Source organism: Ranitomeya imitator, chromosome 1 (assembly GCF_032444005.1).
Source record: "Ranitomeya imitator isolate aRanImi1 chromosome 1, aRanImi1.pri, whole genome shotgun sequence".
Taxonomy (NCBI): domain Eukaryota; kingdom Metazoa; phylum Chordata; class Amphibia; order Anura; family Dendrobatidae; genus Ranitomeya; species Ranitomeya imitator.
This window is the reverse complement of record NC_091282.1, coordinates 558678559-558750647: the sequence shown is the minus strand read 5'-3', so window position 1 is coordinate 558750647 and position 72089 is coordinate 558678559. Positions and strand designations below refer to the sequence as shown.

The following is a 72089-nucleotide window of genomic DNA, read 5'->3' as shown; positions in this document are numbered from 1 at the left end:
CCCTGCTACTCTGTAGTGGGCGGTGACAAGTGTAACATGGGGTAACGATGACGGAGAAATGCACAGGATAATAGTGAGCGCGACAGAGGGCAGTGTATGGTATGGAGCAGTCAGGGGGTGGGCTGCAGGATCCCCCCATACTGTACATGACTGCTCGGGACAGGGAGGCGTTTAATGAGCTTCTAATGACAGGGCACTAATTGGGTCATTAGGGTTTGTGGAAAGGATTCAGCATCAGGTCCCTCATTAATGCCCGAGCTGCCTGTTACTTTGTAGCACAGATCTGTTGGGGCCGCAAAACCAAACAACGTTGTTTATGTAGAAAAGTCTTTGTTTCATAGAAAAACTCAAAACAGAAAAGCACCTCTCCTGTATATATACACTGCACAGCACCTTTCCTCCTGTATATATACACTGCACAGCACCTTTCCTCCTGTATATATACACTGCAGAATTTACAATAGCTGTCACTCATGTAAGAAGTGAAATCTGGCATTGTACTATACATTTCTCTGCCGTATCTGTGCATCATAAATCGGGGTATGTGTTAAAGGGGGGGGGGCCCACTGAGACTCTTTCGCCCGGGGCCCATCGAAAACCTGGAGCCGGCCCTGCTCCTGTACACTGTATTGCCAGAGATTGCTGTGGCTAAATAGAGGACTACACCATTTCTAGATTCTTCTGTGGAAACTACTTTCCATCCTGAGCCCCAGCAACAGCTAGGGGGCACCTCACTGGTGAAGACTGTCTCACAAATTTGAACAAAAAAAATCAGACAATCACTTTAAAGAAGCATTGCTGTAATATTTTTAGTATTTACTCATTTTGGGGACAATTTTTATGCTTGGTGCCACTTTAATACTTGATGCCAAACTATGATAGGCAAGACAAGTGTAAGAACTCAAACCCAGTGATTACTATGCACCAGCTCTTCTATTTGAGCTATTCATCTCCTTACTCTTTCAGCTACCAGTACCAGTTGTTCCTGATTGGTTTCACCCTGTATTTTCCTGATTGAACACCCTATTTAAAGGGACTTTGCTAGCACAGAATGACTGTTCAAACCAACATTTAATATTTCAGTCACAACCTTGAGGTGGAGATATGGTGAGTAGACATCCCGCCCATCTCTTACCTATTCACCTACAAACCTGTCACAGTAAACAGAATTATATCGTTCACCGATCGTTCCTGCCTGGTGCCCTCTGTGCATTGCATCAAGTGACCTGCATTACAGACCAGTCCATGACCGAACCCATCAGGGAAAATATACTTTTAGGGGCTATGCTCAGCAATCTTTCCAAATTCATGGAGAGCAGCATGTCACTGTGGGAGTATGTAGAGAGACTGAAGAGCATGATCTGCATGTAGCCCCTCACTCCCTATGTTCAGGTCAAGTTAGCCCACCTGACCCTTGATGCGGAGACCCGACAAACAGCTATATACCGCCCACCTAAGGACCGTGACACCGTGGATAAAGTGATAAAAATCCTGAAGGACATGCATGGTGACACTACTAAAAATGACTAAATATGTTCGAAAAACATTTGCCAAACATAAATTTGGCATGAATAAGGCATATTTGGAAACGTGAGCAAATTTTCATAAGTTCGTGAAAAATCGGTAACATTTGGTAAAAAGTGCTGGAAAATATTTGCTTTGCCACTAAAGTATTTTGAGCACTTTGGCATGGATAGTGGTGGTGTATGATGGACGTGGGGCACATGTTTGATGAGGGTAGAGGGTGGGGAGAGCTCAGAGGAGCAGCATGCTTCTAAAAAATTTTTTTCAAATTTTATGTGTGCACATTGCAGCTAGCCAATCAGGGTGCAGGAAACATCCACAATGTCCTGACGCAACAGCTTGTGTCATTGGCTGCTGAAATAACATGTCCCTCTCTACATAAAGAGCAGACATCTTTTTTAGTGCCATGTTGTCACTATAACAATGCAGAGAGGCTACTCTTTAAGCTGGGCCTAGGTGCTGATAGATTTTAGATAGTTAGCAAGGCAGTTGTTTCTAAGGCTAGTTTCACATTTGCGGTTAAGTCCGCAGCGTATCGTCCGCAACCGCAAACGCATGCACGAACGCATGCAAATGTCTGGTAACGCAGCATTTATCTGCATCAGCTTACACATGATGGTAAAAAAAACGCAGCATTTGCATGCGTTTTACATGTGTTTGTGCTTTTTATGTGCATGCGTTTGGTATTTCCAGGAGGGTGTGTCTTTAATGGGCATGTCTTAATCAGTTCCTGGACATGCGCAGTCCGAAGTACGCAAGCGCATCAAACGCATGCGTACGCAAAGACACGTGTACGCATGCGTTCCCATAGACAGTTAGGCCGGTTTCACATTTGCAGTTGTGTCCGCAGCGTTTCTTCCGCAATTACTGTGACTGTAAAATATCTTTGTACACATGTAGGCAGGGCCGGTTTTAGGCAAAGTGGGGCCCTAAATGCTAATATATTGCACATAACACAAAAGCATTTCGGTTGTATTTACATGCACTGATCTCAGGCCGCTAAATGAGTTTGTTCAACAATACTGAAGTTGCTCAACGCTTGTTTCCCGGCCTCGTTATACCAGCTGAGGAATAATGATGGGACAGAACGATCACTAATAGATCACTAACAGATCACCATACAATATCATGTTATCAGCAGCACATCTACAGTTTACACCGGCGATGTGCTGTTGAGAACAATGATTTTTGTTCCAGCAAAAACAATCTGAATATGCAGCACTTTACTTGTTTAGTAAAATACACCCCATAGTCCTCCACATATTATAATGTGCACCACAGTCCTCCATGTAGTATAATACACTCCCTATAGTCCTCCATATATTAAAATACACTGCTCAGTCCTCCATATAGCATAATACATTCCTCATAGTGCTCCTTATAGTATAATGCACCGCCATAGTCATCCAAGTAGTACAATTCACTTCCCACAATATAATGCACCCCATAGTTCTTCATATAGTATAACGTATTCCCTATAGTCCTCAATACAGTATAATGCAGCCCACATATAGTATAATGCAGCCACCCCAGAGTATAATGCAGCCACCCCAGAGTATAATGCAGCCACCCCATAGAATAAAATGCAGCCCCCTCATAGAGTATGATGCAATCACCCCTCAAAGAATATAGATATAATACAGCCCCTCATAGAATATAATGTACCCCCCGAATAGAATATAATACAGTCCACCTCCCAACAGAATATAATGCAGCCCCATCAAAGAGTATGATGCAATCATCCCTTATAAAATCTAATCCAGCCCCCATAGAATATAATGCCCCCATAGTATATAACACAGCCTCCCCCATAGAATATAATATCCCCCCACAATAGTATATAACAGAGCCACATAGTATATAACACGGCCTCCCCTATAGAATATAATATACCCCCATAGTATATAGCAAAGCCCGCATAGTATATAGCAAAGCCTGCATAGTATATAGCACAACCCGCATAGTATATAGCACAAACGGCATAGCATATAGCAGATAACACAGCTCACGTAGTAGTATACAGCACAGCCCACACAGTAGTATACAGCACAGCCCACGTAGTAGTATACAGCACAGCCCACGTAGCAGTATACAGCACAGCCCACGTAGCAGTATACAGCACAGCCCACATAGCAGTATACACCACAGCCCACGTAGTAGTATACAGCACAGCACACATAGTAATATACAGCACAGCTCACATAGTAGTATATAGCACAGCCCACATAGTAGTATATAGCACTGCCCACACAGTAGTATATAGCACAGCCCACATAGTAGTATACAGCACAGCCCACACAGTAGTATACAGCACAGCCCACACAGTAGTATACAGCACAGCCCACACAGTAGTATATAGCACAGCCCACATAGTAGTATAAAGCACAGCCCACACAGTAGTATATAGCACATCTCACATAGTAGTATACAGCACAGCCCACACAGTAGTATATAGCACAGCCCACACAGTAGTATATAGCACAGCCCACATAGTAGTATGTAGCACAGTCTACATAGTAGTATATAGCACAGCCCACATAGTAGTTTACAGCACAGCCCACACAGTAGTATATAGCACAGCCCACATAGTAGTATACAGAATAACCCACACAGCAGTATATAGCACAGCCCACATAGTAGTATACAGCACAGCCCGCATCTCTACTCCCCCCGAGAATGGCCCCACAGTCCAGTAAAATAAAAAAGACACACTGCTCACCCCTCCTCGTGCCCGCATTGCTCCCTGCTTTTGTCTCGGCGGCTGCCGCTGCACTGCCTGGGACACCCGCAGTGTCAGAGGCAGAGCGGGGAATGATGGGAGAGGGAACGACAATGGACGCTCTCTCTTCCATCATTGCATTCAACTGTACCGGCGACATAGACGGCGACGCTGGAGGGTGCGGGGGGCAGAGTCAGCGCGCAGCGGCCCACTAATGGCACCGGCCCTTCTGGCATTTGCCAGAACAGCCCAGTGGCCAGTCCGGCCCTGGTAGTACTTTAGTTAGCCAACTTTACATATTTAGTAGTTAATTTCCCCAAGTCCTGTTGTCTAGTAGTTTAGTTCTCCTTCTTATGGTTTGTAATGGTTTAGCTCTCCATCCCCAAGCGCCCTGCAAGCCTTGGGGATTCCAAGACTTGTGGAGCAGCCCTTTCCCCGACTGCCCCCTCAGACACCAGAGTCACCCAGTGTCCAGTAAGTGAGATGTAATGGCCCTGTCCATGCTTGCTCATCCAGGTGTCAGTGTTGAAATGCGCCCTGGCAGACATAGAATTTTTCATGGAACGGGTGATGTTGTCTGTTACATGCTGGTGTAGCACAGGCACATCTTTCTTAGAGAAGTAATTGTGATGCCCCAGGGTCCTGGTCATCACAGTGGCAATGCTTTCCTCAAGGGGAAAGTGATGTCACGCTTGGAAGCGATGAAGGATATCTTTCACCAGGTCATCACATACGCACAACACATTCATATTCCAGGCCAGAAGGGGGAGCTCTAAACCCATATTAAGGGGAACTTCCCTAATTTATTCTGGCTGGAGGGGAAGTGAGTGGGCAGTCTGTCAAAGGATAGAGGAGAGTGCAGTTGGACAGTGAGTGTCGGAAAGACTGAAGGGGTCGGAGTCGCTACAGCTCCTGGAGAAGGGAAACAGAGAAGGACAGCTTGTGGAAAGTGTGCAGGAGAGAGAAGGCACAGGAGAGTATCACCAGGGGAGCAGAGCAGTAATTTGACTACCTCCCTGGCTAGCGCAGATTCCGGTAGCCAGAAAACGAGGCATTGTCGGACTCTAAGAGACATAGCTGAAACCGGCAGGGCAGCTGAACTTTAAGTTACCTGTCCGCCTTTACACCCAGGAGGCACAGTGACATATAGGGCCCAGGTCGTGATAGAGATCCTATAAAAAGGCTCAAGTCTCCTGTCATACGGGTTTGTGTCCTAACCTATATGGGGGACAGAGAGGAACTGTGAGGACCTTATCAGAAGCCATAGGCAGTAAGGGACTACAACACCACCACCCTTTGAGGAAGGCTTTCATCTCCACCTGGTAAAGGGGACTCTGCATTCGCTTCCAAGCCAGCTGGACCCTGCCTGTACCTGTTATCTGGTGCCCTGGACTATGGTTGCCTGAAGCCTACAGTAATCCAGGTAAAGAGACTGCAAACCTGTGTCCTCCATTTCTTACCACACCATTCACCATCTTCATCTACACATTGGGAGCCCTGGGACCTACTTCACCTGTGGGAAGTTATACCATCCTAGCTGCCATAACATCACCCCAGAGGACCCTTTTAAGCAGCGCCGGTCACTACTGACCGAATACCACAGGTGGCGTCGCGAATACAAACTTTAATCAATATCCCTTTTACATGGGCGCAAAGGCCACAGAACGGGTCGCCGCTATGACACATCCCTTTAAGTACTGGATGCCGGTATCGAGTACCCAATGGCCCTGGTGGGCGACTCATAACTGGTAACTGGGCAACTGGTACTGAGGGACTGCGATGGCCATCAGATTTCGGATACTGTCTGTATCCACAAAGCAGAAACAACAGATTGGATTGGCCATCCAATAATCACAGAGATTACAGGCCGTGAGTCACACAGAAACACCCGCTGTCATCTTTGGAGCAAAGAGCTCTCAGCTGGCGTATATCATCCAGAAAATTACACGATTGGGCGATGATCATCCGAGGAGGCCTCAGGCTTTTCACAATAATTAGTTCTCAGAAAACTATTAGTGAGCATACAACATATCCACCTCCGGATTACAACGCATGGAATATGTGTATATACTGTCGTACGATCATTGCTAACTCTACGATATTCCCACACTCCTTACTGCGACCACCAATCCTGTTTTTTAAAAAAGAAGCAAATACAGGCCCATTGGATGCTATTCTTCTTTGGAGATTCACGCCACCAGGGTCTTCCATCCTCTCTCCCTCCGAGTAGTGGTCATATACCGTCCCCCAGGCTCACCCACCCACTTTCTTGACCAATTTTCTGCCTTGCTGCCACACTTTGTGTCCTCAGGATTGCCAACCCTTATACTGGGAGACTTCAACAGCCCCACCTCCCCAACTGCATCCCAGCTTCTATCTATAGTCACTTCTCGTGGCCTCTCACAATCTTCAACCTCTGAGACAAACGAAGATGGTAACACCCCTGATCTGGCATTGTCCGGCTCAGTTGAATCTCCTACCTAGATAACTCACCTTTTACCCTTTCTCGCCCATGAAAATAGGAGTATAACCACAATTTACACATTTTTAGGCATGCCCTAAAAATCCATTAGTTTAGGGCGGCCTATCACATTCCTTAATCAAAGTCTTTTCTATATATAGCCTATTCTCTACTTCTCTGAACATAATTCGCCATCAAACTTAACTGTACCTAAAAGCCTCATGCAGCCTTTATCTACCCCAATTTCCTCAAGATGGTTGGACCATCATAGTAAATAGGCACCTGTGCTTTGTGTCACCCCCACCTCATTGTAGATTGTAAGCTCTGAATAGCAGGGTCATCATTATTTTTGCTTTATTTGTTTGATTATCGCAAACTTTGTAACTTTTGATTGTATTAAATTATCTGGTGACTTGTAAAGCACTGTGGAATATGATTGTGCCATATAAATAAAGGTTATTATTATTAGTAGATTGAGGATGTGAAGTTCATGCTCTTAGCTTTGCCATGTGTAGGAGCAAGCAATCTTTTACGTGAGCACAACTGCAAAAATGAGGGCTGGCTGCTGAGGGTGGAGTAGGATGAATACGACAAGCTGCTGGACTGTGAAAGAGTCAAAAACACCAGGCATGTCCACTTCCCTATGAGCTGACAGGCTGTCACTCACCACGACTGGTAAACAAGCGAGTAAACAAGTGGAGGTTCTACTGCCAGAGACCTGTGTGACAACACTTGCCACGGTGAGGGAGGAGGAAGAATCAGAAGATGAAGTTGATGGTGTGTACGGTGGTTGGCAAGGCCTGCTAGTCTGCATTTTAGCACAGTGACATTCCCAGATTAATGCATGTTGATCATGCATTTGCCAGTTCATACATTTTATAGTCAAATTATTGCTTTTTTAACTCTACTCTGTTGTTTCTAACAAAGTTGGCAGATAACGTGATTTGTGTCATTTTTGGCAGTCTGAAAAAAAGACACAAGCTACGCAACTGCAGACCCGCGAATGCTGCTGGACATTGACAGAATTGGGGCTGAGGATGCATTGCCTGTCGTGATTGAATAATTCTGTGTCTGTGTGAAGCCGCAACGTAACCTCCTTGTGTTCCTCCTCCTTCTTTGCTGAGCTACTCAGCTGCATGCCTCAGGGTTTAGACAAAGTGGGATGTACTACCTCATCATCATCCTCTCTGTTCTCCCACTCCTTGCCCTAAGAGTAACCATCCTCCTCTTCCAGCCCTTACAGCACCCTACAGTCTTTGTGCACCTCAAGTATCTAAGTCTCATCAGGATCACCTCCACCACCCGGGGTTAACAGCTGTTGATGAGGGTTTGGATTATGCTCGGACCCTACTTTCTTCAACTCTGGATCAAACTGAAAAAAATTTTGGGTATCGGTGCAGATGTTTTCATCATCTTGACTTGGTGAATCTTTGGAGTACACTTCTGATGCCCATGACATAGAATGTGTGAAAAGATCTGCAGACTCAGCCATATGTGGTTCCCTACAGTCAGTATGGCAGTTGGACAGGGGGTCTGATGAAACCAAAGTAAAACTGTTTGGTAGAAACAAAACTCGTCGTGTTCGGAGGAGACAGAATGCTGAGTTGCATCCAAAGAACACCATACCTACTGGGAAGCATGGGTATGGCAACATCATGCTTTGGGGCTGTTTCTCTAAAAAGGGACCAGGATGACTGATTCATGTATATGAAAGAATTAATGGGGCTATGTATCATGAGATTTTGAGTGCAAACCTCCTTCCATCAGCAAGGGCATTGAAGATGAAATGTGGATGGGTCTTTCAGCATGATAATGATCCCAAGCACACCACCAGTGGCTTTGTAAGAAGCATATGAAGGTTCTGGAGTGGCCTAGCCCATAGAAAACCTTTGGAGGGAGTTGAAAGTCCGTGTTGCCCAGCGACATGCCCAAAACATCACTGCTCTAGAGGGGATCTGCATGGAGGAATTGGCCAACATACCACAAACAATGTGTGCCAACCTTGTGAAGACTTATAGAAAACGTTTGACCTCTGTCATTGCCAACAAAGGATATATAACAAAATATTGAGATGAACTTTTGTGAATGACCAAATACCGTATTTTCCGATGTATAAGATGACTGGGCAAATAAGCCGACCCCCAGCTTTTACCCTTTTAAAATATAGTTTGGGATATATTCGCCGTATAAGTCGGGGGTCATCTTATACGCCGTGTGTTGTCTTATACGGCGTTTGCGGAGCTTTGAGGTAGCCGCATATTGTGTAGGGAGCGTGACTGCGACATCATCTCAGGTCCTTCGTGCAATGCATCTCTGGGAACGGAAGCTGCTGCCTGCACCGCTGAGAGTCTGGAGAACTCCGGGGGTTGTCGGAAGGTAAGTATATCCCTAGTTTTTATTTTTATTCTTTTTTTACATGAATATGGATCCCAGGACCTGAAGGAGAGTCTCCTCACCTCCAGATCCTGGGAACCATCCGGGACCGCTCCCTACGCCATATGCGGTGACCTCAGAGGAATAATAAGTGGGATTTCTTGCCTTATAATTGGTTTGGGACCATTAGTTGTGTTGTGCAGAAGTCTGGTGGATACACAGCTGATAGTCCTACTGAATAGACTGTTAGAATTTGTATTATGGCAAGAAAAAAGCAGCTAAGTAAAGAAAAACAAGTGGCCAACATTACGTTAAGAAATGAAGGTCAGTCAGGCTGAAAAATTGGGAAAACTTTGAAAGTGTCCCCAAGTGCAGTGGCAAAAACCATCAAGCGCTACAAAGAAACTGGCTCACATGAGGACCACCCTAGGAAAGGAAGACCAAGAGTCACTTCTGCTTCTGAGGATAGGTTTATCCGAGTCACCAGCCTCAGAAATCGCAGGTTAACAGCAGCTCAGATTAGAGACCAGGTCAATGGCACACAGAGTTCTAGCAGCAGACACATCTCTACAACACCTGTTAAGAGAACCTAATTCTCATAGGGAAAAATGATGTACTAGTCCGTTTATAAAATATACAAAATCTTTATTAAAGACATTTAAAATACATGAAAAGACATAAACCAGGTGTATGTCAGTTTACAACCTGAAACAATATACCACCAAGGGCACCACCCCCACCAGTAAACCCACCATTTGTAAGAAACTCAGCTATTGCACACTCTAACAGAGAATCAATCTAAATAGTGGTGCATATGCACCCATTACCTGTCACATATGTGACCTGCTGCAATATATCCCACCATGAGACCCTGTACAGGAGCTAAATATATATCTCCTTGCGCTGGTACAGAACATACAATCACATTGGGGTATCGCAGGGAAATCCACCTTTTTCAATCTTGTCACATATGTGACTAATTATAATACTCTCCTTCTAATACACCCCAAATAATACCATATCTATCTATACCGGTACAGAGCATACAGTCACATTGGGATCCCAGGGGAATATCCCCCAATTTGGATCCTGTCACACATGTGACTAATCATAATATTCTCCTCCTAACAGGCCTCATATCTAGGAAAAGTAGCCTATATACTTACACAAGTGCAAAGTGCGCAGCAAGTGTGGGGAACCAGGGGGGGTGAGTGCCCACCCCAACGCACATTTCGGTCCGTCCTTCGTCAGGGTTCACTCACCTCCCCGGGTCCCGTGCTTTAAATACCCCAGTATATCCCACCGCTACCAATGCTGTGCTGCGATGTTCTCCCAGACGTGACGTCACTGCTGGAAGTGACGCATGTGTCTCCATAGTCACCACGACGCCACGGAGCATCGGCGTCACATAACACTGCGCATGCGCGGTACTGTGTATGGACACAGAGTGCCCCGGGGAGCCAACGGAGACCATGGGACCACGCGTCAGGCAGAGATGTATGACCAGACGCAAGCAGTTTTTATCTATATCATCCTGCACCATGATATGCGGCCACATATTCACTATTATTATCTATTATTCACCAAATATGGCACACATAGACCTCACTATAATACCGCATATCATATACTCATATACTATCAACCATAGCAGGTACAAAACGATAAAAGTCTGTTATCAGTGCTGCTTTTCTTGCCACTTGGGAGGCGCAGATATTTGGAAGGTGCAAATATTAGATGTCCATCCATCAATTAGATCTTAGCGGAACAGCGCATTATATTGCATCTGGGGAAACAGGCCTTCATGGTAAAAAAACTGCTAGGAAACCACTGCTAAGGACAGGCAACAAGCAGAAGAGACTTGTTTGGGCTAAAGAATGCAAGGAATGGACATTAGACCAGTGGAAATCTGTGCTTTGGTCTGATGAGTCCAAATTTGAGATCTTTGGTTCCAACCACCGTGTGTTAGGGTTGGCGGAATGCACCGAGTATATATATATATATGTATTATTAGGTGCGTTCGCAACCCGGGGTCCATCGTGCAGGAGAGGAACCTGCTGCTGGCAAATGGTGGTGCTATATGGTGGTATAAGCGAACTCTGTTAACTCCACAGAGTCAAGATGTACACAGCTACCAACCAGAGCAAACTGTGGCCATGCAATCAGACAAAACAGACAAACAACTCCTCACCGGAGGTGTCGGTATTCTAGCAGCTTATTTCAGCCAAGGCCCTGAATACACTCATACAAACTCCTCACCGGAGGTGCCGGTATTCTAGGGGCTTATTTCAGCCAAACCCTAATCGCATCCAGACATGACCACACTGGCGCTGAGCTCATAGACATTGGTTTGATACTAGCGCATGGCCGTGCGGCCATGTGAACCTTTTATAGCTGCAGCAACTTCAGGACCTTCCTAGAGGACCAATGGGAGCTGCTGCAGTATCTGAGCATGTGAACCCCGACCTCCAATGAGAGGTCTTACCCTGGGCATGCTCAGAAGGGGAAAAGCAGGACACTTAGTCCCAGAGACGTCTGCTCGCCGCTGACCAGTACTGGCTACAAAGGCAGAGCCTGGAAGAACAGTAGTAACCAGTCGCCCAGTATTAGCTCAAGCCAGAAGCTGGGACCGACGTCTCCGCTGAGCAGGCTCCACTGTGGCTGGAGACGATTGGGAGACCACAGCGGAGGTGGTTCAAGATTCCCCCTGTACAGAGTCGGGAACTCGACACCTAACATGGCCCCCCCTCCTTGGACCTCTCTACGCTCGAAGGCAGCAATTAGCTGCAGAGCTCGAATGTGCTCAGCAGGCTCCCAGGACCTGTCCTCTGGGCCATAACCCTTCCAGTCCACCAAATAAAAAATTTTGCCACGTACCACCTTGCACCTCAAAATATCGTTCACCTCGTAATCATCCGAAGACGAACCCGATGTCATGGCAGATGACTCGGAAAACTGGGACATGTACATGGGCATCAGGAGGGACACATGAAAGGTGTGGGTGATACCTAGGCGTGGAGGAAGGGCCAAATGGTAGACCACAGGGTTAACCTGTTCGAGAACCTTGAAGGGACCCAAGTAGCGAGGTGCAAACTTAGTGGACTCAACTCGCAGCCTGATGTTATGGGCGGAGAACCACACTAAGTCACCAGGAGCAAAGGTCGGAGCAAGGCACCGATGTGCATCAGCGGAGGACCTCATTCTCTCCTTGGAGGCCTGGATGGCATCCTGAGTGCGGTCCCAAATGTACCGTGCCTCCACAGCCCAGTCTGCCACCCTGGAGTCGGTGGAAGACATGGGCACAGGCACAGGGACCCGCGGATGCTGGCCGTCATTAAGGAGGAAAGGAGTCTGACCGGTGGAGTCGACTACAGCGTTGTTAAGCGCAAACTCCGCCCAAAGAAGCAAGAATGCCCAGTTATCCTGCCTGGCAGAAACAAAATGTTGCAGATATGTAACAAGGGTCTGATTGGCCCTCTCTACCAACCCATTCGTCTCGGGATGATATGATGAGGAGAGATTCAACTCAATGCTGAGTAGACGACAAAGCTCTCTCCAGAATCGAGATGCAAACTGGGGACCCCGGTCACTGACAATTTTGTCCGCAATACCGTGTAGGCGAAATATGTGTTTGATAAACAATGCTGCCAGAGCCCGTGCATAAGGTAGCCGTGGAAGGTGCACCATTTTGGAAAAATGGTCGGTGATCACCCAAATAATGGTGCAGCTATGAGACTTGGGTAAGCCAACCACAAAATCCATCCCGACCATCTCCCAGGGCCTGTCTGCCACCGGCAGGGGGTGAAGCAACCCTGCTGGCCGTTGACAAGGAGACTTGTTCTTGGCGCAGGAGACACATCCCCAAACATAGTCTGCAATGTCACGGGCCATATGCGACCACCAATATGCCCTCACCAGAAGCACAGATGTCCTTTTGGTCCCAAAATGTCCACCCACCCTATACGAGTGAGCCCAAGAGAGAAGTCTGGATGCAAACTGGATGGTACAAAAGTCTTTCCCGGAGGCACAGAATCTAGCGAAACCGGGGCCACAGTTCTCAGGCTCTCGGAAGGGACAATAAGCCAAGGCTCCTCTTCCTCCTCCTCAGATGATACAGAGGAGTAAGAGAGAGCGTCGGCACGAATGTTATTTCTCCCCGGAAAGAAAATGGAGGGTGAAATGGAACCGAGAGAAGAACAAGGACTATCTGGCCTGGTGAGAATTTAGCTGCTTGGCGATCTGTAAATAAGCCAAATTCTTGTGGTCTGTGAATACTTGGAAGGGAAAGCGAGCCCACTCCAAGAGATGTCTCCACTCTGAGAAGGCCAACTTCATTGCTAGCAACTCCCTGTCCTCGATGGAATAATTCCTCTCCGATGGTGTGAATGTTTTGGAAAAGAAGAAGCAAGGATGCTTCCGACCTTGAGCATCCTTTTGGAAGAGGACTGCTCCACCCCCAACGGATGAGGCATCCACCTCCATTATAAATGGCTTATCTACATCGGGGCAATGTAGGATGGGAGCGCTAGCAAAATGAGATTTAATAGAAGTGAAGGCCTTGGAGACCTCCTCAGACCACAATTTGGGATTTGCTCCCTTCTTGGTGAGGGCTACCAAGGGAGCTACCAAAGTTGAGAAATGAGGGATGAACTGGCGATAATAGTTAATGAACCCCATAAAGCGCTGCACTGCTTTAAGAGAATGGGGTTCTTGCCGGTCCATCGCAGCCTGTAGTTTGGCAGGATCCATAGCCAATCCCTGGGCGGAGATGATATAGCCCAGGAAAGCTAAGGATTCCTGCTCAAACATACATTTCTCCAACTTGGCGTAGAGGGAGTTAGTTCGCAAGAGGTCGAAGACTCTGCAAACATCTCTCCGGTGGGCATCAACACTAGAGAGTAAATGAGAATATTATCCAGATAGACTATGACCGAAGTGGATAGCATATCCCGGAAGATATCGTTTACAAAGTCTTGGAAAACGGCTGGGGCATTACAGAGCCCAAAGGGCATCACTAGATATTCATAGTGCCCATCCCTGGTGTTAAAAGCCGTCTTCCATTCATCCCCCTCACGGATGTGAATCAGGTTGTAAGCACCCCACAGATCTACTTTAGTAAACACCCTTGCTCCCCTAAGCCTATCAAATAGCTCAGATATCAGGGGCAGAGGATACTTATTCTTAAAGGTGATGGCGTTAAGACCCCTGTAATCTATGCATAGACGTAGTTCCCAGTTTTTCTTCTGCACGAAGAACCCAGCCCCTGCAGGTGACACTGACTTTCTAATGAATCCTCTTGCCAGATTTTCCTGGATGTACTGAGACATTGCCTCCGTCTCCGGGAGAGATAACGGATAGACTCGTCCCCGGGGAGGCTCAGTACCAGGCAACAGGTCAATAGGACAGTCATAGGGGCGGTGAGGCGGAACGGTCTCCGCAGCCCTTTTGGAAAACACGTCCGCATAGGGCCAATATTGCTTGGGCAGAGAGGATAGATATGCGGGTACCTCAGTTGAAGCAACCTGACCGCTCTCCCTCTGACATCTACCCCCACAAGATTCACCCCATCCCAAAATTCTGCCTGTGGACCACTCAATATGAGGAGAGTGATACTGTAGCCAAGGCATCCCTAACAGGACCTCATCAATTCCCTCAGGAATGACGAGCAGAGATATAATCTCCTGATGAGATGGTGACAAGGACAGAGTGAAAGGGATGGTCTGGTGTGTAATCTGTGAGGGCAGTGTTGACCCATTCACCACTCGTACAGTTACTGGTTGAGCTAGCATTACCAGGGGTATTGCGTGACGTTGGGTGAAGGCAGAAGACATAAAATTGCCTTCTACCCCAGAATCCACGCAGAGCTCTACCTAGTGAGTGAATGAGCCTATTGTAATTGTCCCCTTAAAGGACAATTTGGAGGCAAACATCGCCGTGTCTAGTGTACCTCCACCTACTACCACTAGACGCTGATGTTTCCTCGACCGCTGTGAACATCTGGTGGCAAGATGTCCTGACTGCTGGCAAACATGGCAGACCTTGAGTGCATGAGCCGTCCGGGACTTAGATTCCGCTCGTGACACTTCCATGGCCTCATGTGACTCAGGGACCAGGACCGGAGATTCCAAAAGTTTGGCGAAGGTGGGAGCCAGCCGAAACCTCTGCCTACACTAGGCTCACTCTAACCTCTGCTCGTGAAAATGGAGGTCAATACGGGTAGACACAGCTATTAACTCCTCCAGTGTGGTGGGAATCTCCCTTGTGGCCAGAGCGTCCTTCACGTGGTCAGCCAGCCCCCTCCAAAATATAGGGATAAGGGCTTTATCCGACCACTCCAGCTCAGATGCTAGGGTGCGGAAGTGGACGGTAAAATGGCTGACCAAGGACGAGCCCTGAGTCAATGCCAACAGTTGGAGCACCGTATCATGGGTGACTCGAGGCCCTAAAAAGACCTGTTTCAGAGTGCTCAGGAACAGCGCAGCACTCTGCACCACATGATCGCCACGCTCCCACAGCGGCGTAGCCCACTCCAATGTCCTGTCCAACAGGAGAGACACAATAAATCCCACCTTTGCCTGATCTGTGGGGAAACGTGCTGCCAGGAGCTCGAGATGTATAGAGCACTGGCTCACGAAACCCCTACAAGATTTACTATCACCAGAAAATTTTTCTGACAGTGGGAGGTGAGAAAGAGTTGGAACAGGTGTGGCTGTGGACAAGGTTGCTGCCGCCACGCTAGCAGCCTGAACAGCAACCGCAGTAACATCCACAGCTGAGGTTGTGCACTCGAGAGCCGCCAACCTACCCTCCAGCTGCTGGATGTACTGCAAGGATTGATGTTTATCCACCATTTACTAGCCAGACCCTGGTGCTAGTATTATGTTAGGGTTGCTGGAACGCACCGAGTATATATATATGTATTATTAGGTGCGTTCACAACCCGGGGTCGACCGCGCAGGAGAGGAACCTGCTGCTAGCAAATGGAGGCGTTATATGGCGGTATAAGTGAACTCTGTAAACTCCATAGAGTCGCTAGGAACAAGATGCTGTGCCCTGTTAACCTCACAGAGGTACACAGCTACCAACCAGAGCAAACTGTGGTCATGCAATCAGAGAAAACAGACAAACAACTCCTCACCGGAGGTGCCGGTATTCTAGCAGCTTATTTCAGCCAAGGCCCTGAATACACTCAAACTCCTCACCGGAGGTGCCGTTATTCTAGGGCCTTATTTCAGCCAAACCCTAACCGCATCCAGACATGACCACACTGGCGCTGAGCTCATAAACATTGGTTTGATAATAGCGCATGGCCTTGCAGCCATGCAAACCTTTTATAGCTGCAGCAACTTCAGGACCTTCCTAGAGGACCAATGGGAGCTGCTACAGTACCTGAGCAACTTCAGGACCTTCCTAGAGGACCATTGGGAGCTGCTGCAGTATCTGAGCATGTGACCCCCAATCTCCAATGAGAGGTCTTACCCTGGGCATGCTCAGAAGGGGAAAAGCAGCACTTAGTCCAAGAGACGTCTGCTCGCCGCTGACCAGTACTGGCTACAAAGGCAGAGCCTGGAAGAACAATAGTAACCAGTCGCCCAGTATCAGCCTGAGCCACACGCTGGGACTGACGTTTCCGCTGAGCAAACTTCACTGCGGCGGGAGAAGAATGTGAGACCTCAGCTGAAGTGGTTCGAGATTCCCCCTGTGCAGAGGCGGGAACTCGACATCTAACACCATGTCTTTGTGCGACGCAGAAAAGTTGAACGGATGGACTCTACATGCCTGGTTCCACCATGAAGCATGGAGGAGGAGGTGTGATGGCGTGGGGGGGATTTGCTGGTGACACTGTTGGGGATTTATTCAAATTTGAAGGCATGCGGAACCAGCATGTCTACCATAGCATCTTGCAGCGGCATGCTATTCCATCCGGTTTGCATTTAGTTGGACCATCATTTATTTTTCAACAGGACAATGACCCCAAACACACCTCCAGGCTGTGTAAGGGCTACTTGACCAAGAAGGAGAGTGATGGGGTGCTACGCCAGATGACCTGGCCTCCACAGTCACCAGACGTGAACCCAATCGAGATGGCTTGGGGTGAGCTGGACCGCAGAGTGAAGGCAAAAGGGCCAACAATTGCTAAGCATCTCTGGGAACTCCTTCAAGATTGTTGGAAGACAATTCCCGGTGACTACCTCTTGAAGCTCATCAAGAGAATGCCAAGAGTGTGCAAAGCAGTCATCAAAGCAAAAGATGGCTACTTTGAAGAACCTAGAATATAAGACATAATTTCAGTTGTTTCACACTTTTTTGTTAAGTATATAATTCCACATGTGTTAATTCATAGTTTTGATGCCATCATTGTGAATGTACAATTTTCATAGTCATGAAAATACAGAAAAATCTTGAAATGAGGTGTGTCCAAACTTTTGTTCTGTGCTGTATATCTCAATACACTGCTCAAAAAAATAAAGGGAACACTAAAATACCACATCCTAGATATCACTGAATGAAATATTTCAATTGCAAATCTTTATTCATTACATAGTGGAATGTGTTAAGAACAATAAAACATAAAAATGATCAAGGTAAATCAAAATGAATATCCCATGGAGGTCTGGATTTGCAATGATACTCAAAATCAAAATGAAAAATCAAATTACAGGCTGATCCAACTTCAGTGGAAATGCCTCAAGACAAGGAAATTATGTTCAGTTGTGTGTGTGTTGCCTTCATGTGCCTGTATGACCTCTCTACAATGCCTGGGCATGCTCCTGATTATGCTGCGGATGGTCTCCTGAGGGATCTCCTCCCAGACCTGGACTAAAGCATCCGCCAACTCCTGGACAGTCTGTGGTGCAATGTGACGTTGGTGGATGGCGTGAGACATGATGTCCCAGATGTGTTCAATCGGATTCAGGTCTGGGGAACGGGCAGGCCAGTCCATAGCTTCAATGCCTTCATCTTGCAGGAACTGCTGACACACTCCAGCCACATGAGGTCTGGCATTGCCCTGCATTAGGAGGAACCCAGGGCCAACCGCACCAGCATATGGTCCCACAAGGGGTCTGAGGATCTCATCTCGGTACCTAGTGGCAGTCAGGCTACCTCTGGTGAACACATGGAGGGCTGTGCGGCCCTCAAAAGAAATGCCACCCCACACCATTACTGACCCACAGCCAAACCGGTCATGCTGAAGAATGTTGCAGGCAGCAGATCTCTCTCCACGGCGTCTCCAGATTCTGTCACGTTTGTCACATGTGCTCAGTGTGAACCTGCTTTCATTTGTGAAGAGCATAGGGCGCCAGTGGCGAATTTGCCAATCCTGGTGTTCTGTGGCATATGCCAATCGTCCTGCATGGTGTTGGCCGGTGAGCACAACCCCCATCTTTGGACGTTGTGCACTCAAACCATCCTCATGGAATCGGTTTCTAACCGTTTGAGCAGACACATGCACATTTGTGGCCTGCTGGAGGTCATTTTGCAGGGCTCTGGCACTGCTTCTCCTGTTCCTCCTTGCACAAAAGCTAAGGTAGCGGCGCTGCTGCTGGGTTGTTGCCCTCCTATAGCCCCCTCCACGTCTCCTGATGTATTGGCCTGTCTTCTGGTAGCACCTCCAGCCTCTGGACACTACGCTGACAGACACAGCAAATCTTCTTGCCACAGCTCGCATTCATGTGCCATCCTGGATGAGCTGCACTACCTGAGCCACTTGTGTGGGTTGTAGAGTCCATCTCATGCTACCATGACTGTGAAAGCACAACCAACATTCAAAAGTGACCAAAACATCAGCCAGAAAGCATTGGTACTGAGATATGGTCTGTGGTCCCTACCTGCAGAACCACTCCTTTATTCAGTGTGTCTTTATAATTGCTAATAATTTCCATCTGTTGTCTATTCCATTTGCACAACAGCATGTGAAATTGATTGTCAAACAGTGTTGATTCCTAAGTGGACAGTTTGATTTCACAGATGTTTGATTTACTTGGAGCTATATTCTGTTGTTTAAGTGTTCCTTTATTTTTTTGAGCAGTATATATATATATATATATATATATATATATATATATATATATATATATATATATATATATATATATATATACACAGCTGTGGCAAAAATTATGAGACCACTGCACTGTTTTTTAAAAATCAGCTTCTCTACATGTCTGACAGCCATTCCATTCCAGTGTCAGTTAAATTCCAACCAGAGTACACTTCATTCTACTTAATGTGCTTCTGATTAGATGGTCAACTGAACCAAATCTTGTTTAATGAAGGAAAGTATAAAAACACTGCTGTGGTGTTCACAATCCTCTTGCAATAGGACAAGTTGGATGGCAAAACAAGTGCTAGTAATATCCCAAAAGTAATAGGAATGAAAACATAACTTTTAACCATGCCAAAGGAGTTGAAAAGAAAAGTCGTGAGAGAGGAAAAGAAGGGTTCAATTCTGGCTTTACTAGCAGGGGGACACAGTGAGCATCATGTTGCCTCCATCGTTAAAATTTCTAAGATGGCAGTCCATTACAACAAAGTCAAGCAACAGACTTTTGGGACAACAAAGCTGCAGACTGGCAGAGGGTGAAAACGACTCTCCACTGACCGGGATGACTGTCATCTTATTCGAATGTCACTCAGCAACCGCAGGATAACATATAGTGACCTATAAAAGAAATGGCAAATGGCAGTTGTGGTGAAGTACACGGCAAGAACAGTTCGTAACTGGTTCCTAGAGGCAGGACTCAAGTCATGTAAAGCTAGAAAAAATCCTTTCATCATTGAGAAGCACTCCTTTGAGCCAGGCTGAAGTTTGCCAAAGACAATAAGGATTGGATGATAGAGGACTGGAGTAAGGTTATCTTCTCTGATGAGTCTAACTTTCACCTTTACCCAACACCTGGTCATCTAATGGTTAGACGGAGACCTGGAGAGGTGTACAAGCCACAATGTCTTGCACCCACTGTGAAATTTGGTGGAGGATTGGTGATGATCTGGGGATGCTTCAGCAAGACTGTTATTGGGCAGGTTGTTCTTTACAAAGGACGAATGAATCAAGCCGCATACAAGGTTATCCTGGAAAAACAGTTGATTCCTTCTGCTCAGGCAATGTTCCCCAACTTTGAGGACTGTTTTTTTCCAGCAGGACAATGCGCCATGCCACACAGCTAGGTCAATCAAGGTGTGGATGAAGGACCACCACATCAAATCCCTGTCATGGCCAGCACAATCTCGAGACCTGAACCCCACTAAAAACCTCTGGAATATAATCAAGAGGAAGATGGATAGTTGCAAACCACCAAACAAAGAACTGCTTACATTTCTGTACCTGGAGTGGCATAAGGTCACACAAAAGCAGTGTGAAAGACTGGTGGAAAGCATGCCAAGCTGTGATTAGAAATCATGGTTATTCCACAAAATATTGATTTCTGAACTATTCCTGAGTAAAAAACATTAGTATTGTTGTTTTTAAATGATTATGTTTTGTTTTGTTTTGTTGTTTTGTTTTTTTTTTTGCATTATTTGAGGTCTGCAAGCAATGCATTTTTTTGTTATTTTGACCATTTCTCATTTTCTGAAAATAAATACAAAATTTATTGCTTGGAAATTCGGAGACATGTTGTCAGAAGTATATAGAAAAAAAGAGCAGTTTACATTTTACTCAAAAATATACCTATAAAGAGAAAAATCAGACAAACTGAAAATTTGGCAGTGGTCTCTTGATTTTTGCCAGAGCTGTATATATGTATTCTATGTGTATGTACCTATTCTATCTATTCTATTCTAATCTGTCAGTGTGATTTTACTGTACTCGGACATGATTTGTCGGCTTTTCAAAGGACACCGGTGCATAAAAATCGGACAGCACTCGCATGGTCCGAGTGCTGTGCAATTTTTTTTCTCGCACCCGTAGGCTTGCATTGGCGAGTTTCGGTGACAATCACAGCATGCTGTGATTTTACGCGCACGAAAAAAATATGGTGATGTGAGCTGCCCCAAAGATTAACACTGGTCCGAGTGCTATGCGATGTTTTCTCGCATAGCACTCGTCCGTATTCTATGATAGTGTGACCCTGGCCTTAGTGTTCAAACAGAAAGAGCTGTCAATTGCTGGAGCAGACACAGGCAGAAGAGGCCCCTGAACAAGAGCAGTATATGGATAATTTGCAGTCCAATAGCTCTTCATAAAGCAAAATTTCATCTGCTTTGGAGGTGGCAGTGGCCCCCTTGCCTCTAGGGCCCTTTGTGTGGCTGTACAGGTTGACAAATGGTATGTCTGCCCCTGGGCAGTTGTGTAGTCTGCAAATATCTCACTCAGCTTTCATGCTTTGCGCGATGAAGACAAATCTCAGGTTGAACAGTACAAGATTTCAGTTGTCAAATTATTTTAAGCAGTTTAACAACGGGACCGTCAAAGCATCAATGTAGACATTTATGGGGCATTAAAGTAATTATATGCAAATCATTAAGCAGATAAGAGAAGGTCATTTTGTTACAAGCAGATCATGCCAATTTTTTTGCATAATGCTATTTAACAGGCCTATTGATAAAAAATAATGGCATGTGTGCATCAAAATATAGATATTTATGTATACACATCATAAATTAGTAGTGACGTAATCACTTTCTGATTAGCACTAATACTTTTGAATGTCATTGTCATAGCTTAGGCCGGTTTCACACGTCAGTGGCTCCGGTACGTGAGGTGACAGTTTCCTCACGTACCGGAGCCACTGACACACATAGACACATAAAAATCAATGCATCTTTTCAGATGTCATTGATTTTTTGTGGACCGTGTCTCCGTGTGCCAAACACGGAGACATGTCAGTGTTCGTGGGAGCGCACATATTACACGGACCCATTAAAGTCAATGGGTCCGTGTAAAGCACGTACCGCACATGGACGTTGTCCGTGTGCAGTCCGTGTGCCGTGCAGGAGACAGCGCTACATTAAGCGCTGTCCCCCCCACTGGTGCTGAAGCCGCGATTCATATCTTCCCTGCTGCAGCGTTTGCTGTAGAGAAAATATGAATAAGTGTGTTTAAAATAAAGATCTATGTGCCCCCCGCCCTCCCACCCCCTGTGCGCCCCACCCCCCGCTGTTCTGAAAATACTCACCCGGCTCGCTCCCTCGCCGGCGCTGCTTCCTCTCCTGGCCGCATCTTCTCCTGTATGCGGTCACGTGGGGCCGCTCATTTACAGTAATGAATATGCGGCTCCACCTCCCATAAGGGTGGAGCCGCATATTCATGACTGTAATCGGCGGCCCCAAGTGACCGCATACAGGAGAAGATGCAGCCAGAAAAGGAAGAAGCGACAGCCAACGAGGGAGCCGGGTGAGTATTTCCAGAACAGTTTGCACAGGGGGTGGGAGAGCGGGGGGCACATAGATCTTTATTTTAAACACTATTATTCATATCTTCCCTGCAGCAAACTGCTGCTGCAGGGAAGATATGAATCGCGGCTTCAGCACCAGATGCTGGTACGTGTGGTACCCAGCACGGTGGGTGTGGTACCCAGTGGGCACACGAGCGGCACACGTGTGCCGCACGTGTGCCACACTGATGTGCCACAAAAACGTAGGGGCACACGGACACGGATAATTCCGGTACCGATTTTTTCCGATACTGGAATTATCTGGACGTGTGAGAGCCCTTAAAAGGGTTCTCTGGCTTAGAAAACACATCTTTATTTAGATTATTAGGTAATTCAGGATTAAAAGAGGGGGATTACTTGCAGTGTACAATTCTTTCTTGGTCAGAATGGAGAGTGGTTAGAAAAGGGGACCTGTCTTGTCCTGCACCACTAAGACAGCCTTGTGATTTGAGTAGACCTTTTTACTACCATATTTCTCCACAGATAAAAGTTAATTGCTTGAGGATCAAGCAGCTGACTATCAAGGGACCCTTCTAACAAATAAGTGGAGAATCCCTTTAAATATTTTATAAATTAAATGCATTACTCTGGTAATAAGTGTCTATTTATTCATTATGCAAATTGAAATCTGGTTTGGCTCTTATCCTAAGTCATTTGACAAGGCTCGCTAAAGGGTCGACATTGACTGTTAGGATTGCTACTTCCAATAGGTGGCACTAGAGTTCTAGTCCTCTTCGTCTCTGAAGAGACAATTTGCATATTTTCCAGAGGAGCATTGCGGCTTTAAGTCTCCTCATCTTGACATGCTTAACATGTCACTCTCCGCAAGGAGAAACGATATTTATTCATTGCGATGTTCAGAAGTACACAGATGCTTCATGTTGATCGTATGCTTGAATCTGTTTTTTGATGTGGGTCAATTTCCCCTTCAAATAGATGCAGCGTTCCCTTTTTTCCATAAATGCAGGGTCCTGAGGGAAACAAATAATGAGTACAATTTTCTTATGGTACACCATAAAGCTTTCTGACTTTTACATACATTCAGCCATTTTCTTCCCAGCCTATAAAAGGCTGGAGCTGCTTCTGGAGACAGATGACTACAAATTCCTAGGAATGTTTGACTGCACCAAGGTTCAAAGTTCAATTATCAGATCATTCAAGCTTCAATAATGAGACTGGAGCTGCCTGGAAATTATATCGCCAATTTTAGAATTTGTTCATTGTAAATTAAAGGCAACCTGACATGAAATTAATACTGCCCGAATCACCAGCAGCTTAAATCAGAAGTTGCTGCATTATTATTATTATTATTATTATTATTATTATTATTATTATTATTATTATTTATTTATATAGCACCATTGATTCCATGGTGCTGTACATGAGAAGGGGTTACATACAAGTTACAAATATCACATACAGTAAACAAACTAACAATGACGGACTGATACAGAGGGGCGAGGACCCTGCCCTTGCGGGCTTACATTCTACAGGATTGCAGCCTAGTATGTTTTATTCGGAAACGCTGCGGCATTTCAGGGAAAACATACTTTAAAATGGGGAAACTAAATATTTGATACACTGCCATTTTGGCAAGATTTACCACCTACAAAGAATGGAGAGGTCTGGTTTTTTTTTTAACATAAGTGCACTTCAACTGTGAGAGACAGAGGCTCTAGAATCCAGAAAATAACATTGTATGTTTTTTACATAATTAATTTGCATTTTATTACAAGAAATAAGTATTTGATTCAATAGAAAAACAGAACTTAATATTTGGTATAGAAACCTTTGCTTGCAATTACAGAGGTCAGAAGTTTCCTGTAGACCAGGCTGGAGCGAGCCACCCCACCCCCTTCCCCGGGCGGCATACATGAAAGCCAACATGACAGGGGATTTGGAGCAGGGATAAAGGGGGCATGGAGTCTCGCTCTTAGGGGAGGGTTAATGCTGGCCTGGAGAGGGTATGGGGTGAGTGGGGGGGAGGAGCCGGTCACTTCCCACTCTGAGGACCTGTGAGCAGTCCCACTCACCCGCCCTTTATGTTGTGTTTTCGATAATTTTAGTTGGCTTTTTGTTCTCGGGTCATAGTGGCTGTAGGCGGGGGTAGGGGTCCTTGGAGTTGGTGCTAAATTGGCCTGGGGGGTCCTTCGAGATACAGATTCTCCAGTTGGTATAAGTTTTGGTTGCGGGTCTGGTGATTTGGGGGAATCTTGCTAACGGTGGGCCAGATTCCTAAGTTGGAAGTGGACAAGGGTAACCCTTCGGGGTATTTTGGTGCTCTCGAGCCTGTGGGGTAACGGCTGAGCGTAATCTACGGTTGGTCTCTTGTCCACTTGTTTATACTATGGTTTACACCAGACTTTTAGCTTCAAGGACCCCTTCCCAGATCATGTTACGGTTAAATGTTTTGTTTGTTTATAATAAAGGCAGCTGTGGCCAATTATATCCAACTTGAGACTCATGTCATTATTCAGATGCTGGGAAGGAAAGGGGTCGGAGACCCTTGGGGCGACACTTATTCACGGTGGTCAACAATACCAATGTCAAGTTCTTGACCAAGTTTGCACACACTGCAGCAGGGATTTTAGCCAACACCTGCATACAGATCTCTAGATCTTTCAGGTTTTGGGGCTGTTGCTGGCCAACATTGAGTTTCAGCTCCCTACAAAGATTTTTCTATTGGGTTCAGGTCTGTAGATTGGCTAGGCCACTCCGGGACCTTAAAATGCTTCTTACGTAGCCATTCCTTAGTTGCCTTGGCTGTGCGTTTCAGACCATTGTCATGCTGGAAGACTCAGCCACGACCCATCTTCAATGCTCTTACTGAGGGAAAGAGTTTGTTTGCTCAAATCTCATGATATGTGACCCCATTCATCCTTCATTCAATACTTTGCAGTCGTCCTGTCCCCTTTGCTGAAAAGCACCCTAAAGTACGATGTTTCCCCCACCATGCCTCATGATTGATATGGTGTTCTTGGGGTTATACTCATCCTTCTAATCAGGGGTGTAACTACAACAGGTGCAGGGGTTGCAATCGCACCCGGGCCCTGGAGCCTAGGGGGCCCTAAAATTCCCTTTGGCCTATATAAAAAGACTATTGCTATTAAAGATTTAAAATATTTGGGGGCCCCATTGGAGCTTTCACATCGGGGCCCATGAGTTTCAAGTTACGCCACTGCTTCTAATTAATCCAAACATGGGGTGTGGAGTTGATGTCAAAAGTTCTATTTTGGTCTCATCTGACTACATGACCTTCTCCCATACCTCTGCATCATTCAGATGGTAATTGGTGAACTTCAAACAAGCCTGGATATGTGCTGGTGTGAGCAGGGGGTCCTTGCGTGCCCTGCAGGATTTTATTCCATGACGGCGTAGTGTGTTACTAATAGTAATGTTTAAGACTGTGATCCCAACTTTATTCAGGTCATTGACCAGGTCCTCCTGTGTAGTTCTGGCCAGATTTGTGACCTTTCTCAGAATCATCCTTACCCCACAAGGCAAGATCTTGCATAAAGATCAAGAAAGACTTGTGTTTCTTCCATTTTCTAATAATTATGCCAGCAGTTGCTTTCTCACCAAGCTGCTTCCCTATTGTCCTGTAGCCCATCCCAGCCATATGCAGGTGTACAATTTTGTCCCTGATGTCCTTAGACAGGTCTTTGGTCTTGGCCATGGTGTTGAGGTTGGAGTGTGATTGATTATATGGACAGGTGTCTTTTATAAATGTAATGAGATCAAACAGGTGCAATTAATGCAGATAAAGAGTGCGGAGTAGGAGTGCAGATTGGTGTGAGCCAGAGTTCTTGGTGATCAAATACTTATTTCATGCAATAAAATGCAATTTAATCTTTTAAAAATCATACAATGTGATTTTCAGTTTTTTATTTTTAGATTCTGCCTCTCACAGTTTAAGTCCACTGGTGATAAAATTTACAGACCTCTCCATTCTTTGTAGGTGGGAAAACCTGCTAAATCGTAAGTGTATCAAACACTTATTTCCCCCACTATATATATATATATAGATATATATATATATATATATATATATATATATATATATATATATATATATATCTATATATATATATATATATAGGAAAGCTTCTCTTATTCATTATAATGGTAATTATGGACAGCATACAAATTTCACACTGATGCTATCTGTGTTCTGTCCATGATTGTCAGTAATCTGTAAAAGCATATTTTGTATTGCCCCAAATGTAGCAAGTGAAACAGAATTAACCCATTATTTTTAGTGCACAGTGAGCTGCATCAAAAAATAATTATTTATAATTTGGGATGACCCACTAACAAGTCCAGAAACATATCTTTTATTATGGATTAAAATAGTGGGTTAACTCTATACATGAAACGTTTTGTCCCTATATTGCCTAAACGATTCTAGTATAGTATAGAGCCAATTGCCAAATATCTCTTAGTGACACCCCCGGGTGTCAACAATATAAGGCAGATAGGACATATATCTCTGTGGTTTGTCTTGAGAAAGAAGCAGGTGTACTTTGAAACGCGTTGAGTAAAAACAGCATTTGAATTTGTAAATTTTCATTTTGCACAAATGGCTGATCTGTGGGGGTGCCAGGTGCCAGACCTCCACTGATTTGATAATGATCACCTATACTATGAATATATACAGGTCCTTCTCAAAAAATTAGCATATAGTGTTAAATTTCATTATTTACCATAATGTAATGATTACAATTAAACTTTCATATATTATAGATTCATTATTCACCAACTGAAATTTGTCAGGTCTTTTATTGATTTAATACTGATGATTTTGGCATACAACTCCTGATAACCCAAAAAACCTGTCTCAATAAATTAGCATATCAAGAAAAGGTTCTCTAAACGACCTATTACCCTAATCTTCTGAATCAACTAATTAACTCTAAACACATGCAAAAGATACCTGAGGCTTTTATAAACTCCCTGCCTGGTTCATTACTCAAAACCCCCATCATGGGTAAGACTAGCGACCTGACAGATGTCAAGAAGGCCATCATTGACACCCTCAAGCAAGAGGGTAAGACCCAGAAAGAAATTTCTCAACAAATAGGCTGTTCCCAGAGTGCTGTATCAAGGCACCTCAATGGTAAGTCTGTTGGAAGGAAACAATGTGGCAGAAAACGCTGTACAACGAGAAGAGGAGACCGGACCCTGAGGAAGATTGTGGAGAAGGACCGATTCCAGACCTTGGGGAACCTGAGGAAGCAGTGGACTGAGTCTGGTGTGGAAACATCCAGAGCCACCGTGCACAGGCGTGTGCAGGAAATGGGCTACAGGTGCCGCATTCCCCAGGTAAAGCCACTTTTGAACCATAAACAGCGGCAGAGGCGCCTGACCTGGGCTACAGAGAAGCAGCACTGGACTGTTGCTAAGTGGTCCCAAGTACTTTTTTCTGATGAAAGCAAATTTTGCATGTCATTCGGAAATCAAGGTGCCAGAGTCTGGAGGAAGACTGGGGAGAAGGAAATGCCAAAATGCCTGAAGTCCAGTGTCAAGTACCCACAGTCAGTGATGGTGTGGGGTGCCATGTCAGCTGCTGGTGTTGGTCCACTGTGTTTCATCAAGGGCAGGGTCAATGCAGCTAGCTATCAGGAGATTTTGGAGCACTTCATGCTTCCATCGGCTGAAATGCTTTATGGAGATGAAGATTTCATTTTTCATCACGACCTGGCACCTGCTCACAGTGCCAAAACCACTGGTAAATGGTTTACTGACCATGGTATTACTGTGCTCAATTGGCCTGCCAACTCTCCTGACCTGAACCCCATAGAGAATCTGTGGGATATTGTGAAGAGAAAGTTGAGAGACGCAAGACCCAACACTCTGGATGAGCTTAAGGCCGCTATTGAAGCATCCTGGGCCTCCATAACATCTCAGCAGTGTCACAGGCTGATTGCCTCCATGCCACGCCGCATTGAAGCAGTCATTTCTGCCAAAGGATTCCCGACCAAGTATTGAGTGCATAACTGAACATTATTATTTGATGTTTTTTTTGTTTGTTATTAAAAAACACTTTTATTTGATTGGATGGGTGAAATATGCTAATTTATTGAGACAGGTTTTTTGGGTTATCAGGAGTTGTATGCCAAAATCATCAGTATTAAAACAATAAAAGACCTGACAAATTTCAGTTGGTGGATAATGAATCTATAATATATGAAAGTTTAATTGTAATCATTACATTATGGTAAATAATGAAATTTAACACTATATGCTAATTTTTTGAGAAGGACCTGTAAATCCTGGGTAGCCCATTTAAAACTATCACGTAATGTTTCCCGACATTTGTCAATTTACTTTACTTATGCCAGTGACTTATAAGAAAGTCTTGACTATGTTCTTCTACACATTGGGAATTGTATTGAAACAAGACCTTCAATTCCATGTTGAGTCAACAGTACCAGAACAGTATTACACTAAAATATCATTTAAAAGAATGCTTAGAGAACCACATATATTTTAAGATAACATTGATTATCCAGAGATCTAAATTTCAGTTTCATTACACCTGACCGTGACGTCATCGAAGGTCCTTCACTCACTACAGTCTCAGGAACGGAGGCGGACGCTTGCAGCGGTGACAGCCAGGGTCCTTTGGAGGTGTGAGTATAGCCTTATTTTTATTCTTTATTTTTTACATTAATATGGATCCCAGGGCCTGAAGGAGAGTTTCCTCTCCTTCAGATCCTTGGAACCATACACACCGCACACTCCGATACCGATTTCCGATATCACAAAAATATCGGAACTCGGTATCGGAATTCCGATACAGCAAGTATCGGCCGATACCCGATACTTGCAGTATCGGAATGCTCAACACTAATCACGAGACATCGGGTTCCTGGAGGAGGGGCCCACACCTCCTAAACTGCATGGGACCCTGGACACTGTAATGTATAATGATTAGATCTGTCTCTTTAAGAAAGAGAGGGTGGGAGTTGATGTTCAGTTTCAGTTTCAGTTCTAACCTGTGGAGAAAATGTTATGCTGTGTGCTGGAGGAAAAGAGGAGACAAATAAACCACAGTTAAAGCTTACTCTCTTAAATTCCTTGCACTGTGTGGACATTACAACTGGTGACGAGGATGGGATTCAATCACCTGCTGCTGTGAGTACTGACCCCTGCTTTAACGCTTCACACGCCAGCACCACTGAGAGACTCCATCATGGCTGAATACTTGCACACGTTCCCACAGTTTGATATGACTGATGTCACTAATCTCTCTCATAACTAGAGAAAATGGCTAAACCGGTTTGAGAACTTCCTGGAAGCAATGGACATAAAAGAGGAGAAAAGAAAGAGAGCTGTGTTCCTGCATTGCGCGGGCACAGGAGTCTATGACATATACAGCACATTACTGGCAGCAGAGACAGACACATACAGCAACTGTTCCAAAGCTCTCACTGACTACTTCAACCCTAAACAAAACATCAGATATGAAAGATACAAGTTCAGGATTGCTAAACAACTTCCAGAAGAATCCATAGACACCTATGTCACCCGGCTAAAAGAACTTGCACATGGGTGTGCATTTACTGACGTTGATGATGAAATCCTAACTCAAGTAATTGTCACCTGCTCGTCTAATAATATAAGGTGTAAAGCTCTGCAGCAGGATCTCTCTCTGCATGATTTACTCAAGATGGCCCGTGCTATAGAGATAGCAGATCATCAGGCAACTGCAATGGAGAATGGGGATAATTTACATGTGCATAATCTCAAACATAAAAGTGCACAGGGCAAGCAAGCCCCGAAACAGAAGAAATGCTATAGATGTGGACAAGATTTCCCTCACCACATGAATAAATGTCCAGCTATAGGACAAACTTGCAGTAAATGTGGAAAAGGGAACCATTTTGCAGTTGTCTGCAAATCAGCCCCCAACAAGTCTCCTCTGCCAATGACAATTATAACCCGCCCCTGGGTGAGAATAATCTAACCTCTTTTTCTCCTCTTTCAGGTTACATCAGGGGCTTATCTACAACATTACAGAATGCTGTAGATAAGCCCTTGATGATGGTGAGCTTACCTCACCATCGATTTTGGGGGTGACAGGTTCCCTTTAAGGATATCTCTGGAGGCAATTTTATAATTTTATTCAAATGCATGTACAACCCAAATTCCAAAATGTTGGGATGATGTGTAAAATTTAAAGAAAATAAAAATGCAATGATTTGTAAATCTCTTACAGCCAGGGGTGGATTAAGAGTATCTGTAATGTCCACACGGACAGAGAGTAAGCTTTAACTGTAGATTATTCCTCTCCTCTTTTCCTCCAGCACACAGCATAACATTTTCTCCTCAGTCTAGAACTTAAACTGAAACTGAACATCAACTCCCGCCCTCACTTTCTTAAAGAGACAGATCTTAACAAATGACTCTTCAGTGCGATCAACGGATTTCTTTAACAAGCAAGCCATGAAACATTATACAGACAGAAGGCGACGGGCACAGCCATGTGCCATCAAAAGAGGTGATATCGTTGTTGTGCATCAAAAATCAACCAAGAAAACCTCAGCTGTAGATAGTCCTGCAAAATATAATGTTACTGGGAGAAAAGGCAGTATGGTCACGGCTGAGTGAGACGGACACTCCATCACTCGAAATTCCTCACATTTTAAAATCATACCGCAGAACAATGGTAATGAACTCTCACCAGTGGAAGATTTGATATCCAACGTGGAGAGGGCCTACAGGAGGTGGCTGATCCGTCAGCAATGGACACCCCCAATGAACCCAGACATTACCCTACATGGGAAAGAAGGGCTCTATCGAGACTTATTGAAGAGATATAATTAAAAAAAAAAGGAATAAGACAATACAGACATATGGTTTCTCTTGGACATTTTTCTCTTGGACATTTTCAATATTTGTTTTAGGTTGTTAGCATATATATATATATATACCGTATATACTCGAGTATAAGCTGAGATTTTCAGCCCAAATTTTTGGGCTGAAAGTGCCCCTCTCAGCTTATACTCGAGTCACGGTAGCGGTGGGGTCGGCGGGTGAGGGGGAGAGGGAGCTGAGGCATACTTACCTAGTCCCGAAGATCCTGGCGCTCCCCCTGCCGTCCCACGGTCTTCGGGTGCTGCAGCTTCTTCCTCTATCAGCGGTCACGTGGGACCGATCATTAGAGAAATGAATATGGACTCCACTCCCATAGGGGTGGAACCGCATATTCATTTCTCTAATCAGCGGTAACGATGACCGCTGATAGAGGAAGAAGCTGCGGCACCCGAAGACCGTGGGACGGCAGGGGAAGCGGGATGCCGGGAGCAGGTAAGTATCGCATAGTCACCTGTCCCTGTTCCACACGCCGGGCGTCGCTCCATCTTCCCGGCGTCGCTCCAACTTCCCGGCGTCTCTCCGCTCTGACTGTGCAGGTCAGAGGGCGCGATGACGCATATAGTGTGCGCGCCGCCCTCTGCCTGATCAGTCAGTGCGGAGAGACGCCGGGACGAGACGCCGGGAGCTGCAAGCAAGTGAGGTGAGTATGGCTTTTTTTTTTTATTGCAGCATTATATATACCGGTAGCACAGCTTTATAAGGAGCATCTATGGGGCACAAATGAACGGTGCAGAGCACTATATGGCAGAGCTTTATAAGGAGCATCTATGGGGCAATAATGAACAATATGGAGCATCTATGGGGCAATAATGAACAATATGGAGCATTATACAGTTAGGTCCATATATATTTGGACAGAGACAACATTTTTCTAATTTTGGTTATAGACATTACCACAATAAATTTTAAACAAAACATTTCAGATGCAGTTGAAGTTCAGACTTTCAGCTTTTATTTGAGGGTATCCACATTAAAATTGGATGAAGGGTTTAGGAGCTTCAGCTCCTTAACATGTGCCACCCTGTTTTTAAAGGGACCAAAAGTAATTGGACAGATTCAATAATTTTAAATAAAATGTTCATTTCTAGTACTTGGTTAAAAACCCTTTGATGGCAATGACTGCCTGAAGTCTTGAACTCATGGACATCACCAGACGCTGTGTTTCCTCCTTTTTTGATGCTCTGCCAGGCCTTCACTGCTGGGGTTTTCAGTTGTTGTTTGTTTGTGGGCCTTTCTGTCTGAAGATTAGTCTTTAACAAGTGAAATGCATGCTCAATTGGGTTGAGATCAGGTGACTGACTTGGCCATTCAAGAATATTCCACTTCTTTGCTTTAATAAACTCCTGGGTTGCTTTGGCTTTATGTTTTGGGTCATTGTCCATCTGTAGTATGAAACGATGACCAATCAGTTTGGCTGCATTTGGCTGGATCTGAGCACAAAGTATGTCTCTGAATACCTTAGAATTCATTGGGCTGCTTCTGTCCTGTGTCACATCATCAATAAACACTAGTGACCCAGTGCCACTGGCAGCCATGCATGCCCAAGCCATTACACTGCCTCCACTGTGTTTTACAGATGATGTGGTATGCTTTCGATCATGAGCCGTACCACGCCTTCACCATACTTTTCTCTTTCCATCATTCTGGTAGAGGTTGATCTTGGTTACATCTGTCCAAAGAATGTTCTTCCAGAACTGTGCTGGTTTTTTTAGATTTTTTTTAGCAAAGTCCAGTCTAGCCTTTTTATTCTTGATGCTTATGAGTGGCTTGCACGTGCAGTGAACCCTCTGTATTTACTTTAATGCAGTCTTCTCTTTATGGTAGATTTGGATATTGATATGCCTACCTCCCGGAGAGTGTTGTTCACTTGGTTGGCTGTTGTGAAGGGGTTTCTCTTCACCATGGAGATTATTCTGCGATCATCCACCACTGTTGTCTTCCGTGGGTGCCTAGGTCTTTTTGCATTGATGAGTTCACCAGTGCTTTCTTTCCTTCTCAGGATGTACCAAACTGTAGATTTTGCCACTCCTAATATTGTAGCAATTTCTCGGATGGGTTTTTTCTGTTTTCGCAGCTTAAGGATGGCTTGTTTCACCTGGATGGAGAGCTCCTTTGACCGCATGTTTGCTTCACAGCAAAACCTTCAAAATGCAAGCACCACTCCTGAAATCAACTCCAGGCCTTTTATCTGCGTATTTGAGAATTACATAACGAAGGGATTGCACACACCTGTCCATAAAATAGCCTTGGAGTCAATTGTCCAATTACTTTTGGTCCTTTTAAAAACAGGGTGGCACATGTTAAGGAGCTGAAACTCCCAAAACCTTCATCCAGTTTTAATGTGGATACCCTCAAATGAAAGCTGAAAGTCTGAACTTCAACTGCATCTGAATTGTTTTGTTTAAAATTCATTGTGGTAATGTCTATAACCAAAATTAGAAAAATGTCGTCTATGTCCAAATATATATGGACCTAACTGTATATGGCACAGCTTTATATGGAGCATCTATGGGGCAATAATGAACAATATGGAGCATTATATATGGCACAGCTTTATACAGAGCATCTATGGGGCAATAATGAACGGTATGCAGCATTATATATGGAGCATCTTATGGGGCAATAATGAACGGTATGGAGCATCTATTTTTATTTTTGAAATTCACCGGTAGCTGCTGCATTTTCCACCCTAGGCTTATACTCGAGTCAATAAGTTTTCCCAGTTTTTTGTGGCAAAAGTAGGGGGGTCGGCTTATACTCGGGTCGGCTTATACTTGAGTATATACGGTGTATATATATATATATATATATATATAGGGATGATGTAATGTACAATGATTAGGTTTCTCTCTGGATGGAGTGACTAGGGTGTCAGTCAGTCTGCTGGATGTAGCAAACACAAGAATCTTTCTCTGAGAAAAGTCTGCACAGGCCCTGTGCAGAGAACTGCAAGTGTCAGTGGTTCCTATGGACAATTGCTGTTTTGTATGACAGAGCTGGGGCCAGCTCAGCCATATGTGAATAGCCAGGGTCTGTTTTTCTGTTCTGTTTAGTTAGCACCTGGACAAGGCTAGGGATTTATATTAATGATTTTGTTTTTGTGCTATGCAACCTGTGGAAAGCAATAAAAACTGCACGTGTTTGGACCAAAACTGCATTGCCTGTGTGAACACTACCTAAGGCCCAATGCCTTCCAGATAGAGAGAATCCCTACACCTCCTTATCAGCTTATATGGGCATTTAGGTCATAGGAAGCTGAATAAAATAATACTTTGATATCTATGATATGGTCTTATGTAGTGCAGCGGTAGCACTCTGTGCAGTGATGAGGCAATGACCCAGCAAAGTTCAAAGCAAAACATCTCTTTAATGTTCAATTCATATAAACACAGCAAACGATATCTTCTGGATCGCAGCCGGGTACATATCCTCTGGATTACAGTCACTAAACACGCCAGTCAACCTCTGACCTGTTACCGTGGGCGACTGCTCCGCCGTGTTAATGTCTCTTTACTCATAGCATTACACAGTACACGATATCCTCCGAATCACAGCCAGGAACCATATTCTCCAGTTTACAGTCACTAAACATGCCAGTTCACCTCCTGAGACCTGCTCCCATAGGCGACTGCACCAATGTGTACAGTGTGGGTGCCAGGCTTTTCAGCTGCCTTGGCCATTTGGCTCTGCTGGCCTGTGGTGCCTCACACAGGTGGAGCTCTGCATAGCCTCCCGCTCTGTACTCCTGCCAACACCAGACTGACACTGACTCTGAACCTGAAACACCCAAATCCTATACTGCAAGGTTTTAGCTAGCAACCTGTGGCCTTCAGCCACATGGAAAACCCGGACAGGAATGAAACGGACTGCAAAACTACCATCTTGCAGTCTGTTTCAAAACACAAAAGTCCAGCTTTTATGTTACAGGCATCCAGTGTGGGGAGAAGGCAGTACAGCATAGCTGACAGCCATGTGAGAGGACAATTGCAGCTGCTGCAGATGTGTTTGTAAGGAGACAGAATTCACTACTGTTGTCCTTTGTTAGCTCTGATCTCACTGAAGAGCAATGTGTGATTATGAGAGTAAAATGTCACTCACTACATGTCTCATACTGGTAACGCCCCCTTTAATTTCAAATAAGTTCTGCAGGCAGTTTCTCAGGGCTATTTGTGTTCGGCCTAAAGATCTTAAGAGCCCATTTGCATATAAGTAAAAAAAAATGTGGATTTCAATGGAACAAGACATCAGATTTCAGATATCAAGATATCATTTTATTCAACTTTCTACGACCTGGCCAAATTTGTGCTCCAAAAATCAAATAGTGCTCCTTCCTTTACAAGCTCTACCATGTGCTCAAACATTAGTTTTTGATCACATATTGAATATTACTATGTTTGGGAGTAGTTGTGTAGCCAATTGAGAGATCCATTTTCTTCTATTACTCCTTGTAAAAATTACAAATGTGCGGTTAAATATTTTACTTGAAATAAATGAAAATTTTGACACATCAGATTTGAAAAATAGGAAGTGGACATTAACCCCCACAACCTTAGACGTATCCATATGTCCTGGTTGGGAAGGACCTTGGACAAGACTCTGTGCTCGCGTTGGTTGTTCAGCAAATCTGACAGCTGACTCGTGGCTCTGACTCGTGGCTCTCACTGCCTGGAATGTTCCCACACCGTTCCCACCAGTTTAGCCCCTTAAATACTGCATTTGATGTTTAGAAGTCAGGAAGAGGGCTCCCTCTTCCCTACAATCGGTGCCCCCATGATATCATCACATTAGTCATGATGGCATCCGGGTCAGCAGGGCTAGCAAGCTTATTAGACCATGTGTAGAGCTTTGTCTAACAAGCTTGTGTTAGAGCAGAAAAAGGTGAAAGTCTCAAAGGGGGACAAAGTAAAAAAAGTAATACAAAATTGTAAAATTATTTTTGAAAAATCACAAAATAATAAGAAAAATAATATATACTAAGAATATATTGTGCCCATAAATAAGTAAACATGAACAAGAAAAGTACATATTTGGTATTGCCATGTCCAGAACGTACCAAATAAATAGAAAATGAAGCTAAAAACTATGCTTTTTCATCATACCGTCAAACAAAAGTGGTATAAAACACGATTGTAAATGTAAATAAAAATGGTCTAGCCAAAAACAACATCTTGTCCCGCAAAAAACAAGCCACCATACAGCTCCATCAGCGGAAAAAGAAAAAAAAGATAAAGATTTCAGAATTCAGCAATGCAAAAATAATTCTTTCTTCTATAAAATAGTTTTTATTGTGTAAAAGCACCAAAGCATAAGAAAATTATATAAATGTTGTATCACTGTTATTGTACTGACCCGAAAATAAAGCTGCTTATCAATTTTACCACACGCAGAATGGCATAAAAAATCCCCAAAAAACAATTCCTGAATTGCTGTTTTTTGTTCATTCTACCTCTCAAAAATTGGAATAGAAAGTGATCAAAAATGTTATATGCCGAAAATAGTACCAATTTAAAAATGTCAACTCTTCCTGCAAAAAACAACCCCTCACATGATTCTGACTGCAGAAACAAGGAAAAATTATAGCTCTCAGCGTAAAAAATAGAATAAAAACAATTAATGTGTTCATTTTGCCTACCACAAGATTGCGGTAAGGCTTGGCTCACATTTATCCTGTGTACTACACTGAGCACGTACACCGGGTTTTCCATGCAAATCTCTGAAATATGTGATTCAGACGGAATCCCAGATGGAAGATTTCCTATAGTGAGGCAGATGGAGACACTGTGGATGCTGTCTTGCCTATGATCCAGTGGTGTCAGTCTTTTTAGGCATGCATAAAAGCGCAGTCCGCCACAGTTTTGTGCATTTCTGAAAAGAATACAACTGAACAGAGGCCAGATGGTGTCCAGAGTAATTCTGCTGCCTCATTACAGTGAATGGATTCCTCAAAGGTTTCATCTGATTCACGCCATTCGGAAATTAGAATAGAAACTTCAATGCAAGAGCTCAGCTGCGTAGAGCGCAGGATAAATGTGATCAAAAATGATATGTAAAATGTTCCTAATAAAAGATTCAACTCAATCTCCAAAAAAAAGCAAGTCTCCACTCAGGTCCGTCATCTGATAATGGAAAAATAGGGAGCTTGCACATTACTGGTAGTACAAAGGGTCTAGATAAGCACTATGGCTCCTCGAACCCCAAAAGAAATCCATAAAATTCTGCACTCCCAAATCCAACAGCCCATCTATCTTTTGAGCCCCACAGTGTGCCTAAACCACATTTAGCGTCCACATGTTTGGCATTTCTGTGGCCATGAGAGCCTGCCTAATTTATGGATGCATGTCTCCAGAAGCATGAGCTGGACATAATGTACTGGTCACTACAACATATTGGCCACGACAATAGCAGATTTGCAATTTTCACTCAGCAACATCCACTGCTGCTTGTTTCTGGAAATAATCACTACATTTATAGATACATTCCCAAAGGGGTATAATTTCCAAAATGAGGAAGGTATTCTGCTCTTCTAGTACTTATGGGCTCTGTATATGGCATCTGCAAATTATTCTAGAAAAATCTCTGCTCCAAAAGGCAAATAGCGCGTTGCCCCTCCTGAGTCCTGCCGTGTGGCTAAGCAGTACTGTACAGCCAAATATTGGGTATTTCCACGGTCAGCAGAAATTGTGTGACAAATTTTGGTGCCATTTTTACAAATTGCCCTTGTCAAAATGTAAAATCTGAGGCTAAAGCAAAATTTTTGTGGTAAAAATGTAATTATTTTTTCTTCACTGCCCAATGGTGTAAAATTCAGTGACACACCTGTGGTGTCAATAAGATCACTGCACTCTTAGATGAATTAGTTGAGAGGTGCAGTTTGGGGTCACTTATGCGGGGTTTTGCTGTTCTGACACCTTAGGGGCTCTTCCACTACTTACAGTAGGTTATGGCACACACAAACCATTCCCAACATTTTCACTATAATATAGTACTACTTCCATCCTGAGATTTGCACTGGGCCTCAAATGTACTTGGTGGGCCATGTATATGGATGCACCTATATGGATACACCTAAATAAAATAGGAATGGTTGGTGATATCAACTTCCTGTCCCATTAGTATATGGGAGGGGGGATACTAAATTCAACTGTCAAATTCAGTGCGCTGATCTGGCATCAGTCGAACATCCCTTCAGCGGATATTAGCTACCCACAAATGGCACCCTTACAAAATCCAGCTGCTGCAGCATCTCAACGAGGATGACCCAGATGGGCGCGCTGAATTTGCAGAATGGGCAAAACTAAAATTGGAACAGGATCCTTAGTTTACACAGAACATTATGTTCAGTGATGAGGAAAACTTTTTCTGGTGGGCCATTTATATGGATGCACCTAAATAACATGGGAATGGTGACAGTTTTATTGCGTAGAGTGTTGTGAATTCTGTGGCAGAGCTCCCTCCTGTGGTCACAAGTGGTACTTCGGCTGATTCTCTCTGTGAGCTTCTGTTGGTGGAGGGAAGTGGTACTGCGGCTTCTGAGTTTCCTCCCTCAGGTGATCTGGTGAGGTCGTTAGGTGCTTCTCTACTTAACTCCACCTAATGCTTTGATCCTGGATTCCTGTCAATGTTCCAGTGTTGGACTTGCTTTTCCCTGGATCATTCCTGTGGCCTGCTGCTCTGCATACCTAAGTTCTTCTTTGCTATTTGTTTGCTATTTTTTCTGTCCAGCTTGTCTAATTTGTTGCTGGAAGCTCTGGGACGCAAAGGGTGTACCTCCGTGCCGTTAGTTCGGTACGGAGGGTCTTTTTGCCCCCTTTGCGTGGTTTTCTTTAGGGTTTTGTGTAGACCGCAAAGTTACCTTTTCTATCCTCGATCTGTTAAGAAAGTCGGGCCTCACTTTGCTGAATCTATTTCATCTCTACGTTTGTCTTTTCATCTTAACACACAGTCATTATATGTGGGGGGCTGCCTTTTCCTTTGGGGTATTTCTCTGAGGCAAGGTAGGCTTATTTTCTATCTTCAGGCTAGTTAGTTTCTCAGGCTGTGCCGAGTTGCATAGGCAGAGTTAGGCGCAATCCACGGCTGCCTCTAGTGTTGTTTGGAGAGGATTAGGGATTGCGGTCTGCAGAGTTCCCACGTCTCAGAGCTCGTTCTATGATTTTGGGTTATTGTCAGATCACTGTATGTGCTCTGACCGCTATGTCCATTGTAGTACTGAATTGCCTTTCATAACAGTACAGGAAGCCAAAAGTACTAATGATTCTCAATAGAGGGAAAAAAGAAGTTCTGAGACCATTTTTTTTTCTTTGCACTGTGTTTTGCCTTTTTTTTCCCCTAGACATTTGGGTGGTTCAGTACACAGGTGTAGCGATGGACATTAGAAGTCTGTCTTCATTTGTGGATCAGCTCTCGGCAAGAGTACAAAAGATTCAAGACACTATTGATCAGAAAGCTATGTTGGAACCAAGAATTCCTATTCCTGATTTGTTTTTTGGAGATAGAACTAAGTTTCTGAGTTTCAAAAATAATTGTAAATTATTTCTGGCCTTGAAACCTCGCTCCTCTGGTGATCCAGTTCAACAGGTTTTGATTGTTATTTCTTTTTTGCGCGGCGACCCTCAGGACTGGGCATTTTCTCTTGCGCCAGGAGATCCTGCATTGAGTAATATCGATGCGTTTTTCCTGGCGCTCGGATTGCTGTACGATGAACCTAATTCAGTGGATCAGGCAGAGAAAAATTTGCTGGCTCTTTGTCAGGGTCAGGATGAGATAGAGGTATATTGTCAGAAATTTAGAAAGTGGTCCGTGCTCACTCAATGGAATGAATCTGCGCTGGCAGCTATGTTCAGAAAGGGTCTCTCTGAAGCCCTTAAGGATGTCATGGTGGGATTTCCTATGCCTGCTGGTTTGAATGAGTCTATGTCTTTGGCCATTCAGATCGGTCGACGCTTGCGTGAGCGTAAATCTGTGCACCATTTGGCGGTATTACCTGAGCTTAAACCTGAGCCTATGCACTGTGATAGGACTTTAACCAGAGTTAAACGGCAAGAACACAGACGTCTGAATGGGCTGTGTTTCTACTGTGGTGATTCCACTCATGCTATCTCTGATTGTCCTAAGCGCACTAAGCGGTTCGCTAGGTCTGCCACCATTAGTACGGTACAGTCAAAATTTCTTCTGTCCGTTACCTTGATCTGCTCTTTGTCATCGTATTCTGTCATGGCATTTGTGGATTCAGGCGCTGCCCTGAATTTGATGGACTTGGAGTATGCTAAGCGTTGTGGGTTTCTCTTAGAGCCCTTGCAGTGTCCTATTCCATTGAGAGGAATTGATGCCACGCCTTTGGCTAAGAATAAGCCTCAATACTGGACCCAGCTGACCATGTGCATGGCTCCTGCACATCAGGAGGTTATTCGCTTTTTGGTGTTGCATAATCTGCATGATGTGGTCGTGTTGGGGTTGCCATGGCTACAAGCCCATAATCCAGTATTAGATTGGAAATCCATGTCGGTGTCCAGCTGGGGTTGTCAGGGGGTACATGGTGATGTTCCATTTCTGTCAATTTCGTCATCCACCCCTTCTGAGGTTCCAGAGTTCTTGTCTGATTACCGGGATGTATTTGATGAGCCCAAGTCCGATGCCCTACCTCCGCATAGGGATTGTGATTGTGCTATCAATTTGATTCCTGGTAGTAAATTCCCAAAAGGTCGACTGTTTAATTTATCCGTGCCTGAGCACGCCGCTATGCGCAGTTATGTGAAGGAATCCCTGGAGAAGGGGCATATTCGCCCGTCATCGTCACCATTAGGAGCAGGGTTCTTTTTTGTAGCCAAGAAGGATGGTTCGCTGAGACCTTGTATAGATTACCGCCTTCTAAATAAGATCACGGTTAAATTTGAGTACCCCTTGCCATTGCTATCTGATTTGTTTGCTCGGATTAAGGGGGCTAGTTGGTTCACCAAGATAGATCTTCGTGGTGCGTATAATCTGGTGCGAATCAGGCGAGGAGATGAATGGAAAACTGCATTTAATACGCCCGAGGGTCATTTTGAGTATCTAGTGATGCCATTCGGACTTGCCAATGCTCCATCAGTGTTTCAGTCCTTTATGCATGACATCTTCCGAGAGTACCTGGATAAATTCCTGATTGTGTACTTGGATGACATTTTGATCTTCTCGGATGATTGGGAGTCTCATGTGAAGCAGGTCAGAACAGTTTTTCAGGTCCTGCGTGCTAATTCTTTGTTTGTGAAGGGATCAAAGTGTCTTTTTGGTGTGCAGAAGGTTTCATTTTTGGGGTTCATCTTTTCCCCTTCTACTATCGAGATGGATCCTGTTAAGGTCCAAGCCATCCATGATTGGACTCAGCCGACATCTCTGAAAAGTCTGCAAAAGTTCCTGGGCTTTGCTAATTTTTATCGTCGCTTCATCTGCAATTTTTCTAGTATTGCCAAACCATTGACCGATTTGACCAAGAAGGGTGCTGATTTGGTCAATTGGTCTTCTGCTGCTGTGGAAGCTTTTCAAGACTTGAAGCGTCGTTTTTCTTCTGCCCCTGTGTTGTGTCAACCAGATGTTTCTCTTCCGTTCCAGGTCGAGGTTGATGCTTCTGAGATTGGAGCAGGGGCTGTTTTGTCGCAGAGAGGTTCTGATTGCTCAGTGATGAAACCATGCGTTTTTTTTTCCAGGAAGTTTTCGCCTGCTGAGCGAAATTATGATGTGGGCAACTGAGAGTTGCTGGCCATGAAGTGGGCATTCGAGGAGTGGCGTCATTGGCTTGAAGGAGCTAAGCATCGCGTGGTGGTATTGACTGATCATAAGAACTTGACTTATCTTGAGTCTGCTAAGCGGTTGAACCCTAGACAGGCTCGTTGGTCGCTGTTTTTTGCCCGTTTTGACTTTGTGATTTCGTACCTTCCGGGCTCTAAAAATGTGAAGGCGGATGCTCTGTCTAGGAGTTTTGTGCCCGACTCTCCGGGTTTGTCTGAGCCGGCGGGTATCCTCAAGGAAGGAGTAATTGTGTCTGCCATCTCCCCTGATTTGCGGCGGGTGCTGCAAAAATTTCAGGCTAATAAACCTGATCGTTGTCCAGCGGAGAGACTGTTTGTCCCTGATAGGTGGACCAATAAAGTTATCTCTGAGGTTCATTGTTCGGTGTTGGCTGGTCATCCTGGAATCTTTGGTACTAGAGAGTTGGTGGCTAGATCCTTTTGGTGGCCGTCTCTGTCGCGGGATGTGCGTGTTTTTGTGCAGTCCTGTGGGATTTGTGCTCGGGCTAAGCCCTGCTGTTCTCGTGCCAGTGGGTTGCTTTTGCCCTTGCCGGTCCCGAAGAGGCCTTGGACACATATCTCTATGGATTTTATTTCTGATCTTCCCGTTTCTCAAAAGATGTCAGTCATTTGGGTGGTCTGTGATCGCTTTTCTAAGATGGTCCATCTGGTACCCTTGTCTAAATTGCCTTCCTCCTCTGATTTGGTGCCATTGTTCTTCCAGCATGTGGTTCGTTTACATGGCATTCCAGAGAATATCGTTTCTGACAGAGGTTCCCAGTTTGTTTCAAGGTTTTGGCGAGCCTTTTGTGGTAGGATGGGCATTGACTTGTCTTTTTCCTCGGCTTTCCATCCTCAGACTAATGGCCAGACCGAACGAACCAATCAGACCTTGGAAACATATCTGAGATGCTTTGTTTCTGCCGATCAGAATGACTGGGTGTCCTTTTTGCCTTTGGCTGAGTTCGCCCTTAATAATCGGGCCAGCTTGGCTACCTTTGTTTCGCCATTTTTCTGCAATTCTGGGTTCCATCCTCGTTTCTCTTCAGGACAGGTTGAGTCTTCGGACTGTCCTGGTGTGGATACTGTGGTGGACAGGTTGCAGCAGATTTGGACTCATGTAGTGGACAATTTGACCTTGTCCCAGGAGAAGGCTCAACGTTTCGCTAATCGCAGACGCCGTGTGGGTCCCCGACTTCGTGTTTGGGATCTGGTTTGGTTATCTTCTCATCATATTCCTATGAAGGTTTCCTCTCCTAAGCTTAAACCTCGTTTCATTGGTCCGTATAGGATTTCTCGAGGTTCTTAATCCTGTGTCTTTTCGTCTGACCCTTCCAGATTCTTTTTCCATACATAACGTATTCCATAGGTCATTGTTGCGGAGATACGTGGCACCTATGGTTCCATCTGTTGATCCTCCTGCCCCGGTTTTGTTGGAGGGGGAATTGGAGTATATTGTGGAGAAGATTTTGGATTCTCGTGTTTCTAGACGGAAACTCCAGTATCTGGTTAAATGGAAGGGTTATGCTCAGGAAGATAATTCCTGGGTTTTTGCCTCTGATGTCCATGCTCCCGATCTTGTTCGTGCCTTTCATGTGGCTCATCCTGGTCGGCCTGGGGGCTCTGGTGAGGGTTCGGTGACCCCTCCTCAAGGGGGGGTACTGTTGTGAATTCTGTGGCAGAGCTCCCTCCTGTGGTCACAAGTGGTACTTCGGCTGATTCTCTCTGTGAGCTTCTGTTGGTGGAGGGAAGTGGTACTGCAGCTTCTGAGTTTCCTCCCTCAGGTGATCTGGTGAGGTCGTTAGGTGCTTCTCTACTTAACTCCACCTAATGCTTTGATCCTGGATTCCTGTCAATGTTCCAGTGTTGGACTTGCTTTTCCCTGGATCATTCCTGTGGCCTGCTGCTCTGCATAGCTAAGTTCTTCTTTGCTATTTGTTTGCTATTTTTTCTGTCCAGCTTGTCTAATTTGTTGCTGGAAGCTCTGGGACGCAAAGGGTGTACCTCCGTGCCGTTAGTTCGGTACAGAGGGTCTTTTTGCCCCCTTTGCGTGGTTTTCTTTAGGGTTTTGTGTAGACCGCAAAGTTACCTTTTCTATCCTCGATCTGTTAAGAAAGTCGGGCCTCACTTTGCTGAATCTATTTCATCTCTACGTTTGTCTTTTCATCTTAACTCACAGTCATTATATGTGGGGGGCTGCCTTTTCCTTTGGGGTATTTCTCTGAGGCAAGGTAGGCTTATTTTCTATCTTCAGGCTAGTTAGTTTCTCAGGCTGTGCCGAGTTGCATAGGCAGGGTTAGGCGCAATCCACGGCTGCCTCTAGTGTTGTTTGGAGAGGATTAGGGATTGCGGTCTGCAGAGTTCCCACGTCTCAGAGCTCGTTCTATGATTTTGGGTTATTGTCAGATCACTGTATGTGCTCTGACCGCTATGTCCATTGTAGTACTGAATTGCCTTTCATAACAGTAGAGTGTCTTGCACTGAAATCTGCTGCAATGACCCTGGTACTGCGTTCACCAGACATCAACACAATTTCTATCTGCTCCTCACATGTTAATCTCTGCGACATGTCAATGGCTGAAAACAAAGAGTAACTTGTAAATAGCTCATGAAAGAATGAAGTTACATTAAAACCAAGCACATCGTTGTTTTTCTTGTGAAATTCTCAATAAGTTTGATGTGTCACATGACCCTCTTTCCATTGGAAAAGAATAAAGTTGGATCCAAAATGGCCAACTTCAAAATGGCCGCCATGGTCACCACCCATCTTGAAAAGTTTTCCCCCTCCCATATACTAATGTGCCACAAACAGGAAGTTGATATCACCTATCACCAACCATTCCCATTTTATTTAGGTGTATCCATATACATGGCCCACCCTGTAGTTCCTGATTACATGTAGGGTATTGGCCCACTCAGGAGAAATTGCACAACAAACTGAGAGGTCCATTTTTTCCCCATTAACCCTTATAAAAATTAAAATTTTGAGGTTAAGCAACATTTTAATGGTAAAAATGTAATTATTATGTTTTTGTTACCATCCAATTGTATAAATGTCACTGCACCCCTAGATGAATTCATTGGGGGTGTAGTTTGTAAAATTAATTCACTTAAGGGAGGTTTCTGCTGTTCTGGCACCTTAGGGGTTCTGCCAATGTGACATGGCACCCTCAAACTATTTCAGCAAAATCTGAACTCCAATATTGTGCTTCTTCCCTTCTGCTTTGCACTGTGCCCAAAAGTAGTTTTTGGCCACATATGAGGTTATGGTGTACTTGGAAGAAATTGCACAACAAATTGTATGGTTCATTTTATCCCTTGTTACAATTGTGAAAATGAAAAATTTGGGTCAAAACCAACATTTTTGAAGGAAAAGATTGTTTTTTTCATTTTCACAACTTAAAGTTAGGTTAGGTTCACATTGCGTTGGTGCAATCCGTTTAGCGCATACGCTAACGGAATGCGCTAACGCAATGTCCAAAAAGGGATTGCATTGAGCGATCCCGCTAGCGCAGATGCCCGATCTGCGCTAGTGAAGAACGGACCCTGAACGCTGCAAGCAGCGTTTGAGGTCCGTCAGAAAATAACGGCAGATCGCTGACACATGCCAAAATTGGCATGCTTTAGTGATGTGTTAGTTGCATTGTGGTCAATGGGTGCGCTAACGGATCCATTGCATAGCGTTAATTGCACCAATTGCGCCATGTAACGGAATCCGTTAGCGGACACCCACTAATGCAATGTGAACCCAGCCTTATGAAGTTCTGTGAAGCACCTCGTGGTTCAATTTGCTCACCACACCTCTAGACAAATTCCTTCAGGGGTCTAGCTTCCAAAATGGCATCCCTTGTGGGTGGTTTCCACTGTTTAGGCACAGCAGGGGCTTTCCAAACCCAACATGGCGTTTGTTAATGATTTTGCATTAGAAAAGTCAAACTGCGCTCCTTCCCTTCCGAGCCCTGTCATGTGCCCAGTCATTTTCCTGCACATTTGGGGTATCTGTGTACTCAGGAGAAATTTAACTAATTTTACAGCCCATTTTCTCCTGTTACCCTTGTGAAAATAAAAAAATTGGGTCTAAATTAACATTTTTGTGAAAAAAGTAAAAGGTTAATTTTTTAAGGAATTGTTTCACATTTGGGTATTTTCTGTCATATAGGCCCCCTAAAGTCACTTCAAATGTGATGTGGTCCCTAAAAAAATGGTTTTGTAAATTGGTCATCAAGTTTAATCCTTCTAACTTCCTAACAAAAAATGATGTTTCAAAAATAATGCAGATTTAAAGTATACATGTGGGAAATGTTACTTATTAACTGTATTGCATGACATAATTCTCTGGTTTAAGCACATAAAAATGAAGTTTAGAAAATTGTGAAATTTTCTAAATTTTTGCCAAATTTCTGATATTTTCACAAATAAACAAATAAGTGCTATCGAACAAATTTTACCACTATCATTAAGTACAATATGTCATGAGAAAACATTCTCAGAATCTGTGGGATCCGCTGAAGCGTTCCAGAGTTATTACCACATAAAGTGACACTGGTCAGAATTGTAAAAATTGGCCCGGTCATGGGGGTGAAGGGGTGAAAGAGGTTATCTGGGACAATTTTATTTTTTTCATGGTACTAAGAATTGACAGGCAGATAGTTGCTAACTCCCTGTCTGTTCTGCCCAACACTGGCTTAGAGCAGTCATGGACCATTACTTCCCATGATTCTGCTGCTTGATTGGACCTCAGGTCAACAGAGCAGCTCTTCTTCTACCAGGCTGCTTTGTCGACAGTGCATGTCTACATATGTTATCCTGATTGACAGCTGGCTCCTCGCCGTCAGACAGTAGGGAGCCAGCTGTCAATCAGCATGACATATTCAGTCATTCTCTGACAAAAGAGCTGCGTGGTAAAGAAGCAGATGCTTTGTCAGCATGACATCTATGGAAGCTGCAGAATCATCGGCAGGAGTCAACAGAGATTGGCGCTGGGCAGAACAGGCTGGTAGTTAGCAACTACCTGCCTGTAAGTTTTCAGCCCCATAGGGAAAAAGTAACATAATCCTGGATAAACCCATTAAAGTCAAAATTGGCACCTGCACCATGGGGCTATACCAAATCAGCCCCAAGCACCTAGTAATTATTTCATGTTTATTTTTTTAAGGGTAGATTCTTACTAGCATAATTTCAGTGTGTGTGCTATTCATGAAAAAATGGACAGCACATGGACAAATGTTATTTAACCCCTTAGCGACCGCCGATACGCCTTTTAACGGCGGCCGCTAAGGGTATTTAAGCCACAGCGCCGTTAATTAACGGCGCTGTGGAAAAAGTCCATAGCGCCCCCCAGAGGCCGATTTTCTCCAGGGTCTCGGCTGCCGATGGTAGCCGAGACCCCAGAGAACATGATTCGGGGGGTTTTTAACCCACCCCGCATTTGCGTTCGCCGGTAATTAACCGTTTACCGGCGATCGCAAAAAAAAACAAAAACGCGATCTCTTTTTAATTTCTCTGTCCTCCGATGTGATCGCACATCGGAGGACAGAGAAAAGGGGTCCCAGGTGGCCCCCCAATACTCACCTAGCTCCCCCGATGCTCCTCGTGTCTCCCGGTGGGCGCCGCCATCTTCAAAATGGCGGGCGCATGCGCAGTGCGCCCGCCGGCCGGCACCGGGAGAATCTTTGGGGTCTCGGCTGCCGGGGGTAGCCGAGACCCCAAAGAGCATGATCGGGGTCGGTATTACCGACCCCTGTTTTGCGATCGCCGGTAATTAACTGTTTACCGGCGACCGCAAAAAAAAACAAAAAAAACTAAAGTGTAATTCTCTGTCCTCTGATGTGATCGCACATCAGAGGACAGAGAAATAGGGGGATTCGGGGACCCTAGCATACTCACCTAGGTCCCTGGATCCTCTTGCTGCTCCTCCTGGCCGCCGGCAGAAGAACATGGCGGACGCATGCCCAGTGCGCCCGCCATCTGTCTCCATCTGCCGGCCGGCAGGAGAACAGCAGTTGGGGCTAAAATTAGGGTTAGGGTTAGGGGTAGGGTTAGGGGTAGGGTTAGGGGTAGGGTTAGGGTTAGGGTTAGGGGTAGGGTTAGGGGTAGGGTTAGGGGTAGGGTTAGGGGTAGGGTTAGGGGTAGGGTTAGGGTTAGGGGTAGGGTTAGGGGTAGGGCTAGGGTTAGGGCTAGGGGTAGGGTTAGGGCTAGGGTTAGGGCTAGGGTTGGGGCTAAATTTAGGGTTAGGGTTGGGGCTAAATTTAGGGTTAGGGTTGGGGCTAAATTTAGGGTTAGGCTTCTTTCACACTTACGTCGGTACGGGGCCGTCGCAATGCGTCAGCCCGACATACCGATGCACGTTGTGAAAATTGTGCACAACGTGGGCAGCAGCTGTAGTTTTTCAACGCATCCGCTGCCCAATCTATGTCCTGGGGAGGAGGGGGCGGAGTTACGGCCACGCATGCGCGGTCAGAAATGGCGGATGCGACGTACAAAAAAACGTTTCATTGAACGTTTTTTTGTGCCGACGCTCCACCAAAACACAACTGATCCAGTGCACGACGGACGCGACGTGTGGCCATCCGTCACGATCCGTCGGCAATACAAGTCTATGGGCAAAAAACGCATCCTGCGGGCACATTTGCAGGATCCGTTTCTTGTCCAAAACGACGGATTGCGACGGAATGCCAAACGACGCAAGTGTGAAAGTAGCCTTAGGGCTAGGGTTAGGGTTGGGGCTAAAGTTAGGGCTAGGGTTGGGGCTAAAGTTAGGGTTAGAGCTGGGATTAGGGTTAGGGTTTGGATTAGGGTTGGTATTAGGGTTAGGGTTGGCATTAGTGTTACGCTTGGGATTAGGGTTAGGTTTGGGATTAGGGTTAAGGTTAGGGTTGTGATTAGGGGTGTATTGGGATTAGGGTTAGGTTTGAGGTTAGGGTTGAGATTAGGATTAGGGGTGTGTTGGATTTAGGGTTTTGATTAGGGTTATGGTTAGGGTTGTTTTGGGGTAAGGGTTGTGATTATGGTTAGGGTTAGTGATTAGGATTATGGATCAGGTTGGGATTAGGGTTAGGGGTGTGTTGGGGTTAGGGTTGGAGCTAGAATTGGGGGGTTTCCACTGTTTAGGTACATCAGGGGGTCTCCATACACGACAGCCAATTTTGCGCTCAAAAAGTCAAATGGTGCTCCCTCCCTTCTGAGCTCTGCCGTGCGCCCAAACAGTGGGTTACCCCCACATATTGGGCATCAGCGTACTCGGGATAAATTGGACAACAACTTCTGGGGTCCAATTTCTCTTGTTACCCTTGTGAAAATAAAAACTTGGGGGCTACAAAATCTTTTTTGTGAAAAAAAATATATATTTTTTATTTTCACGACTCTGCATTCTAAACTTCTGTGAAGCACTTGGGCATTCAAAGTTCTCACCACACATCTAGATAAGTTCCTTGGGGGGTCTAGTTTCCAAAATGGGGTCACTTGTGGGGGGTTACTACAGTTTAGGTACATCAGGGGCTCTGCAATCGCAACATAATGCCCACAGACCATTCTATCAAAGTCTGCATTCCAAAAAGGTGCTCCTTCCCTTCCGAGCTCTGCCGTGCGCCCAAACAGTGGTTTACCCCTACATATGGCGCATCAGCGTACTCGGGATAAATTGGACAACAACTATTGCAGTCCAATTTCTCCTGTTACCCTTGTGAAAATAAAAACTTGGGGGCTACAATATCTTTTTTGTGGAAAAAAAAATATTTTTTATTTTCACGACTCTGCATTCTAAACTTCTGTGAAGCACTTGGGCATTCAAAGTTCTCACCACACATCTAGATAAGTTCCTTGGGGGGTCTAGTTTCCAAAATGGGGTCACTTGTGGGGGGTTACTACAGATTAGGTACATCAGGGGCTCTGCAATCGCAACATAATGCCCACAGACCATTCTATCAAAGTCTGCATTCCAAAAAGGCGCTCCTTCCCTTCCGAGCTCTGCCGTGCGCCCAAACAGTGGTTTACCCCCACATATGGTGCATCAGCGTACTCGGGATAAATTGGACAACAACTATTGCAGTCCAATTTCTCCTGTTACCCTTGTGAAAATAAAAACTTGGGGGCTACAATATCTTTTTTGTGGAAAAAAAAAATATTTTTTATTTTCACGACTCTGCATTCTAAACTTCTGTGAAGCACTTGGGCATTCAAAGTTCTCACCACACATCTAGATAAGTTCCTTGGGGGGTCTAGTTTCCAAAATGGGGTCACTTGTGGAGGGTTTCTACTGGTTAGGTACAACAGGGGCTCTGCAAATGCAACATAATACCCGCAGACCATTCTATCAAAGTCTGCATTCCAAAACGGCGCTCCTTCCTTCCGAGCTCTGCCGTGCGCCCAAACAGTGGTTTACCCCCACATATGGGGTACCAGCATACTCAGGACAAATTGGACAACAACTTTTGGGGTCCAATTTCTCTTATTACCCTTGTGAAAATAAAAACTTGGGGGCTAAAAAATCTTTTTTGTGGAAAAAAAAATATTTTTTATTTTCACGGCTCTGCATTATAAACTTCTGTGAAGCACTTGGGCATTCAAGGTTCTCACCACACATCTAGATAAGTTCCATGGGGGGTCTAGTTTCCAAAATGGGGTCACTTGTGGGGGATTTCTACTGTTTAGGCACATCAGGGGCTCTCCAAACGCGACATGGCGTCCGATCTCAATTCCAGCCAATTCTACATTGAAAAAGTAAAACGGCACTCTTTCTCTTCCAAGCTCTGCGGTGCGCCCAAACAGTGGTTTACCCCCACATATTGGGTATCGACGTACTCAGGAGAAATTGCACAACAACTTTAGTGGTCTAATTTCTCCTGTTACCCTTGTGAAAATAAAAATTTATGGGCAAAAAGATCATTTTTGTAGAAAAAATGCAATTTTTTTTTTCACGGCTCTACGTTATAAACTTCTGTGAAGCACATGGGGGTTCAAAGTGCTCGCCACACATCTAGATAAGTTCCTTAAGGGGTCTAGTTTCCAAAATGGTGTCACTTGTGGGGGGTTTCCACTGTTTAGGCACATCAGGGGCTCTCCAAACGCGACATGGCGTCCAATCTCAATTCCAGCCAATTCTACATTGAAAAAGTAAAACGGCACTCCTTCTCTTCCAAGCTCTGCGGTGCGCCCTAACAGTTGTTTACCCCCACATATTGGGTATCAGCGTACTCAGGAGAAATTGCACAACAACTTTTGTGGTCTAATTTCTCCTGTTACCCTTGTGAAAATAAGAATTTGTGGGTGAAAAGATCATTTTTGTGTAAACAAAAGCGATTTTTTATTTTCACGGCTCTACGTTATAAACTTCTGTGAAGCACTTGGGGGTTCAAAGTGCTCACCACACATCTAGATAAGTTCCTTAAGGGGTCTAGTTTCCAAAATGGTGTCACTTGTGGGGAGTTTCCACTGTTTAGGCACATCAGGGGCTCTCTAACGTGACATGGCGTCCGATCTCAATTCCAGCCAATTCTGCATTGAAAAAGTCAAACGGCGCTCCTTCACTTCTAAGTTCTGCGGTGCTCCCTAACAGTGGTTTACCCCCACATATGGGGTATTGGCGTATTCAGGAGAAATTGCATAACAAAATTTATGTTACATTTCTGTTTTTACACTTGTGACAATAAAAAAATGGTTCTGAATTAAGATGTTTGCAAAAAAAAGTTAAATGTTCATTTTTTCCTTCCACATTGTTTCAGTTCCTGTGAAGCACGTAAAGGGTTAATAAACTTCTTGAATGTGGTTTTGAGCACCTTGAGGGGTGCAGTTTTTAGAATGGTGTCACACTTGGGTATTTTCTATCATATAGATCCCTCAAAATGACTTCAAATGAGATGTGGTCCCTAAAAAAAATGGTGTTGTAAAAATGAGAAATTGCTGGTCAACTTTTAACCCTTATAACTCCCTAACAAAAAAAAATTTTGTTTCCAAAATTGTGCTGATGTAAAGTAGACATGTGGGAAATGTTATTTATTAACTATTTTTCGTGACATATCTCTCTGATTTAAGGGCATAAAAATACAAAGTTTGAAAATTGCAAAATTTTAAAAATTTTCGCCATATTTTCGTTTTTTTCATAAATAATCGCAAGTAATATCGAAGAAATGTTACCACTAACATGAAGTACAATATGTCACGAAAAAACATTCTCAGAATCAGTGGGATCCGTTGAAGCGTTCCAGAGTTATAACCTCATAAAGTGACAGTGGTCAGAATTGCAAAAATTGGCCTGGTCATTAAGTACCAAATTGGCTCTGTCACTAAGGGGTTAATGGGCCAGTGCACATGAGCAATTTTTTTCACCGACCGAAATGTACAGTATGTATGAAAAAAATTGCAGCATGCACCAGTTCCTTTCGTAAATTGGATAAGTAATGCCTATTTAGGTCTATGGATGCCCAAAAAAATCAGATGCCATATGGAGCCACAGTACGGACTGCACATGGATGACAAGTGCGAAAATAATCGTCCCAGTTTTCTGGATGAAACGCTGACAATATTTTTTATTCAGACGCTTGTACTTAGTCTCAGTGTCTTAGGAGTTTAATAAAATGCACCCACTTTACTGATGATGACCACACCCCTTCATAGTTTACATGGGTTTAATTTTCTTTCTTGTGCAGTCCTAAAGTGATTTTTGTTTTTGGTTTACTTTATGCACATACTTACATTTCTTTTCTTATCATATTTTTCAGTGATGGCTCTGATCCTATCCGAAGCCTGCAAGAATAAAACTTAGTATTTATCATTGCCTTTATGATCTCAATGTCAGTAATTCTAGGCTACATTAGTGACTAAGTGGTAGAAAGTATTTCACTGTCTTAAAGTAAAGGGATTGTTACCTAAGGGCTACATATGATTTATTAGCTCATGGATATTAGAGGGGAGACGTGATCCTTTCGTCTATTTTTGACCCACAATTTTTGTTGGCCGGTGACTGTCCGTGCATTACAGAGATGGCCATTAATTTGTTGGCTGCTGTGTAATGATACAATCTTCTGGTGACATTTGATGGTTGGGAGTTGGACAAGCCAGACCCGTTTGATATGTTGATTGCGAAGTTACTTTATGATGGGATTTCTTATGACACAACATCCTAATCATGAGAGGGCAGCCAAACCTTGCCTCAGTTACACCAACCCACCCAGGACTCGCACAATGTACTCTCATTATGTGTATGTGGCACCCCAGGAGTCCGGTTGCTACAGTGGCATTGCCTCCCTCACAGGGGGTGATGACATGACTGGAAGCAAGGAGGGTTTCACTGAGTAGATAACACTTACATCCAACATCCTTCCTACTCCAGACCAGAAGGGGGAGCTCTAACACCTGATTTCAGGGGAGCTTCCTAATATAAGTTCTGGCCTGGAGGCAGAGTGAGTTAGTCTAAGGAAGACAGAGAGGAGAGAGGAAGTAGAGGAAGAACCTGAGGGGTTTGAGCTGCGACTGAGCTTACCCCAGGACTGAGTGCCAAAGACCGGACACCAGAGACCGTGGTTGTGTGGGAACTGCAGGCCCCGCAACTAAATCCGGAGGGCAGGGGACTGCAGGTCTCCTGGCCCATCACAACACCTGAAGGCACAGCAGCAAATCAGAGCCCCGAGCCACCATGAAGGAGTGACACCTGTAATAGGCTCAAGCTGCCTGCCATGCTTTTATACAGTGGGGCAAAAAAGTATTTAGTCAGTCAGCAATAATGCAAGTTCCACCACTTAAAAAGATGAGAGGCGTCTGTAATTTACATCATAGGTAGACCTCAACTATGGGAGACAAACTGAGAAAAAAAATCCAGAAAATCACATTGTCTGTTTTTTTAACAATTTATTTGCATATCATGGTGGAAAATAAGTATTTGGTCAGAAACAAAATTTCATCTTAATACTTTGTAATATATCCTTTGTTGGCAATGACAGAGGTCAAACGTTTTCTGTAAGTCTTCACAAGGTTGCCACACACTGTTGTTGGTATGTTGGCCCATTCCTCCATGCAGATCTCCTCTAGAGCAGTGATGTTTTTGGCTTTTCGCTTGGCAACTCGGACTTTCAACTCCCTCCAAAGGTTTTCTATAGGGTTGAGATCTGGAGACTGGTTAGGCCACTCCAAGACCTTGAAATGCTTCTTACGAAGCCACTCCTTCGTTGCCCTGGCGGTGTGCTTTGGATCATTGTCATGTTGAAAGACCCAGCCACGTTTCATCTTCAATGCCCTTGCTGATGGAAGGAGGTTTGCACTCAAAATCTCACGATACATGGCCCCATTCATTCTTTCATGTACCCGGATCAGTCGTCCTGGCCCCTTTGCAGAGAAACAGCCCCAAAGCATGATGTTTCCACCACCATGCTTTACAGTAGGTATGGTGTTTGATGGATGCAACTCAGTATTCTTTTTCCTCCAAACACGACAAGTTGTGTTTCTACCAAACAGTTCCAGCTTGGTTTCATCAGACCATAGGACATTCTCCCAAAACTCCTCTGGATCATCCAAATGCTCTCTAGCAAACTTCAGACGGGCCCGGACATGTACTGGCTTAAGCAGTGGGACACGTCTGGCACTGCAGGATCTGAGTCCATGGTGGCGTAGTGTGTTACTTATGGTAGGCCTTGTTACATTGGTCCCAGCTCTCTGCAGTTCATTCACTAGGTCCCCCCGCGTGGTTCTGGGATTTTTGCTCACCGTTCTTGTGATCATTCTGACCCCACGGTGTGGGATTTTGCGTGGAGCCCCAGATCGAGGGAGATTATCAGTGGTCTTGTATGTCTTCCATTTTCTAATTATTGCTCCCACTGTTGATTTCTTCACTCCAAGCTGGTTGGCTATTGCAGATTCAGTCTTCCCAGCCTGGTGCAGGGCTACAATGTTGTATCTGGTGTCCTTTGACAGCTCTTTGGTCTTCACCATAGTGGAGTTTGGAGTCAGACTGTTTGAGGGTGTGCACAGGTGTCTTTTTATACTGATAACAAGTTTAAACAGGTGCCATTACTACAGGTAATGAGTGGAGGAAAGAGGAGACTCTTAAAGAAGAAGTTACAGGTCTGTGAGAGCCAGAAATCTTGATTGTTTGTTTCTGACCAAATACTTATTTTCCACCATAATATGCAAAAAAAAAGATAAAAAAAAACAGACAATGTGATTTTCTGGATTTTTTTTCTCAGTTTGTCTCCCATAGTTGAGGTCTACCTATGATGTAAATTACAGACACCTCTCATCTTTTTAAGTGGTGGAACTTGCACTATTGCTGACTGACTAAATACTTTTTTGCCCCACTGTATCTGTCCCAATGATGGAGTTTTAAATTTAATATCAGACTAATTTGAATGATTTTATCCTCAAGAGTTAGAATATAGTTTTTTTCTTCGTTTGTTATTGAGTACACAGGATTACCATGGGTTCTGTTGAACTTTGGACTACCACTCAGTTATATTCCCTACCTTTCCTAATATATAGGTTTATTAGTCTTAAAATTGCCAGGGAAGCATACTGCAGATCCATATCATACAGATGTGTAACATGGTTATGTGCAGATTCTTTTTAGATTAAACTGTGTAAACATAATTTACTTTATTGTAAATATAGAATAATTACTTACCTTGTGACTCTGGGATGTGCTAGTTAGCTTTTCCATCATATTATCAAGTTCTTTAAACTTCAGTAGGGCACCTCTAACTTCTGAATACAGGTCCTTATATTCTGTATATTGGTCATTAAATACAGCTTTATATTTCTCCCGTTCTTCAGCATTCTTGATTTCTGGATACTTGCTGCAGAACAGAGAATATCATGCAAAATCACCGTTCAAATAGTAGAAAATAATCATATAAAGGTTACATTTTCTGGTAGTTAAAAATACATGATAAGGAGAAAACCACCTAGTACCGTAGTTGAAAAGCATTAGGTCAATTGTAACAATTGTTGGTTGAGTTCAGTTATCATGTTTATTAATTTGCTGTACCCTTATAGCACCACAATTGTGTCTTGTACATACTGGGATCTAATTCAGTTAGGCAATTGACAGCCTGGATGGGCAGTGCACACCAGCGACTAAAAAATCGTTCAGAGTTTCATCCAGAAATCTTGCTCTTTTTGTCTTTCTACCCAGCTAATTCTTCTCTTTCTATTAGGTCTATGACATCACGTGATTAAAAACTGATTAGCTGAATCCTTCTAAGCTCTATGTAGAAACAGGAGGTCTATTTTCCCTGTATGAGTTATGAGTCACTGCAAAAGTCCCTTGCAGGGGAGAGCAGGTGGGTCAGAAGTTGAAGAGAGGGATGATAAATGCATGGAAAAACGACTTCCTTTTTCTACATAGAGCAGAGAAAAGAGAAGAATTAGTTGGGTAGACGGGCAGAATGAGCAATTGTGAGTACACAGTGCTGTATAAAATACTAACTGCACTATATCAAGAGGATAAAAACTTTGATGGGAGGAGGAACGCTTGTTTAAAACTGGTCAAATATTTCCCATGGGTAATGCTGTAGCTGAGCACTTTCTGGTAGTCATTTACTATGTCCTTTAAAATACCCTTTCCGATTCACAATACAACATTTCAAAATAAATGCATAATGCGTAGGTAAAAATTCCTGGTGCCCTTGTTTTTATTTTTCTCCCATTCCCCTATTCTTTTCTGTAAAATGGTGAACAACTTCTCAATCCACACTGGGAAACATTTACTAAAACTGGTGTTCCATAACTTTTTGAAGTTGTTCACATTTTGAGGACTTTTTTTAATGTTTGCCTTTGGGCTAAAAATAATTGTTGCCATTTGATTATCGTTTAAAATTTTGCACTGTTTTACTCATACAGACTGTTCTTTTCCATGCACACCCAACTATGATATGGTTATAAATCACCTGAAAGGAGTTCAGAAACAGATGGCAGATAATAAATACAAACTCTTCAATCAGACCGCCAAAACAAGCTCACCGATGGATTTCCAATTACCTCATTCTGCAGCTTGCAATCAACAGCACAACACAAACGCTGTAGAACTCAAACAGTGCAACTTTTTTTTAATGAAATCTGATTTCAATACTTATTTTTAGACACAAATACATGGAGAAAGCCCCAAGGTGTCTGCCTTCAACCCACTTAAGAGCAGTGCATCATACTCTAAATAAAAGAATGGGGCAATAAAATACAGCCGTTTTATTGGAAGGCGTTCACATATGAACCCTTTCGAATTCCTCCCAATGTGCTTTGGTAGTCTAAGGCACTCCCTGTTCTCTCTGCTTTTGGTAAAAAATAAGCTTAGGCCACAACATTACACCAATGTAAAAGGAAATAAAGTGATAACTTCAACAATAATGTAATGTCTGTTCATCTGCAGTGCATACAGCTTCTCCCACAGTCTTCAGTGATGCTTTTATGCTTACACAACATAATCTGGTACAATGTATGGTTTTGGCCGGTACCCAGAAGGTATAGAGCGACTTAAAGCAGCAGCCTCACTGTCTTTTTCTGAGATATGAAGGGTCTTGATGACTTTCCCTTTTACATCTCCTAAATGTTCAACTTCATCTTGAAAAATGATCCTCTTTGGTTTGGTGGTTCTCTGTACAGAGATAAAAACATACAATAAAATATAAATATATAAATTATAATATGCAGTAAAAAAAACTATGGATGTCCATGATGACGATGATGGTGATTTCATGGGTTGTTGTATATTAACTAAATGCATTCATGTTGCGGGATTCTGCTTCCTGCCTATATACATTTGAAACCAGAAGTTTATATATACTATATAAAAAGACACCATGTGCATGTTTTTCTCAATATCTGATATGAAATCAGAATAAACCTTTAATGTTTTAGGTCAATTAGGATTGCCATAATTATTAATATTTGCCAAATGCCAGAATAATCCTTTCAAGGCTGCGGTTATCCCGGTTGCTTGTGCACCTTTTTCTACCACACTTTTTCCTTCCACTCAACATTCCATTAATATGATTGGATACAACACTCTGTGAACAGCCAGCTTCTTTAGTAATGACCTTTTGTGGCTTACACCCCTTGTGGAGTGTGTCATTGACTGCCTTCTGGACTTCTGTCAAGTCAGCAGTCTTCCCCATGATTGTGGCACCTACTGTAATAGACTAAGGGACCTTTTTAAATGATTAGTAAGCCTTTGCAGATGTTTTCACCTTCATTTCAGTAGGCCAACATTTCAAATTTTAAAATTATTTTTCAAGCTGGTGTTATAAAGTATTATGATTTACTGAGATAATGACTTTAGGGTTTTTGGGTTTTCATTGGCTGTAAGCCACAATCATCCACATTAACAGAAATAAACACTGGAAATAGATCACTCTGTTTGTAATGACTCTATATAATATGAGATTCACTTTTTGTATTAAAGAACTGAAATAACTTTTTAATGATATTCTAATTTTGTGAGTGTATATATATATACTAATGAGTGATAGCATTTACCAAGTACCAAGTACCACAAGCATTTATGTGTGTACAGGTTTTGATTACAGCTATAAGATGTAAACGATAGCTCTTATATGCTGTTGATAAAGTAAATAGGTATGGTAGTATTATTATTGTATTTCATTGAAACTGTTGTGATAGCCACACATAGAAAACTTAATACTTGTTGGTATTGATAAATGATACAGTATATACTGTGTATGACATGTGAAAAAACACTTTGGAATGGGACCTGTAAGCAATTTGTCGTCAGAGCTGCATCCAGAAAACTCGGTCAATTTTTTTTCTAGCTTGTCATTTATGTGCAATAGTTTTTTTTTGTATAGCAGCATCTATTAATTAATTATTTACATGACCATTCACAGTTTCTTAGGTTAAGGAATTGCAATGTAGTTGTAAAAATCAGATGCTATACTGTGGCTGCATATGACACTTGAAAGAAAACTAGTACGTGGTGCAATTTTTATTCACACGCAGAGTTGGTCAGTAAAAATAATCGCTCATTCTGCACTGACCCATTGAATAACATTCGGAGGAGTGCTGCCTGTCTTTTTCACAGACAGCACTCGGAAAAAAAATATGCTCATATGAACCTGCCCCTACAATGACAGGTAATATTGCTTTAGTATATGATTAAAAGTATTATACCAACACATAAATAACTACGGCTGCTAGTCGTTAAGTCCCTTTTTTTGTTTAGTAGAACGAATAAATTGTTGTTTAATTAAATACAAATAGATATATCATAATGAAGCTGTAACGTAGAAAAAAATAGCAACGTGTCATACATGGCATAAAAAATAAGCAAAAAACAATAAATTATATGTACATGAAAATGATGCCAAAATATTGCAACTTGTTTCACAAAAACACTCAAATATAAAACTGTATCATTTTGTGCACTGACCTATAAAATTTTCATAAGATTATTTATTCCACAAATTGCATACATGGCTATAACAAAAAACAACAAACCCCTGTTAAAATGCCAATTGTTGTAAAAAAAATCATACCAAGAAGAATCATTTGAGAACTTATCCTAACTTTAACGTCCCCCATAATCTGTGCAAACCCACTGAGACACGGAAATCATTTTTATTTGGATTAACAATAATAAGGGCACGTTCCCACATTCAGTATTTGGTCAGCATTTTACCTCAGTGTGTGTAAGCCAAAACCAGGAGTGGGTGATAAATGCAGAAGTGGTGACGTGTTTCTATTATACTTTTCCTCTAAGGCTGCCGTCACACTAGCAGTATTTGGTCAGTATTTTACATCAGTATTTGTAAGCCAAAACCAGGAGTGGAACAAATAGAGGAAAAGTATAATAGAAACATATGCACCACTTCTGTATTTATCACCCACTCCTGGTTTTGGCTTACAAATACTGATGTAAAATACTGACCAAATACTGCTAGTGTAACGGCAGCCTAATTGTTCCTCTTCTGGTTTTGGTTACCATCTCCTCTGCAAAATCATCTCCTCTGTACAGTCCTCTTCAGGTCACCCACAGGTTTTCTATTGAATACAGATCTAGACCATTCCAAAACTTTGATCTTCCTGAACTGCAGACTTTTCTTTTAGACCGGACAACCCGTTTAAGGGTGAGCATACAGTATTTATGCAACCACTTTATTTTTCTTTTCCACTAAAAAGATTTCAGTTTATTTTTGTATCACAATGTACAGATTATTGGTGACATTAAATTCTTGGTATGATTTTTCTCCTAAAAAAAAAACCCTGGCATTTTAACAGGGATGTGTTGAGTTTGTATATCCACTGTATGAAAATGAAAAAGAGTTACAAAAGGGCATCCTTCAGCTTTGTCGAAGGAAAATCTGCTTTATATTGCATGAAGCCATTTAGAGGGGACAGCTTAGGCCTCTTTCACATTTCCGTCGGTACGGGGCCGTCGCAAACCGTCGGCCCGACGGACGTTGTGCAAATAGCGCACAATGTGGGCATCGGATGCAGTTTTCAGACGCATCTGCTGCCAATTAGGAGTTCCAGGGAGGAGGGGGCGGAGTTACGGCCGCACATGCGCGGTCGAAAATGGTGGTTTAGACGGACGAAAAAAACATTACATTGAACGTTTTTTCGTCACGACGGGCCGCAAAATCATGACGCATCCGTTGCACAATGGATGCAACATGTGGCCATACATACTTTGCAGGATGTGTTTTTTCTCCAAAACGACGCATTGCGACGTTGACCAAATGACGGAAGTGTGAAAGAGGCCTTATTGGTATTGTACATGTTAAAGAGCAATACATGCTGCAAACACAGAACAATTTGAGTGGTTTATCAGATGTATAATGAAGACACAGAAATTAGCTAGAAGATGAGAAGGAGAAGAAGAGTTACAAATACAGATTCAACTACAGCAAAATCAGAGCAAGACAAAGTGAAAAAGACATACATACTGCAATGGATGGGTGTTACAACATGAGTGAGATTTCATAGTGAATCCCCCTCACCTGAATATTTCCAGCCTGCCTGCGCATTTCTTCATGTCGCCACATTTTTAGACACACCAAAGAACTGGCCATGTACAAGAGCATGTTGAAGAAGAGAAAAGCCATTGCAGCCACTTGACCTCCTTCCACTCTACAGAATGCTACAATCAGTGGGTTTACAGCAAAAAGAGAGTAGCAGAGACCACCACGGTTTATATCGTTGACATAAGCAATGCTTGCTGCCATGTATAAAAGACACATGACAATATTGATGGCAAACTCTGTGAGAGGCCACCAGTGTGAGTCAAGGAGAATAGTGCGATAGTATAGAGTCAGCCCCAATCCTAAAAGGATTAAAGTGACAAACCAGACCAAGCTGGCAACAAGCATCACAAATGGAGTCATTGGACCATAATAAGCATAGCCACCTGGCATCGTTCTTTGGAGTTCCGTGCCAAAGAGATTATACCACTGGTAATCCTTTTGTAAATAGGCACAGGTACATGCAAATATCATACCACCAAAAATTAACTGTACTCCAGCCATGATTCTTAGCAATCCAGGCCAGGATTTCATGTAGGAATACTTTAAATTGTATGCTGCTACCTTTTCTCCATAAACGGTGCACAATTGATTTTGCCTTTCAATAGAATGTGGAGTTTTCTTTTGCTTAACCTTCTGAATGGCATTGATGTTGGCTGAAGATGACTCCAAACTCTGATGAACAAGACTAGTTTCCCTGCTAACATCTCTGAGTGATGAAACTGATGACAAATTATGGATATCTTCTAGATTTGTCAAGGTTAGGCATTCTCCTTTTGTGCTGCCTTTCCTAAAAAATATTTTCCAAGAGTCAGAGATGAAATGCTGGACTGGCATTAATCGACTTCTTTCCTTAATCTCAAAATCATGGAGACGAGATGTTCCAGGCTCTTTGCGTGCACCATGATCATAATAATCAAATGAGAAACTTGGAGCATCCCCCCATTTTGTAGTCTCTGTCGGCCACACCACTGGTTTTCGGCTTCTATTCTTCTCGGCAGGTAAAGAGGAGGAAGACATATCAGTTCTATCAATGTGACTTCTCATGAAATGCTGCTAAAAATCTATCTGTGGGCATCAGTTCTTTTCCCATGTCCCGAAGGAGAAATTGCTCTAGTTTATGAACCACGTGGTATCTTTAACTTTTCTTCGCATAGAAAAAATAAGCTAAAACAAAAAAGAAAAGTAAATATAATTATTAAACAATACACATTTTCTTTTTTTCTTTGTATTCATTGACACATGAACCAGGTAATGTTAATAAATTATAACATTGGTCAAGATCACTGTTAAAGGGAATCTATTATCAGGTTTTTGCTACTTCATCTGAGAGCAGCATGATGTAGGGACAGAGAAGCTGAATCCAATGGTGTATCACTCAAATTACTGGGTGCAGCAGTTCTGACACCAATTTCTTTAGTTCCCCCTATGGGACTTTAATGTTTGATCACTACAGTATTGCCGTATATGATATAAATCGCGGTCTCCTTTGAAGATCAGCTAATAGATGCAATTGCATGCCTACTAAGTAAATGCCTCTGATTGTGATTGACAGCAGAATTCAAATGAGCAGCAGCAATAATGGCCAGCGCCGATTGCAGCCGTTTCGGGCAGTTGTGTTGCTGACAGCATTTGCCCTGTATGCATTAGACCCAGCTCCTGAGCCTGCTCCAGACACATGCACCATGATGTACTTGTATGGCAGGGTTCAAGCAAATTTCCAAAATAGCAGCATTCATTTTTTTTAAACTAAGATAATGCATATCTTAGCACTCCATGGCTCAGCACCACCCTACATCTCCTCCCTGGTATCAGTCTACCACCCTACCCGTGCCCTCCGCTCCGCTAATGACCTCAGGTTAGCATCCTCAATAATCAGAACCTCCCACGCCCGTCTCCAAGACTTTACACGTGCTGCGCCGATTCTTTGGAATGCACTACCTAGGTTAATACGATTAATCCCCAATCCCCACAGTTTTAAGCGTGCCCTAAAAACTCATTTGTTCAGACTGGCCTACCGCCTCAATGCATTAACCTAACGATCCCTGTGTGGCCTATTTATAATAAAAAAAAAAAAAAAAAAAAAAAGGTTCCTCGCATCATGTTCTCATACACTTTATGCAGTATTAGCCCTCTGTGTCTGTACTGCTACATACTTAGGCAGGTAACTGGTTCATGCAGCTTTACATGAACACCTGAGCCTTACACTATAGCTGGTCCGAATAACTAAAGCAATTGTTACCATCCACCTCTCGTGTCTCCCCTTTTCCCCATAGTTTGTAAGCTTGCGAGCAGGGCCCTCATTCCTCCTGGTATCTGTTTTGAACTGTATTTCTGTTATGCTGTAATGTCTATTGTCTGTACAAGTCCCCTCTATAATTTGTAAAGCGCTGCGGAATATGTTGGCGCTATATAAATAAAATTATTATTATTATTATTATTATTATCTGGTTATCTTTTGGAGAAAGAAAAATACAGCATTAGAGCATAAATACTTCATACCATCTGTGAAATACAGTGATGGTAGTATCATGCTTTGGGCCTATTTTGCTGCAAGATGGCATTCCATTATTAATGAAACAATAAATTCTGAATCATACTATCAAATGCTAAAACAAAATGTCAGGACATCTGTCCATGAGCTGAAACTCAAGAGAACGTGGGTCATGCAACAAGACAGGAACGTTTAATGAAGAATAAAGTTAAAGGTTTGGAATGGCCAAACCAAAGTCCTGACCTTAATCTTGAAGATGTGCAGGATTAAGCAACAATTACTGGAAACATTTACATGCAGATAAATCATAGTCTTATATGGTGCTCAGCCTGTCCCTGGGCTTCACAGGAGTATCAAGATAATAGGCCCCAGGCCACATTGGTAACCTATTTGTTCCTTGCCGAGGTGAGAAACTTCTGATTGGGCCCCAAACCAAGTAACCCTGATTACAACTATGGTGGCGCATCCTAATTGTGGAAGTTGGAGAGCCTCAACAGATGGCCGCACTATTACTAAACAAAATCTCTATACAAAGACCAATACTGATATTACTGCCATATGGTGACCATATAGTGGTAGATACCAGTGCTGCAGTCATTGACTTTTCCATCTGGCCCAGACCGACATGATAACTTTTCCAGCCAGTACTCTGCTGTAGAGATTACAATAAAGACAAATATGACTTCTCACATTTCAGGCACTGTCTCCATCTATCCTCAACCTGCACAATCTCCTTATCCTGCTGATATCCCAATGCTGAGCTACTGCGCTCCACACTGTATAATGGCCCCACAGATCCCTCCACACAGTATGATGAACTCCACACAAACCTTCACATTGTATATTTGCTTGCATACAGTATAAAGGCTCCCACATAGCCCTCCAAATATAATTATAGCCCCTCACATAGCCTTCCATATAGTATACTGCATCCGATAGTCCTTCATATTATACAATGCACTCCCATAGTCCTTCATATAGTATACTGCACACCCAATAGTCCTCCATGTAGTATACTGCACTCCTCATAGTACTCCATATAGTATACTGCACTACTCATATTCCTCCATATAGTATTATGCACTCCCCATAGTACTTTAAATAGTATACTGCACTCCCCATAGTCCTTCATGTAGTATAATGCACTTCCCATGGTCCTCCATATAGTATACTGCACTACCCATAGTCCTCCATATAGTATAATACACATATCATAGTCCTCCATATAGTATTATGCACTCTCCATAGTTCTCCATATAGCATAATGCATCCGATAGTCCTCCATACAGTATAATGCACTCTCCATAGTCCTCCATAGAGTATAATGCACCCCATAGTCCCCCATACGGTATAGTGCATTCCAATAGTCCTCCATATAGAATAATGTACTCCATGGTCCTCCATACAGTATGATGCACCCCATAGTTTTCCATACAGCATATTGCACTCCCCATATTCCTCCATATAGTATACTGACCTCCTCATAGTCCTCCATATAGTATAATGCACTCCCCATAATCCTCCATGTAGTATACTGCACCCCATAGTCCTCCATACAGTATAGTGCACTCCCTATAGACCTCGATACAGTATAATGCACCTCATAGTCCTCCATACAGTATAATGCACTCCCTATAGTCCTTCATATAGTATAATGCACCCCATAGTCCTCCAGACAGTATAATGCACTCGCTATAGTCCTCCATATAGTATAAAGCACCCCATAGTCCTCCATACAGTATAATGCACCCCATAGTCATCTATACAGTATAATGCACCCCATAGTCATCCAAACAGTATAATGCACTCCCCAAAGTCCTCCATATAGTATAATGCACCTCATAGCGCTCCATACAGTATACTGCACTCCCCATAGTCCTCCATAGATCATAGAGTATAATGCACTCTCCATAGTCCTCTATACAGTATTCTGGCTACCAAAATTTTCTTACTGATTAACCCCTTACCGGCATCGGACGTACTATACCGTCCGATGCCGGCTCCCCTGCTTTGATGCAGGGCTCCGCGGTGAGCCCGCACCAAAGCCGGGACATGTCAGCTGTTTTGAACAGCTGACATGTGCCCGTATTAGGCGCGGGCAGAATCGCGATCTGCCCGCACCTATTAACTAGTTAAATGCCGCTGTCAAACGCTGACAGCGGCATTTAACTACCGCTTCCGGCCGGGCGGCCGGAAATGACGTCATCGCCGACCCCCGTCACATGTCCGGGGGTCGGCGATGCGTCTCCATTGTAGCCATAGAGGTCCTTGAGACCTCTATGGTTACTGATTGCCCGTCGCTGTGAGCGCCACCCTGTGGTCGGCGCTCACAGCACACGTGCAATACTGCTACATAGCAGCGATCAGCAGATCGCTGCTATGTAGCAGAGCCGATCGTGCTGTCCCTGCTTCTAGCCTCCCATGGAGGCTATTGAAGCATGGCAAAAGTTAAAAAAAAAAGTTTAAAAAAATGTGAAAAAAAAAAAACATAAAAGTTTAAATCACCCCCCTTTCGCCCCAATCAAAATAAATCAATAAAAAAAATATCAAATCTACGCATATTTGGTATCGCCGCGCTCAGAATTGCCCGATCTATCAAATAAAAAAAAGTATTAACCTGATCGCTAAACAGCGTAGCGGGAAAAAAACTCGAAACGCCAGAATTACGTTTTTTTGGTCGCCGCGACATTGCATTAAAATGCAATAACGGGCGATCAAAAGAACGTATCTGCACCGAAATGCTATCATTAAAAACGTCATCTCGGCACGCAAAAAATAAGCCCTCAACCGACCCCAGATCACGAAAAATGGAGACGCTACGAGTATCGGAAAATGGCGCAATTTTTTTTTTTTTCTTTTTAGCAAAGTTTGGAATTTTTTTTCACCACTTAGATAAAAAATAACCTAGTCATGTTTGGTGTCTATGAACTCGTAATGACCTGGAGAATCATAATGGCAGGTCATTTTTAGCATTTAGTGAACCTAGCAAAAAAGCCAAACAAAAAACCAATGTGGGATTGCACTTTTTTTGCAATTTCACCGCACTTGGAATTTTTTTCCCGTTTTCTAGTACACGACATGCTAAAACCAATGATGTCGTTCAAAAGTACAACTCGTCCCGCAAAAAATAAGCCCTCACATGGCCAAATTGACGGAAAAATAAAAAAGTTATGGCTCTGGGAAGGAGGGGAGCGAAAAACGAACACGGAAAAACGAAAAATCCCCTGGTCATGAAGGGGTTAAAAAATAAAAATTCAATACTCACCTCTCCCCTCCATTCCCCCACTGGTCCAGCTTCTGCAGAGAGTGTTCTTCTGAAGCACTGCACATCTCAGCGTATAGGGAGTTATGTAGTGGTAGTGATGCCATTATGCCTGCTGCACTGAGATGTCAGACATCGAGGGAGAATGATTACTTTCAGGATGCCAATACAGTTGATCTTGTGATGATGGGTTGGTGGGGCCCGATACTGGACTTCCCCAAGCTCACGGGCCCCATAGTGGCCACATGGCTTGTGGCAGTGCAAGAAGGTCATGTCTCCCAGGTCAGTCACAGAGATGAACTGTATCGGCGCACTGCTCACGTCGATAAAGTTAAAAGTAGCATAGCTCCGGGTGGGCACCTCAGAGCACGTGGCCTGGAGCAACTTCGCCCTCTGCCCCCCGATACCTATGCAGGGTAACATTGCAGGGTACCAATAGGAGCAGGTGCATGCAAGTAATAGTCACATTTAAATGCTGTCAGATTGACAGTGGCATGTAAATGGTTACTAACTGCAGCTGTTAGATACAGATACCGGCTATATAACATATTGAGCACCTACTGTATCATGTGTGGAATGGTGTCAGCCCTTTCCACACTTGCGGACCACTACCAAAGACATTTATTCATATCCTAATGCAGGAAGGGGTTAATGTTGTTAGATAACATAGCTGTAAGGCTTACAGGAATATATTGGTACGACTGAAACATTATATAAAATATAGGAAAATTAATCATATAATTTAATCTTGCAAATTAACAACTACAGTATTGATCAAAATCTAACTACAATACCATATCAGTCATTCGGGTGCTTGCTAGCGTATGTACTGACAGGCAGTGTTACAAAGTAGTTAAAGGTTCAATATGGAAAAAAAAAGGTTTCAAAATGTAAACAATAAAGCCAAACTTACAAAGCTTTCCATATACATCAGAAACCAAGGTGGGATGTTCAGGCTCATCTCATAATATAAATGACAGACTGCAAAAATCAAGCACAGAACAGACAGTGAAACCTCATGACCTAATTTTCTGCAGTTGTCTCTGAAGGATAGATATAAATAATCCTCCATTAAAGTCTTACCTGTCTCTTTTTGTTCTTAGGTCCATTTGTTGTGTCGCTATTGGGGGTTATAATCACATAGCGTAAGTTTTCACTTCCTGGTAAAACTATCACTCATATTTCGAGAGACAGGAGTTCCAGTCTCCTTTACTGTTATCTACATGCACTACATAATATCAAGTTATCCATTAACTATAACAGAGGTCTCAGAAAGGAGGGTGTTTAGCATTGTAGACTCTTGCTCAGTTATGCCGGAATTGCTAATAGTGAGGATAACAAGAGTAAATGATTAATTGCAGTAGAGGTTGGGCACTATTTTTTATTGTTGGCTTATCCTTGGGATAGGCCATCAATATGTGATCGTGGAGGCGCAGGGAACAGCAGATCAGCAGAATGCCAGGTGTTGCCCCCAGGGCAGGCGTTTAGGGCAGGTAAACGAGGCAGATGCCTAGGGCCCCCACCCACAAAGGGGGCCCTCTTAATCTGCAGCCCCTTTATGAAGTGCACAGAGAGTGTACGGTATTACTTAGGCTGCCGTCACACAAGCAGTATTTGGTCAGTATTTTACATCAGTATTTGTAAGCCAAAACCAGGAGTGGAACAAATAGAGGAAAAGTATAACAGAAACATATGCACCACTTCTGTATTTATCACCCACTCCTGGTTTTGGCTTACACATACTGATGTAAAATACTGACCAAATACTGCTAGTGTGACTGCAGCCTTACAGTGAACAATGCTGTACATCCTCTGTAGTCCCGGAGCGTCTCTCTCCCTTTCTCCGTCTCTCTCCCTCTCCCCCAGCAGTGTCGGGTTATAATTGAGGGTGAGGGGCCGTCTCACAGCAGAGTTTAAACGTCGAGACTTGGGAGCAGGAAGATATCTGCAGCCCTGTCTGTGTCTGTGTCCCTTCTCGCTCTCCTCATCATGGCTGCTCCTAAAGCACTGTCCTAGTATCTGCACAAGTGAATCAGCAGGACCTGTTAAGTATACATATATATGTATATCTGTGTGTGTACATGTGCAGTATACAGTGAGTGTCTGTATAGGTGTATATAGTATGTGTGTACACTGTACACTACTGTTCAAAAGTTTAGGGTCACTTAGAAATTTCCTTATTTTTGAAAAAACAGCACAGTTTTTTCCAATTAAGCTAACATTAATTGATTCAGAAATACACTCTATAAATTGTTAATGTGGTACATGACTATTTTAGCTGCAAACGTCTGGTTTGTAATGCAATATTTTCATAGGTGTATAGAGGCCCATTTCCAACAGCCGTCACTCCAGTGTTCTTATGGTACTTTGTGTTTGCTAACTGTGTTAGAAGGCTAATGGATGGTTAGAATACCCTTGAAAACCATTGTGCAAGTATGTTAGCACAACTGAAAATAGTTTGGCTGATCAGAGAATCTATAAATCTGACCTTCCTTTGAGCTAGTTGAGAATCTGGAGCATTACATTTGTTGGTTCCATTAAACTCTCAAAGCGGCCAGAAAAAAAAGAACATTCATGTGAAACTCGACAGTCTAATCTTGTTCTTAGAAATGAAGGCTATTCCATGCGAGAAATTGCCAAGAAACTGAAGATTTCCTACAACAGTGTGTACTACTACCTTCAGAGGAGAGCACAAACAGGCTCTAACCAGAGTAGAAAGAAGTGGGAGACCCCGCTGCACAACTGAGCAACAAGACAAGTACATTAGAGTCTGTAGTTTGAGAGATCGATGCCTCACAGGTCCTCAACTGGCAGCTTAATTAAATAGTATACGCAAAACGCCAGCGTCAACGTCTACAGAGACGAGCCGACTCCGGGATGCTGGCCTTCCGGGTAGAGTGGCAAAGAAAAAGACATGTCTGAGACTGGCTAATAAAAGGAAAAGATTATTATGGGCAAAAGAACAGACATTGGACAGAGGAAGATTGGAAAAAAGTGTTATAAACAGACGAATCCAAGTTTGAGGTGTTTGGATCACACAGAAGAACCTTTTTGAGATGCAGAACAACTGAAAAGATGCTGGAAGAGTGCCTGATGCCATCTGTCAAGTATGGTGGAGGTAATGTGATGGTCTGGGGTTGCTTTGGTGCTGGTAAAGTGGGAGATTTGTACAAGGTAAAAGGGATATTGAATAAGGAAGGTTATCACTCCATTTTGCAACGCCATGCCATACCCTGTGGACAGTGCTTGATTGGAGACAATTTCATCCTACAACAGGGCAATGACCCAATGCACACCTCCAAATTATGTAAGAACTATTTAGGGAAGAAGCAGGCAGCTGGTATTCTATCTATAATGGACTGGCCAGCGCAGTCACCAGATCTCAACCCCATTGAGCTGTTGTGGGAGCAGCTTGATCGTATGGTATGCAAAAAGTGCTCATCAAGTCAAACCAACTTGTGGGAGGAGCTTCTGGATGCATGGGGTGAAACCACCACGCGCCACTGTGTCTTCTGGGTCTCTGCAGTGACTGTTCAGGCAGAGGGTGTGCACTATCCACATCTTTGCGCCCTCTGACCTGAACGTCACAGCCAGAGGACATGGAAGACACAGCCCAATGGGGACAGGTGGATGTCGCATGGCTCACCCTCCCCCGTCATACTCACCCCATCCTGGCATGGTCTCTGATTCTCAGATGGTCTCTGGCCTCTGCAGCTCTTCCTGTGTTCAGCGGTCACATGGTACTGCTCATTAAAGTAATGAATATGCGCTCCACACCTATGGGAGTGGTGTCACTTCCATAATCATTACATTAATGAGCGGTACCACGTGACTGCTGAACACAGGAAGAGCTGCCAGTGCCAGAGACCATCTGAGAAGTAGGGATGTGCAGAGTCCGCGTCAGGAGGGGGTGAGTATGATGTGACAGCTGCCATTCCTGCCACTCACCCGCTGACCCCTTGGGACAATGACTCGAGTATAAGCTGAGAGGGGCACTTTCAGCCTAAAAAAAGGGCTAAAAATCTCAGCTTGTACTCGAGTATATATAGTATTTCAAATAAAAATCTTTTTTTTGAACCTTGTCAATGTCTGGACTAGATTTTCAATGTATTTGGCAACTCATTTGATTAATAGAAGTATGAGTTTTCATGGAAAACACAAAATTGTCTGGGTGACCCTAAACTTTTGAACGGTAGTGTAGTGTATATACAGTGTATAGTATGATTGTGTATATCCATGGTGTGTGTATTGTAAGATAGCGCTACCTCAGTGTTTTGGTGGACACTCGCTTGGCACGGAATTCAAGCACTCAGGTTTTCTCACATAAATCAGTCTATTTGATTTATTTAGGTATCATAAACCACATAGCATAAAGTCCATTTCATTACATCCATGAACATATCAACACCACCAGTCTGTTTTTGCAGCAGATAAACCTCCCTGCCATGTATTACAACCAGGAAAGGCTCCAGGTTTTCATGGGCCCTGGGTGAAAGAGTTCCGGTCGGCCCCTTTAACACATACCACAATTCATAATGCACGGATACGGCAGAGAAATATAGGTATAGTACAATGCCAAAGATTTCACTTACTTCTTACATTACATGAGTGAATTATATTGTGCATTTTACATTAGCTCAGAAACCGGACAGTATAGTCCTCTAAACAGAATAATGAGCCCCATATCTTGCTCCAAACAGAATAATGAGCCCCATATATTGCTCCATACAGTATAATGGCCCCATATGGTGCTCCATACAGTATAATTGGCATCACATAGTCATCTATACAGAATAATGAGCCCCATTTATTGCTCCAAACAGAATAATGAGCCCAATATTATACTCCATACAGAATAATGAGCCTCATATAATGCTCCATACAGTATAATGGGCACCACAGAGTGCTCCATACAGAATGAGCAGCATATATTGCTCCATATGGAATTGACCCCATATAATGCTTTATACAGTATAGTGAGCCACATATAATTTTCCATACAGTATATGATGGGCCCCATCTATTGCTCCATATAAAATGGGCCTCATATAATGCTCCATACAGTATATGATCAGCCCCATACAGTATACTGAGTCCCATATATTGCTCCATACAGAATGGGCCCCATATGATGCTCCTTACAGAATGGGTCCCATATAATGCTCCAAAATAATTGGCCCCATAAGATGCTCCATGTATAATGGACCCCATATAATGCTCCATGTATAATTGGCCATATAAAATGCTCCATATATACGGTAATTAGTCCCATAAGATGCTTCAT

At 43.5% G+C, this 72089-nt stretch overlaps 1 protein-coding gene across 4 annotated transcripts; it reads right to left on the bottom strand.

Moving 5' to 3' along the window:
• Positions 1–23039: 23039 nt before the first annotated feature.
• Positions 23040–68126, bottom strand: LOC138679096 (MARVEL domain-containing protein 2-like). 4 transcript variants are annotated; one of them, XM_069767775.1, is made up of 7 exons: positions 67889–68126; positions 67719–67786; positions 61614–62216; positions 57489–57667; positions 55703–55874; positions 52786–52836; positions 23040–23424 (listed from the first exon to the last, which is right to left on the bottom strand). In XM_069767775.1, the coding sequence occupies exons 3-7, from the start codon at positions 62094–62096 to the stop codon at positions 23311–23313; spliced, it is 999 nt and encodes a 332-aa protein (XP_069623876.1). In that variant the 5' UTR covers positions 62097–62216; positions 67719–67786; positions 67889–68126; the 3' UTR covers positions 23040–23310. The 4 variants fall into 4 exon arrangements, with proteins under 4 accessions (XP_069623876.1, XP_069623874.1, XP_069623875.1 ...); XM_069767773.1 differs by having other exon boundaries at positions 61029–62216; positions 67889–68016; XM_069767774.1 differs by lacking the exon at positions 67719–67786 and having other exon boundaries at positions 61029–62216; positions 67889–68008.
• Positions 68127–72089: the final 3963 nt, after the last annotated feature.

What these genes read in the sequence shown, in the direction of transcription:
- LOC138679096 (XM_069767773.1), bottom strand. Translation starts at nt 62,096, where the DNA reads ATGAGAAGTCACATTGATAGAACTGATATGTCTTCCTCCTCTTTACCT. An exon ending in GGCAGGCTGGAAATATTCAG is followed by an intron (nt 57,668 to 61,028) that starts GTGAGGGGGATT and finishes ATCTCTGTACAG; the next exon opens with AGAACCACCAAACCAAAGAG. An exon ending in ATTGTACCAGATTATGTTGT is followed by an intron (nt 55,875 to 57,488) that starts GTAAGCATAAAA and finishes TCTGTTCTGCAG; the next exon opens with CAAGTATCCAGAAATCAAGA.